The sequence below is a fragment of the Lolium rigidum genome, chromosome 4 (genome assembly GCF_022539505.1).
Source record: "Lolium rigidum isolate FL_2022 chromosome 4, APGP_CSIRO_Lrig_0.1, whole genome shotgun sequence".
Taxonomy (NCBI): domain Eukaryota; kingdom Viridiplantae; phylum Streptophyta; class Magnoliopsida; order Poales; family Poaceae; genus Lolium; species Lolium rigidum.
This window is the reverse complement of record NC_061511.1, coordinates 222,905,792-222,975,998: the sequence shown is the minus strand read 5'-3', so window position 1 is coordinate 222,975,998 and position 70,207 is coordinate 222,905,792. Positions and strand designations below refer to the sequence as shown.

General features: G+C 50.1%; 6 protein-coding genes across 9 annotated transcripts; 4 read left to right on the top strand and 2 right to left on the bottom strand.

Annotated features, from left to right (window-relative positions):
- Nucleotides 1-3,522: 3,522 nt before the first annotated feature.
- On the top strand, nt 3,523-4,618 carry LOC124649588 (fasciclin-like arabinogalactan protein 12). The gene has a single exon (XM_047189190.1). The coding sequence runs from the start codon at nt 3,540-3,542 to the stop codon at nt 4,371-4,373; it is 834 nt and encodes a 277-aa protein (XP_047045146.1). The 5' UTR covers nt 3,523-3,539; the 3' UTR covers nt 4,374-4,618.
- Nucleotides 4,619-15,944: 11,326 nt separating this feature from the next.
- LOC124649587 (monothiol glutaredoxin-S9-like) lies at nt 15,945-16,852 on the top strand. Its single transcript, XM_047189189.1, has one exon. The coding sequence runs from the start codon at nt 16,021-16,023 to the stop codon at nt 16,456-16,458; it is 438 nt and encodes a 145-aa protein (XP_047045145.1). The 5' UTR covers nt 15,945-16,020; the 3' UTR covers nt 16,459-16,852.
- Nucleotides 16,853-22,929: 6,077 nt separating this feature from the next.
- Nucleotides 22,930-28,173, bottom strand: LOC124707133 (protein ECERIFERUM 16). The gene is given in 5 exon segments (XM_047238797.1): nt 22,930-23,986; nt 23,989-24,154; nt 26,096-26,200; nt 26,662-26,771; nt 27,799-28,173. Coding segments are annotated over 5 exon segments (1,374 nt in total). The 5' UTR covers nt 28,142-28,173; the 3' UTR covers nt 22,930-23,336.
- A 206-nt stretch (nt 28,174-28,379) lies between these two features.
- LOC124649586 (protein N-lysine methyltransferase METTL21A) lies at nt 28,380-30,955 on the top strand. 2 transcript variants are annotated; one of them, XM_047189188.1, is made up of 2 exons: nt 28,380-29,103; nt 30,723-30,955. In XM_047189188.1, the coding sequence occupies exon 1, from the start codon at nt 28,386-28,388 to the stop codon at nt 29,058-29,060; it is 675 nt and encodes a 224-aa protein (XP_047045144.1). In that variant the 5' UTR covers nt 28,380-28,385; the 3' UTR covers nt 29,061-29,103; nt 30,723-30,955. The 2 variants fall into 2 exon arrangements, with proteins under 2 accessions (XP_047045144.1, XP_047045142.1); XM_047189186.1 differs by lacking the exon at nt 30,723-30,955 and adding an exon at nt 30,616-30,714.
- Nucleotides 30,956-47,789: 16,834 nt separating this feature from the next.
- On the top strand, nt 47,790-50,741 carry LOC124707131 (splicing factor U2af small subunit B). 3 transcript variants are annotated; one of them, XM_047238791.1, is made up of 3 exons: nt 47,801-47,867; nt 48,760-49,329; nt 49,455-50,741. In XM_047238791.1, exon 3 carries the CDS (start codon nt 49,481-49,483, stop codon nt 50,462-50,464), a length of 984 nt encoding a protein of 327 aa, XP_047094747.1. In that variant the 5' UTR covers nt 47,801-47,867; nt 48,760-49,329; nt 49,455-49,480; the 3' UTR covers nt 50,465-50,741. The 3 variants fall into 3 exon arrangements, with proteins under 3 accessions (XP_047094748.1, XP_047094747.1, XP_047094749.1); XM_047238792.1 differs by lacking the exon at nt 48,760-49,329 and having other exon boundaries at nt 47,790-47,867; XM_047238793.1 differs by lacking the exon at nt 47,801-47,867 and having other exon boundaries at nt 47,963-48,845.
- A 759-nt stretch (nt 50,742-51,500) lies between these two features.
- Nucleotides 51,501-53,419, bottom strand: LOC124649582 (disease resistance protein RGA2-like). Its single transcript, XM_047189184.1, has one exon. It carries the CDS (start codon nt 53,224-53,226, stop codon nt 51,751-51,753), a length of 1,476 nt encoding a protein of 491 aa, XP_047045140.1. The 5' UTR covers nt 53,227-53,419; the 3' UTR covers nt 51,501-51,750.
- Nucleotides 53,420-70,207: the final 16,788 nt, after the last annotated feature.

The following is a 70,207-nucleotide window of genomic DNA, read 5'->3' as shown; positions in this document are numbered from 1 at the left end:
TCCTTCTCCCTTGGGAGAGGTATGTCTCTCATCTTTGGCTCCACCAGTTCCTTGTTACCTGTTAAACTCACTGTGCTTGCCTTATCAGGGTTGTGATCTCTCGAGCTTGCTTTCGTTCGACCCGAGCATCCATCGATCCCGTTCCTTCCAAGGCAAGTGGGAGCCGGATATCGGCACGGTCCGTGGCCAGCTCCGGCGCCTCAAGGACTTGCTCTCTACCTCTATTGAGGCTCGATTGAGAATTCCGAGGAAGTCAAAGGCATCCTCGAGGATATCCATCCTCATCTCCCTATGACCACCGCAAGTGAAGCTTTGGCCCGCTGTCACCCCGTCGGTTTTTAAGTCACGGGTGCAATCAGCTCGCCAAAGGATTACTCTTCGCCACTCCCAACTTCCGCCGAGAGCCGACATTGCCGAGAAGTGCCGACGGCTCAATGAGAAGAAGGCTGCTGCGGACGCCAAGACGGATACTTCGCCACCCGCACCGAACTCGAGACCTTGCACAAGGAGCTGGAGGACCTTGAAGAGAGGGTAAGGGTGACCAAACGGCTCATCCAAGACAAGGAGGCCCTTGTTGCCCGCTCCGAAGAAGAAGCAAAAGGTCTCACGGCCGATCCGAAGACCGATCCGGCTGAAATCCGTTCCCCGAGCAATCAGCCGGTGACGGGCAAAGACGCGGATGACGAGGCTGAGATCGCCGAGGCGGAACGCATCCGTGTTGATGCCATCATCGCCCTTGGTGTGTTTCTTCGGTAGGGCCTTCATAGACGGATGATTCTCGCTTCTCGGTAGGGCCTTGATGTGTTAATCGCTACGTTTGCAACGTTTTGCTTCTCTCCCCTTTTTTTTCTGGCCGATTTTCCACCGGCTAACATTTACCATCCGTCCGGTGTGGTGACCATATGCCTCCCTCGAGCCGAATCGTCCGGTAACTACGGATATCGGCTTTGCGTGTACTCGCACGTCAGCTCCGTTGGGATTCGTGTAGCCGACGTGGTCGCTGTTCGTTAGATCGTTGTTGGACCCAAACAAACCGTGTGGTGAACATAATCTTCGCCGGCTCGCTGGGTCAACGCCCTCTCATGAAGGTATCGTAGTTCCCCTTGTGTAAATCTAGAGCCCTAGGCTCCGTCGGGAGGACGAGCAATGCGTTTCGCATCAGCCGAAGTCTCGCCATCGGCTTTCCTCTGCTTGGTAGTCGGGACTGGGACGGCAACTCTCTTTGATGAGTCCCGAGAGCTGGTCCTGACGGCGAGTACTGGTGGCTCATGATCTCCTGGATCACGCGCAGAGCGACACGCTCCAACACGTTGACCAAGTTCTCAGAGTGGCGGTGTAGTGAGTGAGCCACCAGGTAGTTGATCTCCTGCCGCGGACCCACGGTACGTTCCTCCGACGGGGTAGAGAGGTCTATCCCATCGAGCGCACCTTGCGGTGAGAACCCCTTCCATCCGATGCCACCGGAACGGGTTCTGCGAAAAGAGCCGATGAGGTCGGCTTCGAGGGTAGCCTTGATCTCGTTGTATTGCTTCTTGAGGTCGTCGAGGCGGATCCCCGTAGGTGAGCGGCGTGCCGTCCGCCATCTCGGATGTAGATGGCGATGTGGTTGATGTAGACGATAGTCCCACCGGCGTGCCGAGAATGTGTTGATCGCCAAAACCCACCGACGGGCGGCGGCCTTGTCAACACCGTAGAGCCGGGAAGAGCCTAGAGCTGCGGCTGGCCGAGACCCCTCCGAGCGACGGCCCGCAATGCTCTTCCGGTCACACGCGGCGTTGCGAAGTGCAAGGGCGTGCCACCCGACCTATACCCGGTCGGGGAAGGTGATGAGGATGCCTCGCTTAGTTTCTGCAGGGCATACATGTAAACGTTAAATACGAGCCTCGATCGGCTCTCGAGTTATCCTGTGAATCGGCTCAAAGAGCCGATCCACCCATGATCCGTACGGGGTGCACGAATACTTGGTGGTCCCGCTTGATCAAGATGAAGCTAATGAGATCTACGACGATTTAGGGTTTTCACCGCATAATCGGATCATCCTACTCCGGAGTTGGGCCTTGCGGCCACGCACGGTGCTCGTAAGCCGATCCTAAACAAGGCCAAAAAACCAACATGAAGTTGATCCTAGGAACATCCCGTTTAGGACTTGCGAACGCCACCCTACGTGCCACCGGATCCTCCCCGCTTTGTAAGGCCTAACTATTGCGGATATTAAACTAATCCTTGTAGAACAAGGAGCAACCGTAACGGATCGGATCTACTAAATAATGATCAAGCGGGGTGCCGCCCCCACACTCGAGATAGGCGTGAGGGCGGCTAGATATGCAAGGGTTGCACTACGTAAGCATGCTTAAACGAAGAACAATGCTAACCCTAACACATCTAATGATAACTACGTTGCTCGCCATCAAAAGCGCTTCGGTACGAGCAACGCATGAACAACGTGGGGCTTGTGCTGCCTAGATCGCAAGATGCGATCTAGGCAGACATGTCGCTTACTCGATAGAAACCCTCGAGACGAAGGAGTTGGCGATGCGCCGAGATTGGTTTGTTTTTGGGGTTGAACGTGAGTTGTTGTTTATTCCATAAACCCTAGGTACATATTTATAGTCCAGGGGACTTTCTAATGTGGGCGTGCACTAAACCGTGCACGAGTAAGATTCTATCTCTAAACTAACATACGATCTAATATGTTACAGATACACGGGCAATTAAGCCCAACTTGGTATAAAAGGCCGATCTACGTATTCCTCCATGTATATATATCTTCAGACCATCTTGATCGCGGCCCACCTCTGACTTGGTCAAATTCGCAGTGATAACAATTACAAAAGCAAATATAAAATGGGTATCCCACACTTTCTTAACAAAAACTGACCCTCCTTTTTTTTTATTACAGTTGGATTCTCGTCGTAAACCAACTCGAGTTATATAATATTATAGTTGGTTCCATTAAGGGCCTCTTTGATTTAAAGGATTTGTACATGAATTTTGGAGGACTAAGATCCTTATAATTTTACACATGGTGTGTCTTGTTCTTGAAAAAAAAAATACTATGGTGGTTATTTCACTTGTAGATTTGAATCTCATAGAAAGTTTTCCAAAAAAAATTGTTTGTACTAATTTTATACCTTACATCAACTCAACCCTCCTTTTGATAATCCTTTGTTTTCCTATGATGGAATCAAATAAACTTTTGGTTATATAAAAATCTGTTAATTTTGAGTGAGCAGCATGATATTGCAGTTCTACATTTCTTCGAATGTACTATTTAAAAAAAATCTAATTCATGTTCAGGTAGTTGGTAAATCACATCGCGCACGCGTAAATACGAGAGAAAGTTGCTGTCAGATTAACTAGCTCACAGGAATTTCCACGGTGCTCGAGCCCCGCTACAGCTCAGCTCTGATACACAAACTGAAACACTCACCAGTCTCGTCGCCACCCACCGCTACTATAAGTCTATTAAACACAGACCACGAGGCCGCGCTCACTCTCAGATCCCAGCTAGCTCCTCCTCCTCACCACCACCCACCGCAATGGCGTCGGCGTCGCGGATCCTGCTCGTGGCCTTCCTCCTGGCAACAGTGTCGGCAATGGCCGCGGCGCAGAAGGCGGTCGCTCCCGCCAAGGCGAAGCCGGCGCCTGCCGCACCCGCTGCCGACGCTCCCGGCGCGGCAACCGCCGACGGGAAGCCGCCGACGGACCCTATCGCTATCCTGAAGAAGGCCGGCGGGTTCACCAAGTTCTGCGACCTGCTGGAGCAGACCCGCGTGGACACGCAGCTCAAGGCGCAGCTGACGGACAGCTACAACGGTCTCACCATCTTCGCGCCCACCGACGACGCCTTCGACTCGCTCAAGGCCGGCACCCTCAACAGCCTCTCCAGCCAGGACCAGATCCAGATGATGCTCTACTGCGTGCTGCCCCGGTTCTACTCGCTCTCCATGCTCGGCAACATCAAGGACAAGGTGAACACCCAGGCCTCCGGCCACACCGGCCCCTACAAGTACGCCATCAAGCCCTCCGGCAACAACGTCAACGTCTCCACCGGCGTCAAGGGCAACAACATGCTGCTCAACAGCGTGGTCAGCAAGGACTTCCCGCTCTCCATCTACTCCGTCGACAAGGTGCCGCTCCCCTACGAGCTCTTCGGGCCCCAGCCGCCCACCCCGGCGCCGGCCCCCGCCCCCGCGCCAACCAAGTCCAAGCCCAAGAAGAAGAAGAAGTCCGCCGGAATCGCCGAGGCGCCCGAGGCCGAGGATGCCGACTCCACCGCCGACGACACCAAGAACGCTGCCTCTTCCCTCACCGGCAGGTGGGTCGCCGCGCTCGGAGTCCTCGCCGCCGCGGTCCTCGGTGGCGCCTTCTGAGAAGAAGATCGCAACGGTGGGATGGGAAAGGTGGTGGTGTCATTCTTGCATTGAGTTAGTGTGGTGTATACCAAGAACATTGATGCCTGTACCAACAACACTGTGATGTGTATGTCCATCGGCTTTATTCTTTCTTCTTCTTTTCTTTTCTTTTTTCTTGAAAATCTTCTTGCTCTGATGAATTCTTGTCGATTTGTATCCTGTAATTTATGTGTTATACTAGTGCTTCTTGAATTCATTTACTATCGGATTCTAGCATCACATTTCCACTTTTCCTACGATCTGGATCAGGCTGCGCTTTAAGATCTGATGCGTTCTTGCAAGAACAGGGGGCAATGCGGGTTGTTTCCCACATCCCCTGATGGAATACGGAAAGCAGAGTGGCGCTGGCAGATCTGAAACATCAAGCGTGGGTCGGTGTCTGGCAGAGCAGAGAGGACGCACGGTAGATCTTGGATGCCAGCGATGTCTGTCCCGTTGTCGTTGGCCACGCATTTGCTGCTAGCATCTTCTTTCTTTTTTATTCTGCAGCTCGCGATGCAGTGTCCATTTCAGTTCAAAACGACATTGTACCGTTGTACTCGTACCATAGATCGGCATCTCCACCAGTGATAAATAGATCAATACCAAGCACCAACGCCGCTGCTGTTTCGAGTCCGTAGATTGTCTTCTGAAGATCAGGAGCTTCAGTCATTCAGTGATTGTCTTCTGAAAAACTGAAATACAGGGCATCAGTTTCAGCAAAAACCTCTTGGATCTGCCCATTCAGCGATGATGCATTATTGTGGCGGTAGGGTACACCGGACCCGTCTTGTTTACAAAAGAAAACCAACAGGTACAGCACATCCGCTGGAAATTTGAAAGGGGGCATGGCATCTCCATCTTTTTAGCTCTGGCCTTGCCTCACATGGAAGCTACCTACCAGCTCTCTCTCTGGATCTGGCGCGCCGTTGCTCGTGTCGTGTCCTGGACAAAGAAATCGGTGGCCTCTTCGGCCTCCTTGGTCCAAGCATGTGATCCTAGTCATGGACCGAATCAAGTTTTTGGCAGATTGGAATATGCAAGCTGCATGCATGTTCAGTGTTCTCTGAAATAGCAATTCGTTCGGGGCGCCTGGAAATTGCAGTAACGGTACTTTCAGTTAGGACATTTGCGAAAATGCGGGAAGCAGAAATAGTTAATGATTTAAAAATGTAGATAATTGAAAATCATATCTCTCGGTTGACCTAGAAATATTTATATCCAAATCATCTTTCTTTGTTATCCGATGTAGATCTTTTTCGTCTCATTTGTATTTGCACGCATCTAAGTTTACTTCCATAGGATGCTTGGCTGACCTTGAAACATTTTGAAGCCTCGCAAACATTACTAAGATGCCATTTTTTTATTATAGAAAACTCGATGTGGCACGTAACGCAAGTTGCGGCGCCGTCAATAATCCCTGGCAAAAGGGGCCTTAGGTTCGCCCATCGATGGCTCTCAAGCTTGGGTTAAGAATCGTTGTTCTCTGTCACCTTAGAAACATCAAAACCGATTCTAAGAGAAAGAACATTTACTGGAGAGATAGAGAGATCATATTTGACTTGAGTATCTAGCCCATGTTTATCGACCAAAGCGCGTGTGAATGCATTTTGAATGAAGTTAATAGCTGTTATCACATATTTTCTTGAATGTAGATCTTATCACATGAAACCACAATCTATATGTAAGAATACATCATAGGAATTAGGCATATGCATTGTAATCCATAAGAAGAAAAAACCATTAAAGCATCTCAAGTATGTGGTGACAGGCACTTCAGTACCGAAGTCTCAAAACGAATTAATGGCAATCTGTGAAAAAAAAAATCATACCAACTATTCCCTAAAAAAAATAGACGGCTTTCCCCTTCCCCTTAACAACGTTTTCTGAAAATGCTGGAAGCATAATAGATAAAAATTTCAAAATGTAGATATTTGAAAAACCCTCGGTTCACTTAGAAATATTTATATCTCACGCTTTTTCCAATCTAAGAATCGCTGTTCTCGGTCACCTTAACTAGAGACAACAAAAACGGTTACTTAAATTGTTCAGTTGGATAGTGTAGAGGAAATAACACCAAAACTTAAAAGGAGACCAGTTATTGCAGAGATAGAGAGATTGTATTGGATTTCTCAAAGGAAACAAAAAAAAAAAACAAGATAAGGGCTTAGCCCATACTATTCATCAACATGTGAATGCATTGTGAAGGAAATTGAGAGCTCTTATCACATTTTTCATAGAATGTAGCTCTTACAAGATGAACCATAAAGTTTCCTGAAAGAAAAGATTATGTATTAAGAGACACTTCATTGAAGCATCTAAAGGTATGTGCTAAGAGCCTAAGAGACACTTCATACTGAAATATAACCCCAAAAGATTAATGGTTCTACAAAAAAAAAAACGTTATTGGACCCCTGACCGGTACTATTTTCTAGAGGTAGCTTGGGCTACACATGCAGGCCTGAGAGAAGAGAAGCAGAAGTGGCCTAACCATATACGTGCTGCCACCACTGGAACTCGGCAAACCCTATACATCGACCAGGTCGGCGCGTACCGCGCGCCGCACATCCCGTGTGCGGTACGGGCCGGCCCAGTTAGGTGCGGGCTGTCTCCTTTTTCGATTTTTCTTTTCTTTTTTGTTTCTTTTTTTCTGTTTCTTTTTTTTCTGTTTTCTTTTTTCTGTTTTTGTTTTTTTTGTTTTTTGTTTCCTTTTTAAAATTTTATTTTTCAGATCTGAAAATAGAAATATTTCAAAAAAAATTAAATTAAAAAATGTACAAATATAAAAAAAACCATTCAAATTTAAAAACCGCTCAAATTAAAAATCATTCAAACATGAAAATTGTTCAAACATGAAAAAATGTTCAAATTTAAAAACCGTTCAAATTTAAAAATCGTTCAAACTTGAAAATCGTTCAAACTTGAAAATTGTTCAAATTTAAAAAACCATTCAAATTAAAAAACCCTTCAAACGTGGAAAATGTTCAAATTTTGAAAAATATAATTTTTAAAAATATTCAAAATATAAAATCGTTCAAATTTTAAAAATGTTGAATTAAAAATGTTCATATTTTGAAAAATATCTTGAAAATAATTTCATAAAAAATGTTAGATTTTGAAAAAGAAAATACTAATAACAGAAAAAAAACAGAAAAAAAAAGAAGAAGAAAAAAAGAAAAAAATTGTACTTTGAGCTAATGGGCCGCGGCCCAAACTACCTGACCTGGTCGCTGGGGGTGTGCGGCACCCTGCACGCGCCGACCAGGTCGGCGCATAGCAGTTCCCCTAGAACTCGCTTCAGATACCTTGTGCCGGCCGAAGCCGAACACGGTCGCGAAGAGAAACCTCGACGAGGCCAAAGCTGCCGCCGGCGAGGGTAGACGCCACGGTCTCGTACTCTCGTGTAGCTTAGACTCTGCCAGGCTACTGTTGGGCCTCGCAGTTGAGTACGCGCGGTGCACACGAGAGAGCCGATGTCAAAGGAAGAAAGTTATTGTGGACTGACTGACTGATATACAAACGGTATTTGTTTCTTTTCGTCGCGGCAAGAACTGGGCCGGCTTCTACTTATTTGCAAATGCACTGGGTTTCATTCTGGAGAACTGCTGGGCCAGCGACAGCAGCGCTACTCCACGAGAGAGCTAGGCGGTTCACCAACACTCTAAAAAAAAAAAAACTAGGTACCCCATTTTCGTGGAAAAGAAAAAACAAACCAGATCCTGGATGTGACTGAAGGTCAACTCCAACGGCCCCCCTATCCGGGTGTTAGACGTCCGTCATAGCAGTCCGTCGCGGCTGATAAGGCATTGGGCCTCTTGCAAATGGATCACGTCCCGTGGACACATCCATTCTGAAATTTAGGTTGGGTTTGCGGTTTCGTGGACTGAACACGAGTATGTGGTGCGTGAGTATTTGTCCGTCCCGAGCCCTCCGGTCAGCCAAACAACCAAAGGTTGCCCTCTCCCCAGCTCCCACCCCTGTCGCGCCCCTTATCCAGGACCCTCGCTGGAGTTGTTGGATGGCCTAACCAGCGCCGTAGAGCCCTACGCCCATGCGGCCAGCAACCTATTTGACCGAATTTCTCGTCAGTCGACAAGGTAGAAAGCATGCCTCAATGTCCTCTTTATTCAGTGCCTATGGATGCGATGCGGTCCTCATAGTTGTTGTACCATTTTTAGATCATGATCGGACGAGTTTTTCGACAACAATGTCATTGACACGTCCTCCGACGAGTTCGACGATGACACCGAGATCCTCATGGCCATGGCCCTCCTTTTCCATGATCAGGAGCAACACTTGCCAAGTAAAGGGGCTCGGTTAACGGTCGGCCCCGCCGACTGAGGCGGGCCGAGTGGAGGGCCATGCACAACTATGGAGGGACTACTTTTGTCGGATCAATCCCATTTACAAAGCGATGTGCTTTCATAGACCTTTTTGTATGTCAAGGAACTTGTTTCTAAAGATCATGCATGGCGTGAGGTGCTACGATGACTAATTCAATTGGAAAGCGGACGCCACATGTAAATTTTGCTTCACTTCTTACCAGAAATGCACTTTGGCCATTATGATGCTGGCTTATGGAGTAGCCAGTAATCTAGTGGATGAGTACATCCGCATGAGCGAGTACGGTTCCTTGAGGCTATGTACATGTTCTGCAAGACTATGGTTGCGGCTTCTGCAAAAGTGTACTTGAGTCAACAAAATGTTGCTGACACTACCTGTCTATTGTCAATGAATGCAACAAGAAAATTCGTGGTATGGTTGGAAGCATAGATTGCATGCACTGGGCATGAAAAAACTATCCATTATATGGCAAGTTCAGTACCATGATCATATGGAAGGGTGCACAATCGTACTTGAGGCAATTGCGTCTAAAAATCTTTGGATTTGACATTTTTTCTTTGACATGATAGGCTCAACAATGACAATATTGTACTTCAGGGATCTCTGGTGTTCACTCGCCTTGGTGAAGGTCATAATCCACCGGTCCAGTATGATGTCAGTAACCACCTCTATGACAAAGGATACTATCTAGCTGATGGTATATACCCTGCATGGTCTACACTTGTGAAGACAATTCGTTTTTCTGCAAATGAAGGCAGACCGAGACAAGGTTTGGTGAAGAGCAAAATGCTTACAGGAAGGATGTGAAGCTGACATTATGTGTGTTGCAGTCTCCTTGGGCTATAGTTGTACACTCTGCTAGGATTTGGAGCCATCAGACAATATGAAAGATCATGATTACTTCCGTGGTCATGCATAATATGATTGTTGAGGATGAGCGTGATGAAAGCTTGTATGTCTATGGATGGGGTTTCTAATGTGAGAATGTTACACCCCAGCCTGGACCACCAGCTCACTTGGTAGATTTTCTGGTTGCCGGCTCCAAAAAGATTTGATCCAGCATAAGTGAAATCATCTTGAAAATAACTAGTCCTTTGGTATTTATTTGATTTTCATTCCAATAATTGTCATTTATATCTAAAAAAACAAAAATAAGAGTCAAATCGCTCATACGATATTTATATTTGTTTTATGAACTTGGATGCTATGATTATGTAATAAACTATGTTTTTTAGTTTTTAGTGTTTCAACTTATATTACTATAAACTTGATGTTTTTCTCGGGAACTTGATGTTAAAAATAGCTAAAATATGTGAGATCGCAGGAATTTGTGGGCCGCTATTGGGTCCCCTGCCACCCACACGGTATTTTTCTTATTCACGGCCGCTGTATCCGGACCGAGATGAATTGAAAAACCATATGTTCCTCGGGAGGCAGTTGGAGTTGGCCGAACACTACTGTTCTGCGCGATTTACGCAAAAATAATATTTTTGGTAAGAATTGTACGAAATGATCCTTCAGTCAAACTATTTCACGATTCTACAATTTTTGTGTGGCTCCCTTCGCAAAGAGTTTAGCCGGAGGTTATTTCATCCGATTTTCTCACAAAGAGTTATTTTTGAAGAGATGTTTTTTTATGTGGCGTGAAATAGCTTTTCGGAAGGTCATTTCGTGCGATTTTTCCTCAAAGAGTTATTTTTTGTAAATCGCCACAGTTCTCGTTCGCCAGGGAGGGAGGTGTGACGGGTTGAGCATATCCACCCATGACGCGGCAGCACGTCACGGGAATCCTCCGGCCGGTAGGCGCACGTAGGCAGTACGTTGGCAGGCTCGATTTGTCTTTGCCGAGTTGCGCCGGCGCCGAGCAGATAGGCATGGACAGAGGAGATCTTTAATTTTTCTCCGGCCGCCGCGCGCACGGAGTGAGGCCAGACGTCGCGTACGCGCGCGCGTGATCGTCATCGTGACTGCCGGCCACGGCGCGCGGCTTTACTCGCCCGGTGGACGCGTGGTGCCTTCATCGGCAGCCCCGCCGCCGCCGCTGCCGACATAGATGTCCGAAAGTACTATACTCTCTGCTGGAATTCGGAGTAGCCGGCGGCTGCGGTGTGATAATGAGATGATCATTTTCTTTTTGGTAACATGAAATGATCAGCTAACACGTAGCGGCATCAAATGACAGCTGGTTCGATCTTGCAAATAGGCCATATCAAGTTCCATCTTGCAAATAGTCCATATATCTTGTCTAGGCAAAATTTTGGAAATGACCCACTTATTTCCATGTCTTCTAGCTACTATATACCCAATTTTGATGTCAATTTCTGTAAAATATATACACGAACCAGTTTCATTTGAAGTGGATACCTCAACGCCAAATATGGCCCTAGTAATGCAACTTCTGCGATACGACGATTCACTCGCTATCTGAAGCATTAGTTTACGTACAATATCATCAGTTTCTACACAGGATCCTAACCCAACCACTCCATTTCTGTCCAAATTGCAGAGAAAATGTTGTTCTAAATGTGGTGTCTTTATCTCTGATTTGTTAAATCCTTGGGTTTAGACATTACTTCCGAAATTTATATTCGTTTTCTTTCAAAATAGTAGCAGCACGCCCTCTTTTTCTTATTTCCTTCGATAAAGGATATCCCTCTTTTATAGAAATAAAATAAGCAGGATTGGTTCAAGTATATTTTTAATTCGAAGAGTTTTTCCAATCTTCAAAAATATGACTTTCTTCTTATTTTAATCATTCTATTTCTATATTAAGCATAGACTGACAAAGTTAAGCTAATTTATTAGTTTTCACTAACCCTAGATTCTTTCCCTTGCTAAAAATAAATTTTATCCCCTCGAGCTCCATCGTTTACTGTCACTTAAAAACTCTAGATCACCTCTTGATGGGGTGCGTCCTGACTCGTGAGGTGTGGACAACTTGCCTGTGTTGGCAGGGCAAACTACAAGAATGCCGCAACCGGACTCGAAATTCGTCGATTGGCTGCAGGAGAGGCGCGGGGTTCTGGGAGCAGATGTGAATATCCGACGTTGCTGAACTTTGATTCACCGCGCCCCACAAGGTTATTTCGAGGTGTGCTAGCCCCAGGGGACAAGTGAAGATGACGCTAGTAGTCGGTTAGAGCGTGCTTGCCACCTTTTACGGGTGCGTGTGTTTGCGCCTTTTGGTGTCTCTGCCATAGTGTGTTGTATACCGGCCTTTTGGGCTTTCTTTTATGAAAACGATACATCTTTCTATGACGTATGCTAAAAAAATAGTGTTCTTTTTATTATTTATTTTTTTCGGCAAAAAATACAGAATATTATTTGTCAAAAAAATTCGAGAATTATTATTTGTCAATTCATCCTGATCGTTGCCTCGTTGGCTCGCTGCTAGCACATATCTTTGTCAACTTTTCCCCCTTCCTTCTCGTCCTTGGTTCCATTACGTACGGTTGTCCCTATCATCCACCAGTCAGACAAGACGTTGAGACAATCCGGCCGAATCGTGGATGCTCTATCTGCAAACCGTGCGTGCGTGCATGCACACGCCTTGCTGACGTAATTGTACATGCTCTGACGCTTCCGTTTCAGCCCAGCTATACGTGCACGGTTTGGAAGGAAACCAACTAATTAACCCAATCGAGGTAGAATCATTTGGAGACGTGAACGCGCACGTCACGGGCCGGTTTGCCGGACCGGTGGTTTAACGTGAGAGTGTGGATTTTCTAGAAGCTGATGGCGGCAAGTGCACTGTTGCACCAACCGGGACCAGAATGGATTCTGTTGGAACCGGTCACGCACTCACGCTGGAATCGTGGTTACGTACGTGGTTCTGAGTTCGTACCAATAGTTGATGTAGACGCAATGTAAACCAACCTGATGCATGCCGATTTTTTATTGGAGAATCCAGAGTTGTGCCATTGTATTAGCTTAACCAGAGGACAACATGATTCACTTTACGAGGAAAATCGAACAAAACCAAAACACATGATGCCTTCCTGCTAAACACACACCCAAACAAGCACAGCACAAGCACCTGCCTGAAGGGGCACGTGGTCTCAAAACCGTGTGACAACCAAAGCATGGCTATAGAACGACCCTAACTCTAGGGCGGTACATGTCGACGTAAAACCCACCCTAAAGAAGGTGAGAGTGTGGGTACATAGCGCTCCAAAGATCCACGCTCTAAGTAGCGTCCACCTCTAACTCCAGCTGCCATCTTGAGACTCCCGGGACAACCTCGACAGAGCCTCCAACGAGGGGATGACACCAAAGCGACAACACTATTTGATCCAACAACTGGATCAAGGGTTTCACCTGCTGTCTGGGATGGGGTGGAACAGCTAGGGACTTAATGCCGCCTTCAAGAAGGTGACGACGCCCAAAGGCTTCGCCATCGTCCGCAACTGCGCATGATTTCTCCCAGCCCTAACTGCGACCCTGTTGTCCACTCGAACGGAACAAACAAGAGCATCATCCGCAACAGACGCCACTGAAGAGAGATGGGCACATGACATGGCAAGCGAGGGGGTCGAGGTCAACCTCTAGCATCACCTAGCAGCCTGACACGATGCTGGCCGATCTACCACTTCCCTGTGCGGCCAAGCAGGATAGAGCAACAGCAGAACAATGAATAAATGAAATGAATGAATTTCCAACATGGAAGGACCTCCGTCGTAGTTCGTACCATGCTGCAGACTAACCGCCTCCTTGCCGGGCATGAGCACCGCCGGTGGCCAGCACATCGCACCTCGCAGCCCGGCTCAACGAAGCGGTCAGGCCACCTAATGATCCGTTGCTTGACCGCCCTCCGGCCTCCGCCAACTGTTGCGGCCCTCCGCAATGCTGACTCTCCGCATGTAGAGAAGACGAGAGGGAGCCCGCCCACCTTGCCCTCTGCCTTAAGCGGCCGCGAGCCGACGATGGCAGCGGCCGAAGGAGCTCACAATCAGGGTTTTTTTTGTTTGGGGAGGAGTGCCCTCCTGAGCCGCTTGCACGAACAGCTGGAGAGGGAGGGAGCTTGAGTGATGCTTGTCGCGTCTTATCTGAATCCTGGAATTACGGACCAGCTAAGGAGCCGGTCAAATAATACGGAAGGCTGCACGATGGACATCGTCTTCATACGTGAGTACGTACGTCTAGGCCGGCACACAGGGACAGATTAGACCATTTAGCAGTTACGTACGTACTCCCACACGTCGTCATGCGAGTATACTTCTCAAAATAAGAAGTCTTTCATGCGAGTCATGCAGATGGCATGCATGCGCGCACACGTCACCCGCTCAGTTTGCAGCCTGCAGGTATTATGCTTTCTTGATCGAGATGGAGCAACCAATAGACCCCGCGCGGCACGTCATGTGCTTGTCGACGTATGTAGGCGAACAAGCAATACTGATTCAAACACCAATGGACTACCGAGTAATTATATAGTGTTCTCCCCTCCACCGAAAACTGCAAACGAAAGCCGAGCTACATGAAACTCTTTATTTAAAAAAATTGGAAATCATAGTTTTAAGTTTCAAAAAAATCTAAAAAATTCTAGACGTAGACAACGATAAAATCTACAAACGTGTAAAATCTCAATCTGAATTTTTTTGTATTGTAGACTACATAAAAATGACAACATCTGACCGGTTTTATAGTTTTGAAATGTACACTATTCACTATTCTTACATCCACACAGTTGTCATTTTTGTGTAGCCTAAAATACTAATAATTTCACATTGAGATTTTACATGTTTGTAGATTCCATTATTGGCTACATCTAGGATCTTTTTTTTCAGAATTTTTAAAAGTTAAAAGTATGATTTTCAAATTTTTGAAAACAAAGAGATACATGTAGCTCGGCCTCCATTTATCCACTCTCCCTCCATCCTAAAAACTCGTCACGAATTTAGATACAATATGGGCTAAAATATATCTAGATTAACTAAACCTGCGATAACTATGTAGAGACCAGGAAGTACGTACATAATATTTCTTTTTATCAGCGTGGGCATACAAATTCAAGAAGGACCTTAGAAAAACAATATAATGGTGCGGTCATTTTCCTTTACAGACAACCCACAGAAAATCATAGAAACATGATCGAGACCAGGGGCGTTGTCGATGATCATTGACCTGTCACGACTGTCCTTGCCGCCACTGGGAACGAAATCACCTGGGGAAGCAATGGTGATGGCTGCCAAATCTAGGTCGGAGACGATCCTCCACTCAAGCAGGAAGAAGAAGCTCGAGCATCGAAGACCGAGCGTAGCAGGGACAATCCTTGGCCGATGTTCGAAGATAGGAACGACGAAAACATGCCATCATTTGGAATCTGCTGCCGAGGTCACATACTCCATTGACCCCACCACCACCTCCAAACCATGCAGAAGGCGGTTGCGCTTATTGAAGAGGAGGCTCACCATCACAGGGAACTCCGACTTCTTCCTCCATTGAAGCTCGCCGGGGAGCTTTGCTGGTGACCGTCCAGCACCGTGCCAAGGCACAGGAGTGGAAGAAGACCCCCACCACCCTGCAAATCCGTCGATGTCGCAGCTACTTCTGTCATTCCCCTCGCCACCACGGCCAGCGAGGAAGAGGAACAGCAGCAGAGCAGCACCCCACACCTAGTGGCGGCAAAGGCTGACCTTATTCGCGGAGATCGCTGCGGTGCTCGCCATCAGCTTCCCGTGGAAGCTGAACGTACGTGGTCACATTTTTGTTCCAAGTTTTACATATTTACATTTCTTGCGAGGAAGACCTCAAGATCTATCGTGCTGTAGCGACAAACGGATCAATGTTGACACATCTCCGCAATCTCCTGATCCACACACACACACGTAAACTAATTTTTTCTACGACGACCTCGTGTGGCAGCCGTCCCCGGTCCCACCCCGCAAGCAGCCACCCCAGCAATCGTCACCAGCCACGTATCCTCCCGTCACCCTGCCGGGCCCTCCAACCTCCCCGGCGCAACCGCGGCTGACGCGCCGGCACGTCACGCACGCCTCCCGCCCGCGTACGCCGCACTTGCACTACTACCTCCGCCTCCGCGCCGCGACTGGCGCGCGAAAACCGCGGTCGCCGTCGTCCTCTCCTCCCCGCGTGGGCCCTCCCTCGCCGGTGACGGTGGATGACGCCATCCCCCCTCCCCCGATGAGCTCACCGCCCGCGCTTTATATATCTACCCGCGCGCCTCTCCCAACTCCCATTGCCCATCACACCACACCGCACCACGGAGACTCAACGCAACCGCGCGCACGAGACAGCGATCGATCGAGTAGGCAGCCCTGCCGAGATGTACCAGGCCATCCCGTACAGCGCCGGCCGCCTGCCGTCGTGGCCGCGGGCTATGCCATCATCAGCGGAGGTTCCGGAGGCTGGCTCCGTCGCCGCGGCCGATCACCAGGCGGCGGCGGCGAGGAGCGGGGACGGCGGGGAGGCGGTGAGGAGGGCGGTGGCGGAGAGCCCGGTGGTGGTGGTGGGGAGGCGCGGGTGCTGCCTCAGCCACGTGGTGAAGCGGCTGCTGCAGGGGCTCGGCGTGAACCCGGCCGTGCACGAGATCGCCGACGACGCCGAGCTCGCCGCCCTCGCCAACGCGGAGGGCGAGGTGGCGGCGCTCCCGGCGGTGTTCGTCGGCGGGCGCCTCCTCGGCGGGCTCGACAGGCTCATGGCCGTCCACATCTCCGGCGAGCTCGTGCCCATCCTCAAGAGCGCCGGCGCGCTCTGGCTCTGAGACAAATCCATGCATCATGCATCATCCGTGGACGGAGTAATGATATAATTATTAGTACAGCTAGCCGTTTGATTAGGACTTGATCATCTTTTCTCCATCTCTTTCTTCTTTTCTCCGTTTGATTCCTGAGAGATCACGTGAACCGGTGATGTTCAACCTCCGATCGATTCTCTTGCTTGGAATCAATAATGGTACGGTGTTGCTACTTGAGATAGCTAGATAGATATAGGCTTAAAATTCTTTTAGGGGATGAAAAAATTAGGAAATGTTGTGGTTTATGTTGCTTACTATTTCGTATTTATTTCCGATCGAACACGCTTGTAAATACATCGATGAGTGATGAGAGATGTACTATAATTTGCACTATCATTTTGTACAGCAGCTCTTGTTCTTCTGATGATATTGTTTTCATGAAATGGCACTGTTCATTAACACTCATAATCCGTGGCCGGTGGTTGTTTGCTGCAGCTGGTCTCTTTCCTGATATTCATGTTTGCCACCAGAACACTCAAGCTACAGCTAAGCTGGTGCCTGCAGATCGATCGCATGGTCATGGTGGATGCAATTAGTGCAACAAGGACGTTTGGTCGTCGGTTAGCCTCGCACACCTTGTCACTGCTAGCTTTTCTTCTTCTTTTTATCACATAATATAATGGCAACAAACAACAGATCACGATTTCTTGCAAGTTGCATTTTTCCATCCTGCGAACAATCTGTCTTTCAAAGTGCTAAAAGTACAAAAATTAATTAATTTCCTTTTTTTTTCTTTTGTGAAAATCCACCGATCTATTAATAAACATTAACAGAAGTACAAACAACTCTAAAAATAATAAAAACTACAAATATATTCTTAGATCACCTAGCCAAGACTACAAGCAGTAGAGAGTGAGCCGAGGGTGGACCGTTGTCCTCACTCTCCCTCACCAGAGATGGGCGTGGCTTGTCGTAGTAGAGTTTGTTGTAGTAGATGGACGAGAAGTCGTCGTGCCAAGTCCCCAAGAACCAACGCATTAGAGCAGAAACCATCGCCAAAGATGAGACCATATATAGGAGGGGCCATAAACATGAACTGACACAAACACCGATTGGATCCTAGGAGATCTGTCGGGATGACAACTCAAGACTCCCTCCGTTAGCACTGGGTGCACCGTCGGAACTGGGATAGAGCGGGGAGGACCTCATTCTGACTTTAAGATGTAGCCGTCCCCTCAACATCTTGAAGAAGACACCGCAAATATCTAAAAAAAATGAAAACCTCTCGCTAGAGAGAAACCGTGGTCCGCCACACCGCCATGGCTCCAAGGCTACCGAAAAGCGGGGCGGACCGGCAGTGTCGCCAACGGGGAAGGATGGTGGGGGTGGGGTGGGAGGGGAGGAGGGTCCTAGATTAGGGTTTTGGAGCGCCTCCTCTCTATCCATGTAACACTTCTTCTTTCAGCTCATTAGTATACTAAGCTAATTGGCGCTGGGAAGAAGACAAACCCCATCGTTCGTTCAGTGGGCCGGTTGCACGGAACGGGCAACGAGCGAGGTAAGCAAGCTTCGCACGTCGGCATGTCGGCCTCTGCAAAAATGACAAGACACAACTAAACGGCCGGCACGTACTATGTAGAAATATATATATAGATCGCTGGCTGGCTACGTAGTGCTACGGTATGGAACTGTGGATAGGATTTCCGTATATGCATATTGTTCGGCCGGTGGGGCAACAAAGAAGCGGCAGCACATGGCATGAGTTGTCAAGGACAAAACCCGCACGAAATGGACCTTGGGTGTTTGTTTTTCTTTGTTGCCGTTGAATACGTACGCACCAAAACAAAATCATGGACGTCGGAACCCTACGTCAGACTGGACGGAATGGCACTGGCTAACTAACTCAGGATAGGATCGGTTTGTCTCAAAACAAGAAGAATATATAATCCCCTCGGATTTTGGACGTGCTGGTCGGAGAAGGTTCAAATTAGAGTCAGGCATACTTCATAAAACTTTAAATTCGTATTAAATAGAGTAGTAATAAAAATTAAAGAAATAAAATCGTCAAATTAGCAAAGTATGAAATCCTTTTATGTGTTGTTACGCCGTCGCCAGCTAGCGGGACACGCTATGCCGACCAAAATGGCTAGAGTTCTTAAGACTTCTGTGACATCCTGGCTTAGGGTTGAATATAATTGATAGAATACTCGTATCAATAAGTTGTAACTTTGTCGGAAGCTAATCCCCTAAGAACTCAAGTTAAGGGTGTTTGGCCGGGAGCAATTAAGGATTGGTGACTGACCGGAAAGTCATTCCCTAGTGCGTACGAGTGAGCTTAAAGTACGCAACAAATATTAGTGTTGGTTTGTGTGGCTAGTCTAGATGTTCTAAAGAGTTGTCAGGGGTGGCCACCGTGGCGCATGGCTGGTGTGGCTCATCATGACACACTACATGGCACATGTGCCGGCACTGGACGCAGAGACGTGTGCCAAAGACAGGAAGTTCCTACCTTGAGGTTGATCGACACTAGTAGAAAAATGGGCTTCCGTCCAAGCCTTTAATATCGGCTTTCTTACGAACCGGTACTAAAGGGTGCATTGGTACCGGTTGAACTGCCCAGGCCGCCGGCAACCTTTAGTACCGGTTCGTGCGGGACCTTTAGTATCGGTTCGTGTCACGAACCGGTGCTAAAGGGTTGATGTCAGCCGGAAAACACGAACCGGTACTAAAGGTTTTCCTGCTCCCCACGCACCTCCACCCCCCCCCCCGTGGATCGCCTTTTTTTGCTCTATAAAATACAAAAGAAAATTTAAAAAAATAAAATCTTTTGAGATTCCTGTATGTTACGCAACGTACTATTAGGGAAAATTAACAAATTTGAATTTCGATTTTTTTTTGCATAAAAAGTTTAGAAAAACGTAAAATGGCATTAACTTTTGCCTACGACGTCGGAAAAAAGCGTATAATATATCAAAATGATCGTGGGAAAAAGTTAGATCCGAATTCACCCAGGTTTACCCGGTTAGCCAATTTTTAGATTCTCAAAATTCCAAATAAAAATATGAAAGCATGAAGATTTTAGTTTTTTTTCCAGAAATTTAGAATTATATATATATATTTAAATTAAAATTAAAAATTATAATATTTTTTGAATCCAAAATATATTTTTTATATATTTTTTCCGGAAGATTACTATTACTTTTAGCAAATTATAAGATTTCTAAATTTTCCGGTTTTAGGTTTGGCAAAAAAATATTAAAAAATTTAAAATAATTAAAAATAATACAAATTTAAAAAGTTAATTTTATTTATTTATTCAATGTTATTCTTACATCATTACTTTTTTATTAAAATAATTATTTGGATTTTAAACGATAAAGAAGTGTGACATCGACCAATATGTTAATAGATTGATATGATACTACTATCAACAACATGCGTGTGAAGCACTTGTAAGTGGGACGGGAAGGAGCTCGGAAGTTAAGCGTGCTAGTGCTGGAGTAGTGTGAGGATGAGTGACTGACCGGGAAGTTTGACCACGGGTAAGTAATTTAACTAGAGATTAAGTGTAGTTAGAGACTAACGGAAATACTAGGAATTCTGAAGAAAAGAAAAAGAGGGTGTGAAAAATAATTAGAAAAAAAGGATAATTTTTTTTAACGAAATAGCCTTTAGTACCGGTTCGTAACACGAACCGATACCAAAGGTCTCCAGCCCCACAGGCTCCTCCATGCCCACGTGGAGGCACCTTTAGTACCAATTCGTAAGGAAGCGGTACGAAAGGGGGGAGGCTTTAGTACCGAATCTTTAGTACCTACTAAAGGGGGGTTTTCTACTACTGCGACAAAGGCATCGATCTTCTAAGGGAAGGGGGAGGGGTGAGTGTGCCATCTTGACACATGGCTCAATAGGGTTGGTAGGATATTAGAATCAACAAGTTGCAACTTTATTTCTGGAAGGTCATCCCTAAAGAACTTCAAGGTTAAATTCTTGACCGAGCAATTAGAGGATGGGTAACCGACCGGAAAATTATTCATGGGTGCATCCGAGTGAGGATAAATACACAGGGTAAGACTAATGTTGGTTTGGCGGACTAATCTAGATGTCCTAATTAAAGAGCTGCCATGGCGGCCAGGGATGGCCAGGGAGATATATTTTAGTTCGCTAAAACTATTTACATTATATGACGGAGGTAGTACATAACTAGTTAGCTTCGTAGCGGGACATGGAAATTCCCCAGCACTAGTGTTTTATGCGAGGTAAGCTGATTGCTGCAAAGATGGTGAACGGTGGTCTTCAACACCGATCTAGCAGTAGCGCGTGGCACTAACCTATTGGTTCAATCAAGGCAGTGACTCAAGCAAGATGGAGATTAACTTCTTCGAGGAGCAGATGGAGATGACGTAGGGAAGCAGTAGCACAAATCTATATGAAAGAAGCATTTGACCAATTGTGATTGGAGTCTGACGTGGGTACGTAGTGGCTAACGCATGCTCTGATCACCCAAAATTGACCTTTTCTCCTAGCGGGGAAATGACACGCGGTATGCTCGTTGAAAAATCCCCTCAGCTAAAAAGATCGCTGCATGAGCTGGTAAAGTTAGCACGTCACAGTTCGCATAGATTCAGCCAGATGAGCTCAGCAGGGTGCAACCTCGAGAATCACGTGGCGTGAAAAGGTATTAGGTGAAAAAGAGAGGAGACGACGGTGGAGTTTAAACTGAAACAACTCAAGAGTTTCTAGAAGATTGGAGGAATTCTGAAAGTCAATAATCTCCGGATGATTAGAGCGAGTATGCTGAAAGCCTGAAACCCTGAAAAAATGGTACATATGCATGGATTTTTCTCTCTCTCCAGCAATTGCTAAATTCGCTTCTAATCGTGGAAAGTTCTTGGGAAACTCTGGCACATTTCTTGAGATACTTTCAGGCATGACCTGAATTTCATCTCGACAAGGAGATGACACGGCGCCTCTTGGTCTGGAGTTCAAATTCAAGTTCAGCACAACCAAACTACCAACCAACCAGGAGACGTGATCACGAATTAATCCATCTCGACGTCAGGCTAAGGTCGAGTCAAAACCCTATTAAAAACAGGTAGCTGGATGTAATCAGGTGACAGACTCCGACGTGCACACCGTCTCCTGCACCTACGTGGCGCGACGAAGGCCACGGTACGACGTGGGATGAAGATCCGGGGAGATCGCACCGTGACATCAACGTGTTTGACAAGAAGCCAGCGGTTGGCCAGGACGTCCTCTTCCTGGTCGATGTCACCACCTCCGCACATGTGCTCGTCAAAGCACCTCTCACATACGTCACGTAAGTTTGTTTAAGCATCACTGCCTTATGTTTTCCAGCCCATCCTAGTGGAAGACTTTGGCTAAAAAAACATGTGATGAGGACCTGGTCTTTGTTATAAGTACTACAGAAGGTTTGGCTGCAAACTACGGCTCGATCGGCTGGGTGTGCTCTGAGCATCAATCTAATGGAATAGGTTCCATTGGCCAATCCAATCAATGGGATCTTTATGTTCCTTCTGCCAAACCACTGGTTCGAGTCTGGCCTATCACATCTTGCTCTGGGGCATCCAATACCCCAGCAAAAGAACACGGATCATCTTTTACATCTGAGTGGAACAGAAGCTAGCTGCTAGGCAGATGAGGCGTCGATGTCGTCGTGCTCGTGTCAGTTCATGCTTAATTTTTGCAAAATACCATAGAAAATTGCCTATTTATCTGTTGTAATTTTGAGAGATAAGACCGCGGAATAGAATGGATTGTATTTTTGCAGTGTACGTGGTGAGCTGACCTCAAATGGCGGGTTCAAGCGTCTTATCCGAACACGGAGATGAAGTCATGGGATGGGCAAAGAGTGCTAAGCTGCTGTCATGCAGTTGGCCCATGAAAGCAACTGATGGTGTGGCCGCTGCCTAGCTAGACAACCCCTCGAGTGATGCAAGAGCCAAACCCCAAACTGTGTGTATAGCCAGCCTCGGAATCATAATATCTGGATTTCGACATGGGCAGGGTGTCGAGGTAGGCTCACCATGAACCTGGACAAGAATGACAAAACAAATGAGTGATGATGAAGCCAAACAAGCAGGCCGCACACAGAGAATGGTACTGTACTATTAACGAATGAAACCTTTGTACGGATAAGCGCATTTCAGTATTTCATTTTTGAGATCATATGAAAGATCTGGGCAACAAGGTTGCAGAAAATGTTTTTGTTTGGACCAGTCATCTCTACGAATAGACCTCTTGGTCCTTGAGGTGACAGAATATGTTTGATTCTTACCAAATTACTGTGTTGATTGCACACAACATAGCGAAATCAACCAAATCGATGAAAACAACATTAATACTGTTGCAGGTTGAATGATTTTGAATCCACTTGAGCTGTCGAGCTCAAGAGGATTTACAATTTCGCATGTAGCTTGAAAGATAGAAATCAGTAACGATTGCCCCAGAACAAGTAGAACTGGGGCAAAGTGGACATGCAACAGAAAAGTGCATACAGTGCACTAGCTTTGTTTCGGTTAGAATTTCAACCAGTTAACAATGCAACATACTACAAAGATCATGAAGGTACAGATTGACAGTTTGAGATTTCACAGCAAGTCAGTCTTCTGTACTCCTGGTCAGTATGACACAACCCTAGCGCCAAACTAACACATGTGGATGATGGCGAGTGAAGCACATGGAAGCAGGTTTAGACTGTCATACCCAGTTCAGATCTCCATGTCTCTGTCCATACCGACGGGTACATGGGAGCTTTGAAAGACAGTTTTCTGAAAGGTTTGCTACTTAGATACATGAAGTGAACAAAAGTCAGTAGGTCTTTGTCTCCAGATAAAGTATCCCTGAAGCTAACTGACAGCTCTTTAACTTCAAAAGTGTTTCTTCTATTTCTGCAATGAATCAAACCATGAATCAAAATCATCCGAGACATTTGAGGAACCAGAATGAGGCACATGGGAATTTGAGCTGTTCTGCTGCGACTGTGCAGGTGTAGTTTGTTTCTTGTCATTCACGCAGAACGGGGAGTCTGCAAGCAAATCATCCACTGAATCATCAATAGAGGTTACATCAATCTGCTTGGCATATCTGAAGTCAATGTTGTTGTCAGAGTCAAAAGTTGGTCGAGAAGTTAAGCTTGATGCGGCAAAACCTTCATTCTGGACAGGTAAGGAAAGCAAGGTATCTAGATCATCATCAAGAGCTGAAAGTGGCGGCAATTTGGACGAGGTGCCAGACGTGACTTTCTCATTTGATTTGTTGATCTTCATACGTTCCAAAGTTGAATGGTTTCCAAACGACTCATCTACATTGGAGCTAGAAAGGTGAGTCCCACCAAGTGAATTAAGAAGCATGTCAAGTTCTTCTTCTGGAGCAACCATCTCAAGCTTCGACTGTTCGATATGGGCTGTACTTGGAACAGTATCTGTAATTCCTGTATAGCTTTTATCTTCTTCAGTGTCTGAATGCACAAGTCGAGCACTAATTTTGGGCGATGCTGCAGTTTCTTCTTCTGCAAAACATTCCAAATGATAATTGTATTCATTTGGTCATTACAATGAATGCTGCTGGCGTGGTCGTGACTACCTTTTGCGTGCTTTATGTCCTTCAGGTTATGTTGAACCAAACTTTCTTTAGCATCAGTCTCCAACGTTGTGTCACATTGAATCACTATTTCATCGTCTTCGTCTTCAGAAGCAACATCCTAATAATAAGATGAATCAGCATAGGAGAAAACAGATGAACAGAGGATATCGAATCAAGCTGAAAGGATTTGAAAGAGGCTCAAGCATACAAGCATGTTTTAAAAAAATATTAATGTCAGCTAAAATATATCTCTACTACAACTATAGTGTAGCCGTCTTGAATTGGGGTTTACCACCCTCCTCCTAGCTTCCTGCCAAAACAACTCTATTGTAGCTGTTCATTTGCAATACAAAACTATCATCTGCCATTCATCAAGCATCACCGGGAATTATCTAACAGTCCAAATGTGCTGGATTCGCCTGTCCTTGTGCGCACCCAAAATCAGTCTAGAAGTCTAGCCCAAGTGTGTGTGTTAACTGTGAACGTCCTAGGAGCTAGCCGAATTTTTTAGAGAACTGCAATCACTAAAGACTTGCAACATGGGTGCTATGATCTGAGTTTTTTTAGTGGAGTCAGAGCTATGACCAGCGAGCGTTCTTGCCACGTGACCATGAGTTACCCAGGCAGTTTGTCTCTTCACACAGGGTCTCTTGCGGCCAATTTCCTATATAATTGCGAAGTGATGGCAGTTTCTTAAAAAACCAATAAAAATTGTCTTTCTTGTGGGAAAAGAACTTACAGATTATAGGTATGTGCTAAATGAAAAAGTGATACATGCTAAATGAAAAAGAGATATACAATAATCAATAATATTGATAATCTAAATGTCTCCATCTGACATGGTTATATTCAAATACGTTTTAATCTTCATATTTTTCTAAATTGTTTGACCGACCACTTATGTCTCCTATTGAAACTCACCCAGGGTAAGACATCAAATTCAATAAAAGTTAGTAGGCGTAAAACAAAACCATAATTCTCTCGCGCACATATTGAGCTATCCATATTAAATTTGTGTCACTTCGTAAAAGACAATACTTCTACTTCATATTTATGAAAAAATTTAACTGTAAGGAGCCCAGTTTGTAATATATTTCATTACATCTTCTCTTTTGAAGCTATACTATTCTACTCATATGCCACAACATGCAAAGCACGTGCTACTAACTAATATACTTATAAAGTAGCCCTATATGACACAGGCATCAGGGGTAGCAGGTTCAGCATTATCCAACTCAGAATTATATAATGAACCATGCAAAAAGATAAATTAAGGATGGAGGCGTTAACAATCCCGAATACAGTGGGTCAAACAGATAAATAGAGATCAAATGTCCGCTTATCCAATGAAGGAAAAACAAAACTGCCGTCCACCAACAAAAAAGACATCAACTAAAAGTTTATAGACATTTTATTGCTTCCATGATGATAGATTTATGTAGTGTGGGAAATTCCCATGATAGCGAATGTACGAGCAAGCGGTGATCACAATAGTCAAAAGGTCAGATACTGAACTACCATGTCCTTGTGGCAGAAAATTGAGTGATGGGTGGAATAAATTATGCAGAACAAGGCAGACAGATATCAGCACTAGCTAGGAGGTGGCAACTACTAGTCACATTCAAGAAAACAGAGGCATATATTTTGATTGCAGCTACAGAACATTAGGTTTGCATAACAAATGGATCTGTTTATGGTTGTGTTTATCAGGAAATATGGACTAGGATAGCATAATTTTTTTGTATACGGATTGGATTAGACTTCATCATCCACTCTTATTTTATATCAGTTGGACCTCTCCTAATTCAAAAACATCATAAATCTGTTTACACCTCCATGATAACAGATGTTCTCATGAGTTTATCTGTCAGCATTCCTACTGCACATGATGCGAAGATCTACCTATATTAATGTATTGCATTAGCATATTCCGAAATTAAACACAGAGTATATACTGTTACTTAAAAATTACCAACTGGAACCTAATATTGCAGTTCAGGTATTACAAAGAGAAGGCAATTGTGTAACCGAATACAATAGCCATAAACCAGGAATGTACCAGATCCTCGGGCAGTAGATCTTTTTCTATAAAAAGCCTCTGGTAGAGCTTAATCTTCGAAAGCTGGGTGGCCAATGCATTGAGATCCATGGAGAGAAACGGCACCTGGAATGAGGATAAAATTTAATCATGTATGAATATGAAAAAAAAATGATGGTACTGGAGGGAAGAAGACACCAAATCCTAAACAACAATGGCTCCAAATAGATCTCCGCATTACTTCATATCTTTTTTCTGTTCAATAATCTAATACACTATCATCTACTGTTTATTTGATCAAGAAAATTTTCATTCCACAAACTTTGACAAGATACTCGACAAAGGGACCAATGGCTACTCCTGCCATGATCCCATGCATTTTTGAAAAAAAGTTTGCTCCCAGTAAATTATCTATACCAACTTTTCAGACAGTATCAAACCCTAAGGGCTTTGTATGGAAAGGCAAAGATTGGGCCTAAACCTCGCCTACACAAACAAGCTCCAAAGCAGGGTTTGTATAAATTTTGCGCAGAATAATACATTTCACAAAGATGGCATAGCGCATAGGCATAGTATCAGGTCTGTACCTCAAAATCTGGTGCCAAATCATCATCTAAAATGAAATTATCATCTTCAAACCAGGACATAATCCCTTCCCCTCTAGCTTCAAGCATAGAGGTAGAAGCCTGCATAAAACCTAAAAACAAACAGTAAATATCAAACAGCATTAGCACCACTGAGAAAAAAGCAATCTCATCATACACAATAGGCCAGTTCCCAATCAACATCTGATATGTTCAGCACGGAAATAAAAGACTCTGAGAATCCACATATCAATTTGCCAACAAAACTAAATGGTGACCAGTGATTATTTTGGTAGGAATTTTTAACACTGAACCTGACCAACATACAGAATATCTGCTCAACTCAAGTGCTAATCGGAGCATGTAATTACTAGTTTCCTACTGAAATGCAGAGGATACCTTCTGATGTTTGGTATACTCGATTTTAAGTTGGCATCGGAGGTAACACGATTATGAAAGAACCTTCCTTACAATTTGCCAATGGAACTAAACAGAGACTAGCGATTACTACCTCCATTTCAAAAAACAAGGCATGTATTTTTAGTGAAAAGTCAAAGCACATTAAGTTTGCCTGAAGTTTTACACAAAAATGACACAATTTATAATAGTGAATAAATACACTATGGAAATAGTAGTACATCTTATGGTGGGTCTATTGATATAGATTTTATATTGCAGATGCTCATAATTTTTTGTCTCTATACGTAGTTAAACTTAAGCAATACTTACTTTTCAATGAATTTGTATGCCTTGTTTTATGGAATGGAGGTAGTATTGTGGTAGGAATTTTCTATTGTGGTAGGAATTTTCAACACAGAACCTGACCAACATACAGGACATCTGCTCAACTCAAGTCCTAATAGGAGCATGTAATTACTACAGTTTACAACTGAAATGCAAAGGATACCTTCTGATGTTTGGTATACTCAATTCTAAGGGGCATTGGAGGTAACACGACTCTGAACAGAACGTTCCTTACAAGTGTTCATGGTCCGATTTCAATCATATTTAGAGGAAGGATCGCAAGGATCATCTAATTGACCTAAGCATGGTTGAGGCGATCAACTGAATGAGGTTAATCAATGTACAGATAGTGGTGAGACTACAAGTCCCAGTCGAAGCTCGGCGGCGCTGCCTTACCAAATGACGAGTCCTGGGAGGCGAGCAGGCCCGGCGCGGTGAGGCCCCGGTCCTCGCGGGGCTGGGCCCGCGCCTGCTCGAGCAGGTAGGCGAAGTCGGCGCCCTTGCTGCGCGGCGCGACCTCGCCGGTCCATTCTGCAGGGTCTTCGGCCTCGGGTTCGGACTCGTAGCGGTCCCAGTTGGAGGGGAGGTTGCGGCTGCGAGGGGCGGAGGTGGAGGACCCGCCGCTGGCTGCAGCCGCGCGCTTCTGCTTGTGCGCCGCCGCCGCTGCGGGCGTCTGGTGGGTGCGGCGGCCGTGCACCGTGTGCGAGCGCTTCGACCTCGCCGCCGCCTTGGGATCCATTGGGGGAGGGTTTCGCGGTGCGCTTCGGCTTCGGTTGTGTGTTTCTTTTTTTTACAGTTTAACCCCCAGCACTCTTCACAGGAAGAAGAGACTTTGCTCATAAAGGCTTGATCTGTAAATTACGAGGGACGTTTGTATAATTGTTTATTTTACAAGGGCCTTCACGCTACTACGAACTCAGGACAGTTCCGCAGACCAGTCCAACCAAAACCCCTACGCTTCACTCCCGGCGGCGGCGGCGGCGATGCGCTTCACGGCGTCTCCGGTGGTAGAGCTCCCGGTGGGCGGCGCGGTGCTGAGCTTCGAGCAGGACAACGACTCCTTCGAGGTGGGAACCTCCGTCTGGAACTCCTCCCTGGTCCTCGTCAAGTTCGCCGAGCGCTGCCTGGGGGACCCTGCCCTCCCCTTCGCCGACGCCCTCCGCTTCCCGGGAACCCGCGCCATCGAGCTCGGCTCCGGATGCGGGCCCGCCGGCATGGGGCTCTCCCGCCTCGGCCTCGCCGACCTCGTGCTCACCGACATCGCCGCCGTCCTCCCCGCGCTCCGCCGTAACCTCCGCCGCAACCGCTGCCACCTCCCCCGCGCGCCCCGCCTCGCCCAGCTCCACTGGAACTGCCCCGCGCACCTCACCCAGCTCGCCTCCCCGCGCCGCTTCGACCTCGTCGTCGCCGCCGACGTCGTCTACGTCCAGGAGTCGGTGCCCCACCTCGTCGCGGCCATGGACGCGCTCGCTGACGCCGAGCGCGGCGTCGTGCTCCTCGGGTACCAGATCCGGTCCCCCGAGGCGCACCAGGCGTTCTGGGAAGCTGTGCCGGCCGCCTTCCCGGTGATCGAGAAGGTGCCGCGTGAGCACCTCGACCCGGATTACGCCTTTGAGGAATCCGATGTGTTCATACTCCGCAGGAGGCCGAGGCAGTGAGATTGTTGTATCGTGAAGCATTTGCTCGTCACTTACAGAGCAGGTTTGCAATAATTGCTTATCTAGTTCAAATGTATGAGCATTCAGTAGGGACCACTGGTAAAGATATCTGATACAAACTGTCTTGAAATTCGACTTCATCAGGTAGTACGATGCGTTTTCAATCAACATTATACTGGTTGTTGCTATAGTTGATGCAAGGAATTAAATTTGTACTCTGATTTTGTGTTGAAACCTAATCTTTTCGGAGAGTAACAAACACTCGGATGCTTTCTCCGGTTACTATGAGATGGAAAACTGAATAAGAGATAATTGAATTTTACTTTCAATTGGGCCTAGTCATGCCTCAAGTATGAAATTCATCTAGTTGAGTACGCTGAGGAGCGTGTCATGTCTTCTGTTGTTTAAATCAAATATGTTGCCACTGGTTTATGCAATATTGATATTCCCTCCGTCCATAAAAGGATGTCCGGGATTTGTCTAAATTCGGATGTATCTATGACTAAAGAGTGTCTAGGTACATATAAGTTTAGAACTTGCGACATCCTTTTATGGATAGAGATAGTATAACTATGGTTGAACTTGCTTGCATGTAATCTGATAAATTTGTGAAAGAAAACTAATTTTGTCCTTTTGGGAATATGATGCTTATAGCAGCTTTGAACTTAACTGCTTGTATCATGTTTCTGTTTCTAGTTGTGCAGTAAGTTTGATAGGTTGATGAGTTGATCTCTGTAATAAGTTTTGAAAAGTCATTGCTATACATTGAGCTTGGGCATTGCTTTAACCACATGTATGCAGAATGCAGTATGCAATAGAATAAAATTTCAGGTGTTTTCGCCGCTGTTTTGTGCTGTAAACATGTTGGGTTTTTCATGTTCGCGATATTTTTTATTCATTGCATTGTGTGATTGACAAGGAAATATATATGTAGACTTCATGGAGTTATGGTCATTAAGCATTCTAATCCTCAACTTTTGTGTTGAAATCAAATCTTTTATGGGAGCAGCAAACACTTGCATTTACGCTTTCTCTGATTACCTACATGAAATGATGGAAAACTGGAAGTGTCCCTCTTCCTAACTAGGATATTTGTTGAATTTAAATTTAAATTGAGACTGGCCATTCCACAAGTATGCAAACTCATCTACTACCTCCGATCGAGTTTAATTGACGGGATGTAGCGTGATTCAACCTGGACCTGGGCAGCTGCTGCGTTGATTAATAAAGTCTGGAGGGAGTAGTTGAGGCTGAGATGATTTTGTCATGTCTTGTGTTGTTCAAAGCAAATTAATTGCCATTGTGCTTCATGACATATTCGTCGAACAATGGTTGAACTTGGTTGCTGGTAACCTGATAAGAATTGTAAAACACCGCTATTTTAGACCTTATTGGAATCGCAATACGCAGGTTGAACTTAGATACCTGTTCTGCTTGTGTTTCTGCCAATGTGGGCATGCCCCTTTACCCCCTCGAAACAGTGTTGAGTGCCGGGTGTGCCCTTGGATGATACTAATTGAATTTCATTTACTTTTTTTACTGTTGGGTGTTGAAGTGAAGGGAGGACTGAATTCAAAGGAGGGCAACTGTCAATCATGGCCTGGATGTGCCATTGAAACGTGACACAAACTGGAATGCTGAGTTGATTTGCAGTATATGCAGGTCCAGCATGAAGTGTATTTCTTACTTGGGTGATGTTTCTCGGGGAGCTGTATACCACATAGGAATAAGACGATGAAACATTTTTCGCTCTTGAGTAGACCTCCTGATATATTTATAGCATTCTGTATGGTCAGCCTTATGTTGAGCTGTCTAGGAATATGTTCAGTTGTTATTGCATCCAAAATGTATATTTTTGGTCATTAGCTTGCCTTATTTATCTCATGATGCGGTCATCTGTCATGTACTCCCTCCGGTCGGATTTAATCGACGCGGAGGGAGAGCTGCGCACGCATGTGTTTAGCGGGTGTGTGCGTCGATTAATTCCGTCTCGAGTTAGTATTTCTGAAGCTTCGAATGGTGTCAAAGCTATGTATGAGAAATAGTATGTAAGATAACTTAGGAATCAGTTTTTTTTTTCTGACAATCAATACCATCACATATATTTATAATTGCAAATAGTACTTGGTAAACATGAGCTGGAGTACAAAAAAAGTCTAAAAGGAGCGAGCAAAACCTTGAGGTCTTTTTTGAAAGCAGCCAGAGAAAAATACCAAACCCCAGACCTAAGCATACAATTGAAGGTTCTCCATAATTTTAGTTCGAGATGCATGTCAAGGCTATGTGGCCGTTAAAGTAGTCAGTCAATATTCCTAGACAGCCTTGTCTTCTCGAGTGACGTAATAGTTGGGGCATATATTGCAAGGATAAATCTCATCGTGGTAACCATGAGAGAAGATCCAAAATTGATTTATCGAAGCAAGATCAAAAGGCCCACACCTAGAGAATTTAAGTCTTCCAACACCATCATCGATACCGGGAAGAAGATCTTTCGTGAACAAAGGGCTCAAGATCACTTATTGGAGAAGATGATATCTTCACGGAGGCAAAGGCTACAAAAAAAAAAAAGCTACAAAAACTCTTACCTAATCTCTTGAAAACACTACTTTTATTAAAAAAAATCTCGCATAGATCAGGTTCCCCACCTCTTTTGACACATGCGAGGTTGACCAGAGGAGGAGATCTACGGAGAAGGTGAAGGCTCCAATAGCTAGGAAGCGGCACTTTTCCGATGGGAGAAAATGGTATAGCTTAGGAGTCAGTTTAGTTAGTAGTTGTGAGGAACATACATTTGAAACAGGCTTCGACTTAGGGTCGGCCCATAGACCAGGGCAGAGAGGGGATTAAAATAATTACAAATTTGGATTGTAAGAATGCCGAATACCTAGACCATCCAAACACCCTCAATTCTGGAGTTCGGGCCTCAATCCATCCAAATACCCAATACCTAGCCTGAAATCAAACATCCAAACGAACCCTAATGTTATTTTACAAGCACAAAACCTAAATACGCTAGACTCAACTAAGTGCACCAACAAGTTAAGCTAGGCAAGGTTATCAAGAGGAACGTAAACTCGGATATAGAGATAACAGAGGTACGCAGAGCCGAAGATGTATTCCCGTGTTTCCTCACACAAAATGAGGTACATCACATTGGAAAAATGCGGGCTACCACGAAGGTCTCATGAACGCAACGAAGACTCACCTTCTTCTGCAAGCCAATTCCTAAAAGGACAAAATATCTTCCCCTTATGGCTAGATTTTCCTCCACTCTCGAGATGGCAAGCTCCACAACCACTACATAAGCTTCAAAAAGGAGGAGCTCTTGTCTCTTCACACTCTTCCATGAAGAGATCATCGAAGCACGAACCACCAAGCCAACTAGGAGATCACCCTTCACATGAATAACTCCACATGAATAACAAGCTCATAGTGTCTCACTCGAACTATTCGTAATTGAGAGCTACTACATAGGAATTAGGGAGGAAGAACAAAGGAGGAAATAAAAAATGACTCCCAAGATATAGATCCCAACTGTTCCTCTCACTTAGGGGAGAAATTGATTGATGGATATTGTAGATCAAGATTTTATCTTCCGAAACTCTCAAGAAGATGCAAGAATCATAGGAAAAATGGGAGAGGAAGCAAAGCTTTGGGGATTCAACAATGGAGTATGAGAGAGAGATAGCTAAATAAATGGTTGACCTAACCTCTTCAAGGAGGAAGAAATGCTATTTATAGTCTTACCTGTCTTTTATATGTTTCAGATATATTTACTTACATTGACGGGTATTTGCGTGTTCATTTTCAAAATTACAGTACCACTAAAGAGGGTTACTTGTATTCAATATCCTTATGGGGGAAAAAGATACCCAAAAGAGTTAATAGAGATTTCATTTTACCATTTGGAGAGATTCTTGCGAGTCAGTCCGGTAGAAAGTCAGCAGTTCTAGACCGTGCGTTGGACTTACCCACGAAGAGACCAGCATGCCGGTTCATCATCCAAACCTCGTTTGCCATTGCACAAGGTTGGGGCCGAAGCAGACCAGCTGGCCGGGCTGCCGCCGACGCCTGGGACAAATGGTTCATGCCGGTCGGGCTTGCGTTAGTGTCGTTGCCTAATCGACGGTACCTCGGAGGAGGGATCCTCACGAGGGGGAGAAGAAGTAGGGGCCATAGGGCGGAGTGCACACGGGACGGTGGTACGCGAGTTACCCAGCTTCGGAACACCTGCACGATGACAGGGCCTACCGCTGCTTGTCCGGAATTATCCGGGCGCTTTCGCGTTGTTACAATGAGTTGTGGTTGTGCCTCTAGGGCTCCCGGGATCCGGCTTATAAAGGCGCACGGATCTAGGGTTTACATGGAGAGTCCTAGCCGGATTACGGACATGCCTAACTACGGTACAATATCTTGCCGTGCACGTCACGGATCCGTCTTCCATATACGTCGTACTCGGATCCGGGTTCCTCATGGGCCTCCATGGATCCGGGTTACTTCTATGTCGGTACGGATCCGGCCTGCCGATCCTGGGCTGGACTTCTCCCTTCATGATCAACAACGAATCGGGCCGCCCGATGGGCCACATGCCTCATCACCGTCTCGTGGGCCACCCGGGCTTGCCGGATCTAGGCACCTGTCGATGGTACACCTATGAAGTATACCCACAACAAGTAGCCCCCGCAGTTCTCCGAGTTTCGCCTGCAGCTTCCGCCTTGCTGGTCCAACACGATCTCCGGCAAACGTTGGTAACGCGGAGAAACTTGAAGAGCTCCAACTTTGCATTTTCTTCTTTTTCCCAACTTATAGCCGGAAAATGCTCCCATCCCGCGGGACTTCATCCATCGACGTTCCAAAGAACATTTCCGGGTTACTGCCCGTTCGAATGAGAGACAACTTATCTTCACAAAATTACCCGGAATCTTAAAAGACTCAAACGGCTTCGGAAATCCTTCATCTTCAGATCACACTCAACAACGGAAGTTCCTTATTTCCCGCGCACAACTTCCTCATTTCCCGCGCTAAATCTTCGCAGATGCAAATCTTCAGCCGGAATTTTCGGGAGCGCGCAGTCAAATCACCTCCACGTCGTTTTACCGCATTTGACCTAAACACGTGTCAACCATCCAACGGTGTGACCGTTCAGTTTCCACCGTCGGATCCGGATCCCGAATCTCCGAGCGCGGCCTATAAATACCCCGCGGCCCGGTAAAAATTCATTCTTTCACCCCCTCTCACCACATCGTCTTCCTCCTCGCGCCGCGCCGCCCGCCAGATCTAGACTCCGGCGAACTTCGTCACGGTGAACCTCGCGCGCCGCCGAACCGAGGCTCCCCTCGCACCAAGATCATCACGTTTGAACGAGAAACTCGCTCCGCCGCCGATTCGTGGTTACGCGAGTCGACTTCCTCCAAGTTCAGCGACCTCAACTCCGCCGGAGCTCCGTCGAGCCACCGCGCCATTAGCGGTAAGTACGCCGGCCTTGTAGAAGACAACGTAGTGTAGAAGATAGGTTCAGTGATCCGGGTACTCAAACACTTTGTATGGGTGCAGCCGGAAGCATGCCACTCGAATCGTCACTTTGCACCGGTAGCTCTTCGAGTAGCCCGGATCTCAACCAAATAGAACCCATATGCCCGGATCCCATATCATTCCTGCCACCATATATTTCCGACTTAAGACTAGCTCAACCTTTTTCCGCATCTTCCAGCGCCGCTCCAAGCCGGATTCCTACCCTTCAAGAGCTCCAAGAGGAACTCGAGGGACAAGCTCGGATGGCAGCAAAGGTGCAGGAGGCGGAAAGCAAGAAGGCGTCCAAGGCCCGGATCCGCGAAGGAGAACGGGGTCAATGGTGGCCCCGCGAAACCACGGACGTGGAGCTTAGAGAGCTCCGAACGAAGGAATGATCTCCTCACACCGGAGCTTCACACGTGATTCCGTCATCCCCAAGCCGGAAACCGGTGAAGTCGTTATGACCAAGGCTTGGGTGGAACGCGGACTTTCACTTCCTTGTTCGGAATTTTTCTCTCCATCCTCAGCACCTACGGGCTCCAGCCCCACAACATTTGCCCGAACTCATACCTTCTTCCGTCCAACTTCGTGACTCTCCGCGAAGGACATCTTGGGATCCGGCCAGACGTTAAGTTGTGGCAGTTCTTTTTCCGGGTGAAGAAAGAAACCAAGGAGAAAGCTATGGTGAACTGCGGAAGCATGACGTTTATGCTCCGCCCTAGTCGCATGTACCCTCCCCATGACTCACACGAATCCGTCCGGCATCGGAACGCCGGATGGTTTTATGAGAAGAATGCTTCGGCTCCGAAGGTCCATGAAGGCCTGCCTCGGTTCATCAACGAACCTCCGGAAGAACTCGCGAGCCGGAGCTTCGTCCCTTCGCTCGCCTGCACCCCAGCTCCGGAGAAGGCGGCGCGGAGAATCTCCTGGCTAGTCCACGACGGGCTAACCGGAGCCCAGCTTACACTTAGCTGGTTTTCCCGGAGAATCCAGCCTCTACGCTACAACGCGCGCCTGATGTGCGCATATACCGGGGCGGATGATCCTCTCCGGGTTACCCGCCACGATCTTCCGGCCGACTCTCTGAAGAGAAGGATCAAGACGTTGGTGAAGATTCCGAGGGGCCAACAGGTCCCGGAACTAACCAAAGACATTTTTACAAACGACCAATGTCCTCCGGTAAGCTTCGTCCTTTTCACTGTTTCAAACTTCACAAACTTTTGGATGTTCATCTTTAACTTTATTCATTTTCCCTCCAGCTCAACACTTTGGCGGAGGAAGACTTTCGCGCCATTCTCCGTGTTCCCGTTACCGAAGACACGGCGGAGGAGGTTCCGGATGACGACGAGGAGGAAGAGGAACAGGCACCTCGCAAGGCGGCCCCTCGACCTACAAAGCGTCCCCGCGCCAAGGCTTCCGGCTCGAAGCCGGAGCTAGCGGCGAGGCCTCCGCCAAGAAACCGAAGACGGTAAAACCACCTCCGCTAGACTCAAGGAAAGCGGAGCGTGCACGTATACGGATGCTCTCAACAGCCGGCCAAGGCACGCGCCCCATTATCCCCGGCGCCTCGTAAGTTTCCGAGCATGACACGATTTTAACTTAGCGAAATTATCTCTTGTCCGAATCCTTTCACCTGTTTGCGGGAACCCGAAACCCGCCGCCACGCGGACCGCCAGCCAGGAGCCCATTACCAAATACATGAAGAAATCTCCGGCAGTCGGTCCAGCTACTCCGGCTCCGCCAAGTGCTTCTCACCCCACTCCTCAGCCATCTCCTCCTCGAGCTGACCCGTCTCCCCCTCCCGCCACCAACACTCCACCGGAAATTATTCCGGTCAGCAGCCGACAAGGTAGGTGGAGAAGATCCCAAGGCCAAAGGCCCCGCCCAAGAAGATGCAGGAGAACAAGGCCAAGGAGGGGCTGAAGTCACTTCTTCTGAGAAGGCCGGAGATGGCGCTGGCGACATCGTCGTTTTTCCGAAGAACTTCGGAGATCCGGCTGACATCACTTCCACCCCCAAAGCGTATGCTACCAAGTTCTTCAACAAGCTGTCCGAGGCGGAGAAATGGGAGCTTGAACAAGACCTGCTCAACGCCATGCTCGAACAATGCCCGGGGAAACCCGATGCCGCGACATCGGAGATTCAAGATTTTAAAAAGGATGTCGGCCAGTTCTTCGACAAGCTCGTCTGTAAGCAAAAGGTACTCCCCAGTAGCCCCCAAGCATGTAAGCGGAAACTGAAAAAGTAGTTAGCGCTTAGATGCTTAGAGAAAAATTACTTCCGGGAAAGTTTTTTAGAATGAACCAAGTAGCCCCCAAGCATTATGGCGGAAAAGTTCCGGCAATGATGCTTTTAAGAGAAACCATCGCTACGAGCGGAATTCTTTATTCCTGCATCGTGTAAATTTTACAGAACAAGCAGGCGCTGCACTACGAGCTGCACAAGAACATTGCCTTGCAGCGCCGCGTTACTCTGAGTCAGGCGGAAAGTATCCGGACCTTGAAGGATGAGAATGCAGATTTGGCTAAACAACTGGCGGACGCCCAAGGTTGGTTTCCGCCTTCTTCGTCATTAACCAATTTCCGACTTTGAACTTACTCGTTAACTTATATTATTATAGGCGCATCCTCTTCCCTTGCTACAGCCTCGACCGAACTTGAGAACCTGCGCTCCTCGTACCAAGATTTGGAGACGAAGCTAAAGGAGGCGGAACTTAAGAAAGAGCAAGCCGAAAAGCAGTCGGCGGAGAAAAACTCCGAGCATGCGAAGGAGAAAGCGGAGCTGAAATTGAAGCTAAACGTTGACGAGTGAAACTATCAAATCTCAGCTAAAAGAGCTCAATGGACTCCGGAAGTATATGGAGACCGCAGAACAACGACTGGGATTTGCTCAATGAGAACATCTTGGGTACCGATACTAGAACCTTGCCCGGATATTTGTTCCGACACTTTACTTTATGCTTATGTCCTCACCGTTGTGTGCGGAACCGCTTGGGTATTCCGAAGAGCGCCGGAATTTGTTCCCGCGAGATGACCTTCTTCAACTTGCGAGGCGATGACCGCAAAGATCTCATCTCCGCCTCCCGCAAGATATGCTATAACTTATCCATCAAGAGGAGTCGTACTTGCGACGTCCGGAAACTTATTGGAAAGATGGATGTTCTGCCGGAGCCGGTAACGGATCTGCAAGCGTCGTCAGCCCGAGGCGCAGCTGCGATGGCCTTGACCATGTGCCTAGCGCATCATGCAGATCTTGATCTTGATCGGGTAACCACGGGCGTTCCTGCAGATGCGGATGTTAGCGCTCTCCTGGATGCGGTGAGCGGCTACGACACCCGTATCGCGCGTAGGATCCGGCATGAGGAATTCTACGACAAGGTCGTCCTTCCCGCCGACGAGTCCTTAGAAGCGGAACTTCGAAGGAACTCGCCGCCAAGGCGCGACCTCGCGGAATCCGGAACCCGCTTACTCGGACCAGCTCGAAGAATACTCCCCAAGAGGAACCCAAGACCAGCATCGCTGCCTCGAAGAAAGTGATGAAGACGTGTCTTCTCCGGCCGAAGGCGCCAAGGAACAGGATCCGGAAGGCAAGACTTCTCCGGCTAAGGGGGAATGAGAACTTTTATTCTCGCGGGAAAAAACAATGCATCATTTTGACCCCGGCGAGGGTTTGTAATAAGACTTTAAATTCTTTAAGTAGCTAGGAACGAAACGATTATGCATGGGGCGGAAACACTTTATCCTCGCTATCCGTTTAATATTATGTGCATGTTTCGTTTTATGTCGGAAAGCAAGTGCCGATCTCGTTATTCTCCGGCTTGCCCGCTTGACCTTCCACGAGCCGGAAAACCTTAGCCGGAAATGCTCGCCAGCGGCGACGAAGCCCAATGGCGATCCGTCCATAACCGCGGAAACAAGCCCCCAGGCATAGGTGCCGGAAATCGCTACTAGGAATCCACGAGTTTGCAACAGGTAACAACTTAATCAGAAAACTTAAGCTTACGTCCTAAAGGACGGTTTTAGAAATCACAACTTTTATACACGCCTAGGCGGAAAACATCCAGCTCTGCGGTTTTAGTCGGAAAAAACTTACATGATCTAAAATGAACAAGTAAAGGAGGTAAAAGACTCAAAGAGTGAACCATAAGCTTTATTCCATTGATCATGTATAACTATTACGGAGTTTGTAACTCGGAAAAATATGCTAAGTGTAGAAAGGACGTAGCTGTGCTATATTCCAAGGGCGATCTGTTTCGTCGTATATGTCATCCGGATCCTCACGCTTGCGTTTCCGGCGCCAGTTAGCGGGTCTATCCCTCAGCTCGCGGAAATCAACAAGGTAGTACGATCCGTTATGAAGCACTTTGCTGATGACGAAGGGTCCTTCCCATGGAGATTGCAGCTTATGGTCTTTCACCTGTCGAAGGCGGAGGACCAAGTCTCCGGCCATGAAGGAGCGTTTCCGGACTCGACGACCGTGATAGCGTCGGAGCCTCTGCCGGTAGATGGCGGAGCGCTGATCGGCTAGGTTCCGAGCTTCTTCGATCGGGTCCACGAGATAGCTGTCTAGCCTCGTCGACCGTATCATCATTATAGGCGGAAACTCGCGGTGAATCATGGATGATGTCAGAGGGAATCACGGCTTCGGATCCGTATACCAGAAAGAAGGGGGTAAACCCCGTTGACCTGTTAGGGGTAGTTCGCAAACTCCACAAAACAGCGTCCAGTTCATCGGCCCAAGCTCCGGCTGCTCGTCGCAGCGGTTCTTCGAGACGTGGCTTGATTCCTGATAATATTAGACCGTTAGCTCTTTCGACTTGACCATTGGATTGTGGGTGAGCCACAGATGCAAGGTCCAATCGAATCCCCATTGTCTCGCAGTAATCCTTCAATTCTCCCTGAGCGAAGTTTGTGCCATTATCTGTGATTATGCTGTGTGGGATGCCGAATCTCATTACGAGGCTGATGACAAATTTTAGTGCCGTAGCACCGTCGGCTTTTCTCACTGGCTTGGCCTCGATCCACTTGCTCGAACTTGTCAACGGCGACCAGGAGGTATTCGCAACCACCAGGAGATGATCTTTTTAACTTACCAACCATATCGAGCCCCCGATCGCAAATGGCCGGGTGATAGGTATGGTCTTCAGCTCTTGGGCTGGAGCGTTTGGTTGAGTAGCGTAGTACCGACAACCTCGGCAGGTCTTGACTATCTTATCGGCGTCTTCTTTAGCCGTGAGCCAATAAAAGCCTAGCCGAAAAGCTTTTGCAACGAGTGATCCGGGGGCGGCATGGTGCCCGCAGTCCCTCGCGTGGATCTCTCTGAGGATTTCAATGCCATCTTGATTTGAGACGCATTTGAGAAATACCCCTGTTGCGCTTCGTTTGTAGAGCTGTCCATCAACAATTGTGTAGGATCGTGCTCGTCTGATGATCTGGCGTGCGAGGACCTCGTCCTCCGGCAGCTTCTGATCGATGAGGTAGTCCAGGAAAGGCTGTGTCCAAGCCGGAATGGTGGCCAACACCTCTTTAGCCGGGGACACTGCCACTTCTGGGTTTTCGGGGTTAGCGCCCTTTACAGAGGGTATCCGGAGATGCTCTAGGAAAATTCCGGGCGGAATTGGCTTTCTGCCGGATCCGAGCTTGGATAGCATATCTGCCGCTGTATTGTCGTCTCTTCTGACGTACTTGACTTCGTACCCGAGGAAGCTCTTGGCGATCTCGTCAACTTCGTCTCTGTAGGCCGCCATGACGGAATTTCTGGCGTTCCAGGTTCCGGCTACTTGCTGTGCCACCAGGTCGGAATCTCCACAGCATATGATGTGCTTGATCCCGATTTCCTTAGCGATGCGCAGACCGTGTAGTAGAGCCTCGTATTCCGCCATGTTATTTGTAGCTTCGAAGTGGATCTGCAGAACATACTGCAGCTTCTTCTCCGGTAGGGGACTTCGGGGTGACTCCGGCTCCCGAGCCTTGATGCTGCTTGGATCCGTCGAAGTGCATGACCCATGTTTCGGTTCCGGCTCCGGACTTGCATCCGGAGCTTCGTCCAATCTGCAACGAAATCCGCCAAGACTTGGGATTTGACCGCGAGTCCTTGGCTTGTAAGCGATGTCGAAGGCGGATAATTCGATGCCCCATTTAGCTCGTTCGTCCTGTTGCGTCGGCGTTGTTGAGAATTGTTGACGGCGGAGCTTTACTCACAACCGTTACTCGGGTGCTCTTGAAAGTAGTGTCTCAATTTCCGGCTGCCTAGGAATACTCCATAAGCTAGCTTCGAAAGTGAGGGTATCTTTGCTTTGACTCCGTCGGCACCTCGCTTATGTAGTAGACAGGTCTTTGGACGTCATATTCATGACCTTCTTCCTTTCGCTCCACCACGATGACGAGGTCGACGACCTTGTTGGTAGCCGCCGGATAAAGGAGCATTGGCTCGACTCTACTCGGGGCTGCCAAGATAGGTGGGGAGGTTAGTATTTCCTTCAACCCACGGAGAGGCTGCGTCGGCTGCGTCGTCCCGGCACAAATTTGTCTGTTTTCTTCGAGCAGCTTGTACGGAGGTAGCGCCTTCTCGCCAAGACGGCTAACAAACCTCGCTGATTGCCGCAACGCAACCGGTTAGTCGTTGCACATCTTTGAGACAAGTTGGCCGTTTGATACACGGGATTGCCTTGATCTTTTCCGGGTTCACCTCAATGCCTCTCGTGAGAGACTATGAAGCCAAGGAGTTTTCCGGCTGGCACGCCAAAACGCACTTCGGCGGATTCAACATCATCTTGTACCTGCGGAGGTTGTTGAAGGTTTACGTGAGGTCGCCGATCAAGTCGGATCCTTTCCGGGTCATGACCGCGATGTCGTCGACGTAAGCGTGCACGTTCCGGCCAATTTGGTCCTTCGAGCACCGCTGCATCGTACGCTGGTAAGTAGCACCTGCATTTTTCAAACCAAAAGGCATAGTAACATAGCAGTAAGTACCAAACGGGGTTATGAATGAAGTCGCCTTTTGGTCGGATTCCTTCATCCGGATCTGATGATACCCGGAATACGCATCAAGAAAACACGAAGTTCCGCCCCTGCCGTCGAATCAATGACTTGGTCAATGCGCGGCAAGGGGAACGGATCCTTCGGGCAATGTTTGTTCAAGCCGGAGTAATCGATGCACATTCTTAGTATTTCGGTGTTCTTTTTGGGTACAAGGACGGGATTCGCGACCCAATCGGTGTGAATAACTTCTATTACAAAACCTGCTTCTAGTAACTTTGCTAGTTCCATTCCTATGGCGCGGCGCTTCTTGTCTCCAAAGCGTCGCATAGCTTGCTTCACCTGGTTTAGCCCCGGATTGATGTTGAGGTAGTGCTCGGCGAGTTCCCTAGGTACTCCGGACATGTCGAAGGTTGCCATGCGAAGATATCCATGTTAGCGCGGAGGAACTCGACGAGCGCGCTTTCCTATTTAGGGTCCATGTTTGCCCCGACCGAAACCTGTTTGGAAGAGTCACCCGGAATAAGGTCATGCTTCTTAGTTTCTATCGCGGGCTTGAAGGAGGTTTTCTCGCTCGGAGATCTGCTTCTTGGTGGTCCGCATCTCGGTCGGATCCACCGCGGCCCCGTAGCCTTTCGGCTCTTCTCCGGATATGACGGACTCGCGAAGGCGGCTTCGCCCAACTCGCACTCATGAGCCTTTTTGTAGTCTCCGGTTATGGTGATCATACCGTTGGGACCCGGCATCTTGAGCTTGTTGTAGATATAGCACGCCCTTGCGTGGAACTTGTGGTAGGTGGGCCTGCCGAAGATGACATGGTAGGAGCTCTTGAAGGGCACAACTTCGAACGTGATCTTCTCCTCGCGGAAATTATGAACATCGCCGAAGGCCACGGGAAGTGTGATGCTGCCGAGGGAGTTCGCCTTCTTACCCGGAACCACGCCGTGAAACTCGGTTGTCGCTGTGCTTGAGCTGTTCCTTGGTGAGGTTCATCCGCTCCGAGTCTCCAGGTACATGATGTTCAAGCTGGCTCCGCCATCCATGAGGCACTTGGAGAAGTCATACCCGTCTATGCGGGGACTCACAACCAAGGCGTAATATTCTTTTGGCACAGAGGCGGGATGATCCGCCCTGTCAAATGTGCACGGAACTTCCGACCACCTGACATACTGCGGCACAGCCGGAACTGTGGCGTTCAGGAACCGGGTAGCTGATTTTGAAGCGCGGACTGTGGGGGTTCCGAGGAAGGTGTGGTAAGCCCCCACGCTCTTCTTCTCGAAGGGGTTGGATTTTCCTGCGGTTCCGGCTTTGGGATCCGGCGAGTTATCATCCTCGTCCATCGCCTCGGAACTGTCCTCCTCCTTGTCCTTGTTCTTCCCCTTGCCTCCTTTGCCGCGTGGGCGGTGCTTCCGGGCTCGCTTGTATCCTCGCCTCCGGGTCGTTCTTGAGGTCGTTGACCCATTTGCGGTTGCGGTTGGTATGAGTGGACTTCCCCGTAGCCGGATCCAAGTGGGCCAGGCAGGGCATGTCTCTGTACTCCTCGTAGGTTTGCGGGGCGCGGGATCCGCCGGCGGTGACCTCGGTGCCATGCTGCTGACCCCTGCCGGCTCCGCCTCCACGGCCGCGTCCTCTTCCGCCTCCTGAACCTCCGCGTTGGAACGCCATGGCGACCATCTCGGATCCGCCACTCTTCTGGTCATCAGGGTTTTTGCGTTTGTGGCCGCTATTGTTACCGTTATCGCGGTTCTTCTTCTGCTGGTGCAGGGGGATTGCTGTAGCTGCGATGTCACCGCCCGCGTCGTCATCGGCGGCAGTGTGATCACTGGCGATGGAGATCATCTCATCCAGAGTCAGTTTGTTGGCGTTAGCCAAACATGTAAGCTTATGTCTCAGCAATCCTCCTCTCTGCAGTCCACCAATAAAGGCGTACATGGCGGTGGTGTGATCGACGTTTTCGCACTCGTTCTGCATGCCAACCATCGTGTGAGGAAGTTTCTTGAGGTTTCTCCCTTCTTCCGGATACAAGCTTGTAAGTCGCTTGCTTGTGGCGGGTCTTTTGTAGGTGCCCCCGAAGTGTTTCTCAAAGCGGTCTTCGGGTCGAACCGAGCAAAAGATGGAGTTCTTCTCGAGGTCGCCGAGCCGGATCCGGGCTGGTCCTACAAGGTACAAGCTGGAGCATGCGGCGGGCGATGTTAGGGGTTCCTCCGGCGAAGGTTACTGCATTGTAGTAGTCCTCAATCCGGGTATCCGGCCTTTCGGTGCCATCATAATGCTTCAGATTTCCGGGTAGCTTGAGGGAGCTCCTTGGCTTTGGTTCTTCTCGAATCATTCTGCCAAAGCACTTCGGACCAATGTAGTCAGTTCTGTACTCGTTGAGGCGGTCCCGCGCGTCGCGCGAGCCGTGGCGTGGAGATTTTGAGCGAGAGCGAGATCTTCGGCCGCCGCCTCCGCCTCCACCTCCGCCACCACCGCTAGGTGGAGGTGAGGAGACCTGCGAGGTGGTCGGTCCGCTTTCTTGCTTCCGGCTTCGATTCTCCTCGCCCCTCTCGGTGCTGACTCCGGCTCCTATGGCTGCCTTCGCCGTGGCGTTGGCTGCCTTGGTCGTGCCGGCGGGGCTCCGGGTTATGGCTTCGGCGAGGCTCTGGGTCGCGCTCCTCATTCCGACTCCTCCTGGGCTCCGGCTCCTGAGGGATGTTCTGGTTCCGGCGCGGTTCCGGCGAGCGCTCCCTGTTTTCGTTTCTTGGCAGCACGTTGTTGCGGATAACGATTCCACCATGCCCCTGGGGCCTGGTGTTTCCGGCTGGACTACGGCGGCGAGGGGGTCGCGGGTAACCATTAGGCGGAGGAGAGGGGTTCCGGTACTTCTCACGTCCAGAGTACATTGCATCCTTTCCCTTTCTTGGATCTGACGGTGGCGTCTTTGACGGTACGGGGATAGGATTTGGGTGTTCCCTGACTTTCCTTCCGCGTTCCGAGGATCCGGTGCGTGATTCATCATCAGGGTGGCGATTGACACGGGCGTCCTTCGCGCGGTAGATACACATTGATCCGGATTGGATTCCAACCTGCGCGAAGTGTCGGCCTTGCTCGTCGCTTCACTCGCTGAAGCAACGAGCGTGCGAACGAGTTCGATGTCAATCTCCTCGTTCTTCTTCTTTAAGATCTCAGCAGCCTTCTTCATATTGTCCTTTGGAGTTGCGAGCGGCTGCCGTACCGTGGGGGTGGCGAAGGTAATCCTGCGGGGAGGGATGGCTTCACGCCCGATCCTAGCTTCCTCCTCTTCGACGAACTTTACCTTGGCCTCCCGGTGCTTCTCAAGCTCCCCGACCTTTGCAAGAGATTCATCGACCTCGCGGTCCTTCTTCTTGAAGTGTTCCACGAAGTTGGCCGCTTCGTCCTCTCGTCCAAGCATCGCAGCTGCGGTATTTGCGAACTTTTTGGCGGTAGCTAGCATCTCCTGTCTTGTTGCTTCTAGAGCTTCCGGATCTGCGGCATCATCGGGGGTTATTGGTTTATTGAGGACACCGGACTTTGCGACCAGGTCCATGCGTGCTTGTTCGACCAGCTCTTCCGGAGACAGGACATCCTCGGGGGACGGATCCGATCTAGCGGAGATCCGACATTGGACGGTCCGGGGTCGGAGGCGGTGTTTTCGTCTTCACCTTCCTGCTCTTCCGGCGGTGCCACGGTTGCGAGGACCCGCTTAGGTAAGGCGGAATCGACCTCGGGCTGATCGTCGCGGCCGTACTCCTCAAGCTTTCGGACGAAGTCATCGGATTCCATGGACGCGGTATCACCGGAGATTGGGCTCAGGTTGCCCAAGATCGACTCTTCACCCGGAGCTTTGCTTTCTCCGACAGGCTGAGCCTGACCCGGATCTGCGACGTTTTCCGGTGCCTCTTCCTGCTCAGGACCAGCTCCGACTGCTTGAGGGGCGGTTCCGGCGGTATGGGCCAAGAAGTGTACGAAGTGACACCTTTGCTTCTCTAACACACGGGAAACCCGGGCGGATCCGCATTGGTCTTCCACCTTTGTTTCCTGCTCGGGGGCGGATTGGGTGGGCTTTGATTTTTCCGGATCTAAGGCGGAATCCTCACTAGGAAGTTCCGGCGTCTCGGATCGGATCTTCGCGACTGCGTCCTCGCTCGGCGGCGGTCGCGTCAGCGCTACTTACCAGTGGGTTTCCATCGGAATCGACGGTTTCCCCGATGAAGATGTGTATGCCGCCAACTGGGACGATGGAGAGCTTGATGGGGTCGGTTTTAGCCGGAATCCAGCACTCATCCGGAGGGACGATCGGCAGATTTCCGGCGTAGAGGACTCGCCCCACGGCGATGGTGTCGTCGTAGCTTCCCATGGCGGAACCCTCCCGGTTCCGGCCTCCGGACGCCACGAGCCCCACGGTGGGCGCCAACCGTCGTTGCCTAATCGACGGTACCTCGGAGGAGGGATCCTCACGAGGGGAGAAGAAGTAGGGGCCATAGGGCGGAGTGCACACGGGACGGTGGTACGCGAGTTACCCGGCTTCGGAACACCCGCACGATGACGGGGCCTACTGCCGCTTGTCCGGAATTATCCGGGCGCTTTCGCGTTGTTACAATGAGTTGTGGTTGTGCCTCTAGGGCTCCCGGGATCCGGCTTATAAAGGCGCACGGATCTAGGGTTTACATGGAGAGTCCTAGCCGGATTACGGACAGCCCTAACTACGGTACAATATCTTGCCGTGCACGTCACGGATCCGTCTTCCATATACGTCGTATCGGATCCGGGTTCCTCATGGGCCTCCATGGATCCGGGTTACTTCTATGTCGGTACGGATCCGGCCCGCCGATCCTGGGCTGGACTTCTCCCTTCATGATCAACAGCAACTGGGCCGCCCGATGGGCCACATGCCTCATCACCGTCTGTGGGCCACCCGGGCTTGCCGGATCTAGGCACTGTCGATGGTACACCTATGAAGTATACCCACAACAGTTAGGGCCTGCGCCGAACCGTTGGCAGGCGACCGAGCCATCCCTGAAAGAGACCAACCAATAACCTGCTTCGGCGTCACTGCCGTATAGGTCGGCAACTCACGAAATGGGTCGGTGGTGAGCCCGACATTGCTGGTTCGCTCACCGGTATGGCACAAATACTCCAAACTACAGTTTTCTCAAAAGAACTAAACTCACGCAATGTTCCCGAACTCCGATTAAGATGAAACTAATTTTGTTGTACAGTTAATGACAAGTAAAATCCAAACAAAAAACCTCCAAACCCGGAAACGAAATAGAAAATGCATACGAACTATGTTTTCGATGAACTTGAACTTGTTAAAAAACTAGGAATAAGCTCAAGATCTCGCAAACAGAAACACCAGGAAGAAACAAGAATAAGGGATGCAAAATGTGCAAATGATTAAGCTCCCTAAGGCGGTGTGATCAATTTAGCCAACCAAAAGCCACTCTTGATAGTGCTACCTATCCTATAACCCGGTCTTCCAACATCCATCTTGAGACTGGTAAAAGGAAAACCTAGCAAGATCATATCTTTACTTTGTGCATCCCATTTTACTTTAATGAATTCAAGCGGAATGCTTTACTTGATCATTGTTGCTTTGTGAAGACTCATAATTTATTTTCCCATACACCGCTATGAGATAGCTTCATTAAGGTACATCTTCACGTGTTCATTATTACCAAATGGACGGCCAACTTTAAGTATGATCTTCTCGATATGCGCATCTTGAACTTGCCCTTCTCAAACTTAATAACGATCATCACTTGATTTATCATCTTCTCATGAGCTATATAAAATCTTTACTTTTGATGCATATCCATAAAAAAAATACCTAGCCCACGTACAGAACACAACGTGGAAGCGGCGATGTGTTTCTAGGTGGCGGAGCTTGTCTGGTCCATGCTTGATGACTTGAAACCGTTAACCAAAATTGTTTCGGTTTTACGACCTCGTACTACTTTCTAGAAGGCTCCTTAAATTAAATATTATTCCCGTGACCCTAGTTTTTTCTTGCGGCATACTCAACTTTGTTTTCCATCGACACGGAGTAAGTTTCCTTAACCGACTCAAGTACCGCATCCATATCGAGTCCAAGAATAGACAAATTCACCAGCTAATCCCAGCCATCGGCACACAATCGACGGCCCAAAACCACCCACACGCCCGGCCTCCCGTGCCCTTCCACCAGGCTATATCTACGCGTGCCCTCCCCCTCCTCCGATCCCTCTCTCCACCCCAACGCGCCGCCTGAACCAGGTCCGCGCACGCCCGCCAGCCCGCAGGATCGATCGTCGACGCGCCGCGGTTCTTCCCTCCCGAGGTGCGTGCCCGCCCGCCCTTCCGCCCGAACCCTAGGTTGCTATCAGCCACCGATCTATGTTTCGTGGTGGATTTCCTGCGTGGTCGGTTTCGGTGATTTGTGCCCGATAGATGTCGTCGGATGCGGTTAGATGTTTTAGTTTTCCTGGAAATAGAGTAGATCGCTTGTCTTACAGATTGGGGAGTTCGCGCCGGGATTGTGTTGAGATTAGGTGTTAGGGGATTGAATCTAGGGTTGTGCGAACTATGTGCTAGGGATTATGTTGAGATTAGGTGTTAGGGATTATGTACCCCGATTTTTTTTGTTGGCTCAGGATTTTATGTTGGGATGAATCTAGGGCTCTCCAAACACTGGTGGAATTCTATTGATATTAACTATTAGGGGAATCGAATTTATGGCTTAGCAGTTGGTGCTGAAATTTTGTCAGTTTAACTAATAGTGGAGTTGAATCTACGCTTCTCAAAGTTCCATGTTGAAATTCTGTTGATGCCAACTAACAGGGAAATTCAATTTATGGTTAAGAACTAGATGCTTAAAACTTGTCTGGGTTTTGAAGCTATGCTGTTGTTTTTACCAAATTAAGCCCCATCTCAGCTATTGCTGGCTGTCGAGTGCACTTTGTTGAATCGTTTTGGTGTGGGGATGATAGCAGAGTTTGTTTGTCGGAACACCTGGGCGGTTCTTAGGCCAGACCTATACCAATAGCCTCCATTTCGAGCAAGTTGGGAATTATGATTTAGACACGTTTTACTGGATTACAAGAGGTTTTTTCAACATATATGTATCAGTCTAAATTATCTGTCCATCTATGCCGATCCTTTTTGTATTTATTTCTTGTTTGTTTTGGGTTTTTCTTTTCAATCAAAGATTAATGGTCTAAAACGGTGTGCAGATTAGGTTTTAAAACGGATCAAATAATAATCTTTGTCGGACGGATATAACAAGGCCTACCACCCCAGGAGTGCCCTCGTGCAACAGGCAAAAAGTTCTTTCTTTTTGTTCTATGTTGTTTGGTCTCTTTTTGCAGTTGCAGGGGGAGAAACACTAACATTCTAGTTGCAGAAACACATTCATCTCTTTCCTTCTGGCTTTAACCGATTTGAACGGTGTGCAGATGTAGGTTAAAAACTGATCACTATAGGAGCAAGATCTTGTCCTGATGTAGTAGATAGTGGTTCTTTTGGCCTTCTTTCTATTCAGCTTGTTCTCTTAATATTAACACTTTTGAGTAAGTGTGCAGATTAGGTTAAAAAGGAACTGCGATTAGGGTTTTCGAACAAGAGCTTGAGCTTTATAATGTTCCAATCACACAGTGAGTGTTACAGGGGTAAATTCACAGGAATTGTACATGTTGGTGATATTAAAAGATATACATAGGTCTTGTGAACCTGGTTTGGTTTAATCCTATATATCCCCTTCCATATTTTGTCTTCTGTAATGCACTATGACGACCTTAATCAAGGTATTCCAGTATTCCTTGCTCCCTGTTTTTGCCGAGAATCCAATCATGTTTATGTCAGCACATGGTTTCCTGTGATTTTGATAATGATTATTGATGTTGCTGCTTCTTATTTTGTTCTTGTACAGGTGCCACCTGAAGTGCTCTCAAAACCATGGCGGAGCACTTGGCTTCAATATTTGGCACTGAGAAGGACAGGGTCAACTGCCCCTTTTACTTCAAGATTGGAGCTTGCCGTCATGGGGATCGTTGCTCCCGTCTGCACAACAGGCCAACCACATCACCAACTATTGTGCTTGCTAACATGTATCAGCGACCTGATATGATCACCCCTGGAGTTGATGCCCAAGGCCAGGCTATTGCTCCTGAGAAGATGCAGGAGCACTTTGAGGACTTCTATGAGGACATCTATGAGGAGCTGAGCAAGTTTGGTGAGGTTGAGACCCTGAATGTATGTGACAACCTTGCTGACCATATGATTGGCAATGTCTATGTCCAGTTCAGGGAGGAAGAGCAGGCAGTGGCTGCTCACAACGCCCTTCAGGGCCGTTTTTACTCTGGCCGCCCTATTATTGTGGAGTACTCCCCTGTGACAGACTTCCGTGAGGCCACCTGTAGGCAGTATGAGGAGAACAGCTGCAACCGTGGTGGCTACTGTAATTTCATGCACGTGAAGCAGATTGGCAGAGAGCTCAGGAGGAAGCTGTATGGGGGGCGTTCCAGGAGGAGCCACGGGAGAAGCCGCAGCCCAAGCCCACAGAACAGGAGAGACAACCGTGATCGCGGTGGTGACTTCCGCCGTGATGGTCGTGATGGTGGTGGCTACCGTGGAGGTGGTGGTGATGGTGGTTACCGTGGAGGTGGTGGTGATGGTGGCTACCGTGGAGGTGGTGGTGATGGCGGCTACCGTGGTGGCGATGGCGGTTACCGTGGTGGAGATGGTGGCTACCGTGGCGGTGGCGGTGGTGGGAGGAGGGGTGGAGGTGGAGGTGGCAGGTATGACAGGCACGATGGTGGAGACAGGCGCAGGTATGGTGGCAGCCCACCGAGGCGTGGAAGGAGCCCTGTCAGGGAAAACAGTGAGGAGCGGAGGGCGAAGATTGAGCAGTGGAACCGTGAGCGGGAGGAGAAGAAGTGATCTCTATCTATGCCCAAGAGTTTCTGGGCATGCATTGCCTCCAAGCATTTGCTAAATCAGTTTGTTTGCTGTTATAGTTTGTTCTTTAGTCGTCTGTTCGTTTGCTGTTATAGTCGAAGTTGAACTTCCGTGAGTCGATAGCCTTGTTGAGTAACCTGTTGAGCGCAGGATTTATACTGTTTTTGCTTCATGAGACATGTAAACCGTCATTTGTTTCTCAATATTTGTCGTTGGATCTGTTATCAGATTTAGTTAATAGAGTTGTGTTTTACCGCTATTGGTTTGATCTCCATATTTAGTCGGCCATCTTCAGTGTTTTTGCAAGGAGATCATCCTACGTTGAATATATATACCCTGTGCCAGGCATGTGTAGTACACTATTTTTGAGTAAAAGTCCTCGATCAAGCAACTTGATCAAGACATACATCCTATGATCCCAAGATGGTCCACTACAAAAGTCAGCTGAAAGCTAAGACAAGTGCACTTTGAGTTTCAGAAAATGGAGATTCTACTAGTCTTTGTTGACCCATCAGACGAAGCTGGCATAATGTTTCCCCGTTGAGATCAGCAACCAGATTACATTGTTCTTCAGTCGTTTCCGGCACCTGCACAATCTAGCAGTTATGTTTGCACGCTGTGTTCTTTCGACTGTTGTTTCATGTTTGTTAGCTCAAAATATCCGTGTAAATTTTCAGGTACTGGCCTTTGTATCAGCGAATGGAGGTGCCCTGAACTCCCCAGACTGTCACGAGTGCAGTTGTCTGCTACAACACACTTGTGTTTTGTGGGGATACATGACACTTAACCAGCATCATGGCTGAGAAGCGCCAAACTGTGCGAGAAGATCTGCAGAGGTTGCACCAGCTGTTTAGGAGATCGGCGCGACGTTGAGGACGCCCTAACTCCAACTGAGCGGTATCATCGTTCATGTAAAGGAAACATGCTTGTCAAGTGGTTGAAAATTATGCTAGATAATAGGAAGATGTATCAGCTCTGTCCCAAGAGTCAAAATAGTCTGTAGAAATATTAGCTAGATACGCAGTATTTGTTTATTGAGATGAAGAGTGTACTTACAAACACAATCAGCACTTGAGCCTTACACGATTTTGCTACTGGGTTCCAAATACCCAACAAGTGGTCAAGAAAGGAAGAAACACAACAACTTAAATCAACCACTAACACTGAGATAAACAAGATAGGAAGTCTTGCCTACGTACCGATCTGTCGAGCCATGACCAGTAGACAAGAAGAGAACCACCAGTAACTTTAAGCAATGTCACCATACTCTATGCTGTGAGGGTGAGACCACTCTCACGCCGGACAAACTGGCAATTAGCTGTGTAGATGTAGTATGGTGGTATGCGAGACTTCCATGACAAGACCTCAAATTTCCCCTGTGGCATAGTGCTCCAGGTCCCTGACAGCAGATCCACTGCTGTTATCTTCGGATCCTCGCCGTGAGAAGCAGGCCTTTTTTGGTAGTCACCACATATAAAGAACTTAATAACCTCAGAACCTTGCCAAGTTTTGGCCATGCTCCAAACATACCGAGGCCGATCCGCAAGAGGATATTCACCTAACAAGAAGAGATTCTTCTTCCTGTGCTCCGTAAGGTGTCTGAGAACTCTGCACCAGAGGCGAGCACTGAGATTTGCTTTCAGTAAGCTGGCAACAATATATGCGAACATGAAAGATCCACACATTTCACAGGCTATCTCCATGGCTATGGACGTTAACTTTGGGTGCTCCTCTGGATCTGTGCTGCCAAACACGAGCATCCTGAAGAAATACCAGTAAGCTTCTTTAGACAAATAATTTAGCCTGAGGGCTTTTGTTGTTCCAAAACTGACTGTCTTCTCTGACCGGCTAGTAATTATGATTTTGCCCCCACGTGTCATGCATCTTTCAGCAGACTGCAGCAACCTCTTCCATGCCACTCTATGCACGTCCCCTAAGAGCTCAATGATGAGCAACGACCTTTCTCCATTCAAGGCAACATTTTGATGCTTGATCACACAATTATCTCTAAAAGTTGTCACTGCTTCATCTTTTAGGTCGTTTTCGATGTAGAGCAAGATCAAGGAGAAGTGATTGCGCACACGGTCATCGTAGCAGACATGTTCCACAAGAGTACTCTTCCCAACAAGTGAAGGACCAACAATTGGAAGGACACCAATTTTTTCATTCCCTGGAGGCTCATCGTGCAGCAAGAAGCTGATGGCTAGTTCCCTCTCCATTTGGCGGCCGAACATGTACTTGTCAAAAAATAAGTATGCCCCATAAGGTTGTCGATATATGCGAGGGTAGCTCATCAGAAATATAGCGAACTCCTTCATATCAGCAACCATGTTCTCCAGGACAAGAATAACCTGCTTTAACTCCTTACTGCTATCTCTACCAATTATCATGCTCTCAATTTGACTATTGCTAGAAAGGAGGCGTAAGCGCTTAGCCCGATTAAATTTGGATTTAGCAAAACTCACCTCCTTGTCCTCCATTTTCTTCCCTCTGCACCTGAAGGCGTCGAGAAGGAAGTACCCTCTGAACATATGCTCTTTCACGGCGCTAATCTGACGGATCATCCCTCGGTTTGTAACGCACCGCCCTTGGGCCTCCTCGACGACTGCAGATATCCTCATAAGCAGTTGGTGCAGCCTCTGCAGGTCCTCCTCAGTGGTTTTCTGCTCGCGGCACTTCCCGAACATGATGGATATGGCTCTGCTGATAATATCACCAACAACTGCAGAGATAAGGGCCTCCATCGTCACCTGGAACAAGAACCCCTCCAGGCTTCTCACTACCAAGGTGGTGCTCTCAGCTTGAAGGAGTTAGGCAGTTACTGATTAGGTGACCTTGAACTGCCAGCTGAAAGCTTAAGAAGACAACTATGCCACGTGTTTCAGAAAATGGGGATTCTCCTAGTCATTGTTGACCCAGCCAACGAATGTGACATATTGTTGTGCCTGAAGAAAAGTACTAGTATTTGTTTTTCATTTAGAGGTCAACATTGTGGAAACTTTATGCTGCATGTACGCCACCGTTGGAGTCAACAGCCAACCAGATCACGTGTTTCTTTTGTTCTTTAAAAATGCAGTGGTTGTGTTTGCTCAGATATTTGTGTTGATTCTGACTTATGGTGCTGATCACTGTATCAGTGCATATAGTTTGCCTGAATTCCCCAGGACTGTTGTGAGTCTTTGTCGAAAAAAGGACTGTCGTGAGTGATCGATGTTGTTTGCTAATAGACTAGTACAAGACACTGTTAACAAGCATGAACTCCTCCACAGCTTCTGATGAGCTAGATGGTGCTCTGAGCTCGAAGTGGTTGGCAATTGCTGACTCGATGACTTTAAGTGGTCTGTGGAAAGTTAAAGCTGAAAGCAACTGTGTATAAGTTCCAACAAAGGCCGCACTGTTATGACCATTGTTCAAACACCAAGCGCTCTGCTCGAGTCAAGGGTATTAGTGACTGGCAGCATGAATGGTACAATCAGGTGAGGTTCTCGGTAGTACTCATTTTATGTGCCATATTTTTCGATAAAATCTTTAGAACTTCAAAATCTGTTGCCGAAGTTATCAATGAAACATTAGTTGAAGCTATCATAAATTCTTGATACCCTATTGCTATTGCATTATGCAATAGAATCTAAGATCAAAATTATTAAATAACCACAATTTTATCTTTTTTTCTTAGAGTTAGAGAACATACTTGTTGAGTAACATATTGTATAGACATAGGTCCCCGTGTTTTCTCAGGGTTGTACCTATAATTGTACATGTGTCCGCCTATATATATATGAGCAGCCGGCCCTATTGGTGCTTCGGGTCCTGCCCTAGCCGCCGCCCTTCTCTTCCCTTGGGGCGCCGCCGGCCACCCTCCCTCCAACCCTAGCCGCCGCCCCTCCTCCTCCCTAGGGCGCCGCCGGCCATCCCCACAACCACCGCTTCCGCCACCACTCCAAACCCTAGCCGCCGCCCCTCTCATCTAGGGCGCCGCCGGCCCTCACCATCGCCATGGAGCGCTTCGACTCCTCCGGCTCCGGTTTCTCCTCCGGCTCCAGCAGCAGCAACCCCTTCGCCGGCCCCTCCGTCGCCGTCATCCGCGACATTCCCATCGCCGAGCGCGTGCCGCTGAAGCTCTCCACCACCGCTGCCAACTTCTTCCCGTGGAAGACGTACTTTGGGCTGCTCTTCCGCGAGTATGATCTCCTTGATCACGTCGACGGCACCATCGATCTCCTCGCCATGCCGCACGGCCCCGAGTGGCTCGCCATCGACGCCACCATCATCCGCTGGTTCTACCAGACCGTCTCCAACGACATCTTTCGCACCGTCGTCCGTGACGGTGACTCCGCCCACACGGTCTGGGCTAAGATCACCGGCCTCTTCACCGACAACAAAATCCAGCGGGTCACCTTCCTCCAACGAAGTTCTTCGGCACCCACCGAACGACTTGTCTCTCGATGACTACGCCCTCAAGCTGGAGAGTCTCTTCGATGAGCTCCGTGACTTGGAGTTCCCGATCGATGACAAGATCATGCTCTCCACCCTGTCGGCGGGTCTCGGCGAGGATCTCAGCAACGCCGCCTCCAACCTCACGCTCCTCACCACGCCCACCTTCGAGCAGGCCGTGGCGTACCTGCGCCTCGAGGAGCGCCGTCTCAAGCACCTCCGGGCTCGGGCGGCCCACACCGCCTTCGCCGCTGGCTTCTCCCGTGGCGCCCAGACTCCCGCGCCCCGCGCCCCTGCGCCTCGCCCCATGGGTCCGCCGCCGGGTTTCCCGCCGCCGCCCGCCGCCCGGCCGGACCGGTCCATGGACCGGCCGGTCCGGTCACCCGGCCGGCCGGACCGGCCCCCGGACCGGGCACGCCGGCGCCCCGGCCGGCCAGCCCGGTCCCTGGACCGGCCAGCCGCCCCCTCCCGGCGGTAGCCGCCGTGGCCGTCGTCGCCGTGGCGGTGGCAATGGTGGCGGCAACGGTGGCGCCAATGCCGCCGCCCCCGCGCCTCGTCCCCCGCAGTACACCGCCCCTCCGCCGTGGACTGCCGGTCACAATCCGTGGACCGGGGTCGTTCACGCCTACTCCATGCCCGTGCCGCGCGCTCCCTACCCGGGCATCATGGGGCCGCGTCCAGCCTCCCACCAGGCGTTCTACGCGGCACCCCAGCCTGCCCCGGCCTACGCCGCCCCTCCGGGTGCGACCCCGTGGGATCCCGCGCTCCTGACCGCCCTCCAGAGCGCCCCCTCTGCTGGGGCGTATGGTGGCGGTGGTGACTGGTTCATGGACACCGGCGCTTCCGCGCATATGGCTGCGCATCCCGGTAACCTCTCCTTTTCCACACCCGCTTCCACTTCTTCTCGCATCATCGTTGGCAACGGTCATGCCCTTCCTATTACTCACACTGGTTCTGTCTCTTTTCCTTCCACCTCCACTCCTCTCTCTCTCCATAATGTTCTTGTTTCTCCCGACTTGATTAAAAATCTTGTTTACGTTAAGTCTTTCTGTCGTGATAACCCCGTGACTGTGGAATTTGACGCTTTTGGTTTCTCTGTCAAGGATGGTCGTACCCGGATGCTCCTCCACCGATGTGACAGCCCCGGCGATATCTACCCCGTTGGCGCGGCCTCCACCACCACCGGCCGCCCACTCGCCCTCTCCGCCGGTGTCGATCTTTGGCACGCCCGTCTTGGTCATCCTAGCTCCGCCACTCTGCGTCAAATAATGCAAGGCTTCTCCTTTACTTGTAATAAAACGGATGCCCACTCTTGTGAAGCATGTCGTCTAGGCAAACATGTTCGCCTCCCGTTTAGTTCGTCTTCCACAGTCGCGTCTTTTCCTTTCCAACTCATTCATAGTGATGTATGGACCTCGCCGGTTCCGAGTAACTCTGGTTATAATTATTATCTTGTGATTCTTGATGATTACTCGCATTTTGTATGGACTTTTCCACTTCGCCGTAAGTCAGATGTTGCGACCACCCTCACCGCCTTCTTCGCCTTCGTCTCCACTCAGTTTGGTCGCCCCATTCACGCTTTACAAACCGACAACGGCAAGGAGTTCGACAACATCACCATTCGTTCACTTCTCGCCACCCATGGCGCTGTCTTCCGCCTCACGTGTCCATACACTTCTTCACAGAATGGCCGTGCCGAACGGATGCTTCGTACCCTCAACGACTGCGTCCGCACCCTTCTGTTCCATGCCTCCATGCCCCCGCGATTCTGGCCGGATGCCCTTGCCACGGCGACTCTCCTCGTTAACATCCGCCCGTGTCGTGTGCGTTGGTCCTACACGCCGCATCATCTCCTTTACGGTGCGCCGCCCACCTATGATGATCTCCGCATCTTCGGCTGCCGGTGTTATCCTAACACTGCTGCCACAGCCGCGCATAAGCTTGCGCCGCGCTCCCTCCCTTGTGTGTTTCTCGGCTACCCCGCCAATACAACCCGGTCTCCCATCGTGTCCTCACTTCCCGGCATGTGTACTTTGACGAGTTGGTTTTTCCGTTTCAGCAGGGACTCATGGCGACTCCTCCGACGACGCCCCCGGCGCCCGCTGGCCCTCCTGCGGCCGCGCGCCGACGACTGACCACGGCGGCCCCCCCGGCACCGGCCCCTCCTGGTCCCTCGGTGTCCCCGTCGTCCGCGGCGGCCGCGCGCGCCCCGTCGCCCGCACCCGCGACGCCCGCGGCGCCCCGACGCCCGCGACGCCCGTGTCGCCCGAGGCGCCATCGCCCGCGGCGTCCCCTTCGACCGCACCCGCGACGTCCGAGGCGTCCCCGGCGCCCGCGTCGCCCGCGTCGCCCGGGGCGCCATCGCCCGCGGCGGCCGCCTCCTCGTTGTCTGCCTCCCCACCCGTCGCTGCGGTTCCTGAGCCAATGCTCACCCGCGCCCGCGCAGGCGTGCGGCGGCCGTCTACACGCTACCCCGCCGACCAGTATGTCTGCGCGGCGTCTCCGTCTTCTGCGTCTGCCTTCTGGGCCAGCGGCAACAGCATATTGCCGCACGATGGCGGCGCCCCCTTCACCAGCCGACCCGGCCATGCGCCCGGTCAGACCGGACCGTGGGCCGGCCAGTCCGGTCACCCGGCCGGCCAGACCGGCCCCTGGACTGGGCACGCTGGCGCCCCGGCCGGCCAGACCGGCCCCTGGACTGGGTACGCTGGCGCCCCGGCCGGCCAGACCGGCCCCTGGACTGGGCACGCTGGCGCCCCGGCCGGCCAGACCGGTCCGACCGGCTCTGCCACCAGCCCGGCGACCGCCCCTTCGCCGGTGCCCACCTCGGCTCGCGCTGCCTTGCGCGACCCGCATTGGCGCGCCGCCATGCGGGAGGAGTACGACGCGGCTGCAGCGCAATAGGACCCGGGAGCTCGTTCCCCGGCCCCTCGCGCCAACGTCATCTCCGGCAAATGGGTCTTCAAGCACAAGCTCGGCTCCGACGGTACTCTCGAGCGCTACAAGGCGCGGCCGGGTGGTGCGCGGGTTTCGGCAGCGCGCCGGCGTCGACTTCACGGATACGTTTGCCCCGGTTGTCAAACCGGGCACGATCCGCACGGTGCTGCACCTCGCCGCGTCTCGTGCGTGGCCCGTGCATCGGATGGACGTCTCCAACGCCTTCCTTCATGGCCATCTGCGAGGAACAGGTGTACCTGTCGGCAACCCATCGGCTTCGTCGACACCGAGCGCCCCGATGACGTGTGCTTGCTCTCTCGGTCCCTGTATGGATCGAAGCGGCGCCCCGCGCCCGGTACCGGCGCATCGCCGGCTTCCTGCATCGGTTGGGCTTCCGCTCCACGCGCTCCGATGCGTCCCTGTTTGTCTACCGGACCGGCAACGACATGGCATACCTGCTGCTGTACGTCGACGACATCATCCTGACGGCTTCCACTGCTGGTCTTCTTCGACAGCTCACCGACCGCCTTCGCGCTGAGTTCGCGTTGAAGGATCTTGGCCCGCTTCACTACTTCCTCGGTGTCGTTGCCTAATCGACGGTACCTCGGATGAGGGATCCTCACGAGGGGGAGAAGATGTAGGGGCCATAGGGCGGAGTGCACACGGGACGGTGGTACGCGAGTTACCCAGCTTCGGAACACCTGCACGATGACAGGGCCTACTGCTGCTTGTCCGGAATTATGCGGGCGCTTTCGCGTTGTTACAATGAGTTGTGGTTGTGCCTCTAGGGCTCCCGGGATCCGGCTTATAAAGGCGCACGGATCTAGGGTTTACATGGAGAGTCCTAGCCGGATTACAGATAGACTAACTACGGTACAATATCTTGCCGTGCACGTCACGGATCCGCCTTCCATACACGTCGTCCTGGATCCGGGTTCCTCATGGGCCTCCATGGATCCGGGTCACTCCTATGTCGGTGCGGATCCGGCCTGCTGATCCTGGGCTGGACTTCTTCCTTCATGATCAACGACAAGCTGGGCCGCCCGATGGGCCACATGCCTCATCACCGTCCGTGGGCCACCCGGGCTTGCCGGATCTAGGCATTGTCGATGGTACACCTATGAAGTATACCCACAACGGTAGCCCCCGAGTTCTCCGAGTTTCGCTGCGGTTTCCGCCTTGCTAGTTCATTATAATCTCCGGCAAACGGTGGTAACGCGGAGAAACTTGAAGAGCTCCAACTTTGCATTTTCTTCTTTTTTCCAACTTATAGCCGGAAAATGCTCCCACCCCGCGGGACTTCATCCATCGACGTTAAAAAGAACATCTCCGGGTTACTCCCTGCTCGAATGAGAGACAACTTATCTTCACGCAGTTACCGGAATCTTAAAAAGACTCAAACGGTTCCGCCAATTCAGGCGCCATCTTTACGCGATTCGCGCGGTAACTTATCTCTAGCCATTTTTACTGCTAGGGTTTGGGACACGTGTCACGCATCCAACGGCGCGACGCTTGCGTTCCGACCACAGGATGCGGAACACGAATCTCATTCCCTCGGCCTATAAATACCAGCCGTCGACCCCTTTACCCCTCATTCACCCCCTCCTCTCCTCTCTGCCGAGCGCCGCCGAGAGCTTCTCCGCCGCCGTGCCGGAACCCGCCGGAGAACCACCGGAGCATCACCGGAGCGCACCCGCCACCGCGGTGTTCTTCGTGTTCATAACTCCGACGAGCTACCGCAACTCCGGCCACCGCACGCCATTACGGTAAACTTCGAACTCAACTTTCGCACCGCAGTTGGTAGGGATGAACTTGGGGAAGACGAAGTGGGATCCGACTAAGGAAAGTTTCCGCCAACCTTTTTCTTCAGATGTCTTCAACGACTCCGCCTCCGAGCTCGGAACCGATCATGGCGACGCCAATCTCCTCCGCCCCTCCTCCCTTTGTTCCCATCGAGCTGGATCCTTCAAAGGATTCCGGCAAAGAAGGCTGAGGGACCTCCGCTCACCGGAGAAAACCTCCGAGGCGGGCCGGACGGAGCGGCGGGCGGAAGAGGCTGCCAAGAAATCCAAAGCTCGGAAGCGCGATTCCGAAGCTAAGGGAAAATGGTGGCCTGTACCACCACCGAAACGGAATCGAAGAACCTCGAGGCGGAGGGTTTCACTGCAACCGGAAGGCTGGAGGTCGGTTCCACTAGAACCAACTCCGGCTCCTAAGGATGACGAGATGGTGCTGGCGAAAGCATTAGTGGAGCGCGGATTCTCATTTCCGCCTTCGGACTTCTCCGAGAAATTCTGAAGACGTATGGGCTCCAACCCCACAATATATCTCCAAACAGTGTGCTCGCCATTAGCAACCATGTCGCTCTCTGCGAAGGCCACCTCCGCGTGACTCCAGAGCTTCCTCTGTTCCAATACTTCTTCATTGTCAAGAAAGAGAAGATCCGCCAAACTTCCGAACTGCCAACTTGCGGATCCATCACTTTCCTCCTCCGCCCGGGTCGCGTCTACCCCCACACCGATCGCCATGAATCCGCGAGGTACTGGTCCGGAGGTTTCTTCTACACGAAGGACGTCTCCGACCCGGCGAGCGACAAAAAACTTCCAACATTCAAGAACAGCCCCGCCAACGAGACTCCGGCATGGACACGGTGCCCCCACCTCTCCGACTCGCCTCGGCTAAACCGCGCGATGAGGCGGATGCGCAAGCTCACGGAGGAGGGGCTCACGGGGAAGGATTTGACCCTCTCCTGGTTTACCAAGCGGATCCAGCCGCTCCAACACGAGGACCGCTTGATGTTTGAATACACGGGCGCGAAGATTCAATGCGCGCCACAAAAGATAATCTGTCCGCCGACGCTATTGATAAGAGGATCCGGCTCCTCCTCAAAATCCCACGTGAACTCCATGTTCACGTATGCAACAAAGACATCCACACGGAGGGATCCGGAACCGCGGTACGGCATCTGGACTTGATTTATTGTTTTTCTTCAAACTTTGTCTAAGTTTTTATCTTTGCATTAGCTCGAAGCGCTTGAAGAGAGTGAACTCGGAAACCTCCTCCGAGTCCCATCTACCGGTAACCCGGATCCAGAAGCCGCATCGGAGGCGGAAGCTCCTGAAGCCAGCCGCCCGCCGAAGAGGAAAAGGCCAGCCCCTTCCGGCTCCCCGGCGAAACGCCCCCGCGAAACACTCGGTATCGCGGCTACTCGGAAAGGCTGAGGCGGAAAAGAAGCGCCTCGCGGCTGATCAATACCGGCAACAAGGGGCAGCACTGCCATCCGGCACTTTTTCAAGCCTTCGGGTAAGCGTCTCCTTTACGAGATCCAAGTTCCGGTTTAACACTTGTTCTTATATTTGTATGCTTTTCCTGTAGTTCGGAAGCCAACCTCCCAAGGCCCCAAGGGTCACCAAGAAGAAGGTCAAGCCATCTCCGGCCTGTCCCTATCACTCCTGAGGTGGAAGTTCCGCCGAAGGCTTCATCTGCCGGCAAGCCGGATCCGAAGGACGTCATTGACCTTGACGACATTCCCGAGGATCCCGTTTACCGGGCGACTCCGCCAAGGGGACCTCCTCACCCATTCCTCCGCACTGATCAGCCAAGCTCCGCTTTCGCGGGGCCAACCGGAGAAGAACGAGGAGCAAAAGGCCAAGCTACTTCAAGTTACCAACGCGACCCGCGTCAACCTCCAACCAACTCCGTCCCTCCAAAAGCTTACCCTTGCGAACGTCACGCGAAGGTTTCCGTCATGCTGAACACGGTATGGGGAAAACCGGAGGAGGAGGTGCGTGAACTCGCCGACTCGGAGGAGAACACTGAAGGATTTTTCGCCAAGCACGGGGAAGTGCGGCGGGTAATACTAGCCCCCAAGCATTGGGTGATATAGTTCCGAATAACATGTATTATCCGATGCTTTCCCAAAATGTACTTTAGACGGAAATTTAAAATTTTTATATCTCAAACTGAACTCCTCGCTAGCCCCCAAGATTTTGAATATCCGGCTAACTCCCTGCTGCTTCACAGACCACACGGAAATTGCATGAAGATTTGCGCATCCATGTCTTGGAGCGAGATCACGGAGATCGAGGGGCTGCGCCGAACGCGGAAAACAGCCAAAAGGCTATCCAGCTGCTTGAGACCCGCACTGAAAGGTACAAGATCCGGATTTTTACTTTTTGTGTTAAGTCATAGTGCATGATGCATAATATGTGCAACTTGTACGCCTTGGAAGAATGCTGCTAAGCGCTCCTCGCTTGATGAGCTTTCCGCCAAGGTCACGGTGCTTGAGGCGGAGAACGAGTCCCTCCAAAACTTTATGAAAGAATCCTCAAGCAAAGAGGCGAAGCGAGGAGGGAACTCTCCGAGAAGCATTCCCGCGAGAAGGCGGAGCTGATTGACAAGGCTGGAGAAAAGCCAAGGCCGCGTGATCTCCACACTCGCCAAGAACAAAGCCCCTGGAAACGGAGGCGGAAGCCATTGACAAACTTATCTTCCGTAAGCATTCTTCCGCGTCGTTGCTCCGACCATCTTTCATGTTTTCTCTGACGGAACTGAACCTCTTTCTTCCACAGCAAGTCTTGGCTTTGAGTGGACAAAAGATTCAAACCTGACGAGGACGGAAGCATACGAGGAAGTGCGGAACTCAATTGATGCGCTGTTTGGAGCCTGTCGCGGAATTGCCACGGCTCTATCGCTAAAGAAGGCCAAAACCTCAGTCATCGATACGATGACCAATCTTATGCGACAGGTGCCGGAGTTCATCAAGGACTGGCAGAAATCTTCAGCGCGCGGAGCCGCCTCCTTGGTCCTGGCCACCTGCAAGGCTTTCTTCCCCTCACTCAATGCGGCGCAAGTTGCACGCGGAGCCCCAGGAGTTCCGACATGAGCGCCCTTCTCGCGGAAGCTGAAGGCTATGAAGAGCTGTTTGTCGGGCGAGTGGATCACTCGTTACGGTACAACAAGCACAACCTGCCCGAAGGTTTTCCGACGCGGAGGAGGAAGCAAGCGAGCCGGAGTTTTATGGGGAAGGATCCGGGTCCGACAACGAGCATTCGGAGGAAACTGCGGAAACGACTGCGAAGCCGGATGCGGTGACGGTGACGACGGCTCCGGCTACCGGCGGTCCGAAGAGGAGGACTCCGAGTAGAGTTCTGTTTGAAACAATGAAACAAGTTGCATCATTTTGGCCCCGGCGAGGGTTTGTAATAAGACTTTAAATTCTTAAGTAGCTAGGAACGAAACGATTATGCATGGGGCGGAAACACTTATCCTGCTATCCGTTTAATATTATGTGCATGTTTCGTTTTATGTCGGAAAGCAAGTGCTGATCTCGTTATTTTCCGGCTTGCCCGCTTGACCTTCCACGAGCCGGAAAACCTTAGCCGGAGATGCTCGCCAGCGGCGGCGAAGCCCAATGGCAATCCGTCCATAACCGCGGAAACAAGCCCCCGGGCATAGGTGCCGGAAATCGCTACTAGGAATCCACGAGTTCGCAACGGATAACAACTTAATCAGAAAACTTAAGCTTACGTCCTAAAGGACGATTTTAGAAATCACAACTTTTATACACGCCTAGGCGGAAAACATCCAGCTCTGCGGTTTTAGTCGGAAAAAACATACACGATCTAAAATGAACAAGTAAAGGAGGTAAAAGACTCAAAGAGTGAACCATAAGCTTTATTTCATTGATCATGTATAACTATTACGAGTTTGTAACTCGGAAAAATATGCTAAGTGTAGAAAGGACGTAGCTGTGCTATATTCCAAGGGCGATCTGTTTCATCGTAGATGTCATCCGGATCCTCACGCTTGCGTTTCCGGCGCCGGTTAGCGAGGTCTATCCCTCGGCTCGCGGAAATCGACAAGGTAGTACGATCCGTTATGAAGCACTTTGCTAACGACAAAGGGTCCTTCCCATGGAGATTGCAACTTATGGTCTTTCACTGTCGAAGGCGGAGGACCGGGTCTCCGGCCATGAAGGAGCGTTTCCGAACTCGACGGCTGTGATAGCGTCGGAGCCTGGCTGGTAGATGGCGGAGCGCTGGTCAGCTAGGTTCAGAGCTTCTTCGATCGGGTCCACGGATAGGCTGTACGGCCTCGTCGAGCTGTTTCATCGTTATAGGCGGAAACTCGCGGTGAATCATGGATGATGTCGGAGGGAATCACGGCTTCGGATCCGTATACCGGGAAGAAAGGGGTAAACCACTGTTGACCTGTTAGGGGTAGTTCGCAAACTCCACAAAACGGCGTCCGGTTCGTCGGCCCAAGCTCCGGCTGCTCGTCGCGGCGGTTCTTCGAGCGTGGCTTGATTCACGATAATATTAGACCGTTAGCTCTTTCGACTTGACCATTGGATTGTGGGTGAGCCACGGATGCAAGGTCCAATCGAATCCCCATTGTCTCACGGTAATCCTTCAATTCTCCACTGAGCGAAGTTTGTGCCATTATACGTGATTATGCTTGTGTGGGATGCCGAATCTCATTACGAGGCTGATGACAAATTTTAGTGCCGTAGCACCGTCGGCTTTTCTCAACGGCTTGGCCTCGATCCACTTGCTGAACTTGTCAACGGCGACCGGGAGGTATTCGCAACCACCGGGAGATGATCTTTTTAACTTACCAACCATATCGAGCCCCCGGACCGCAAATGGCCGGGTGATAGGTATGGTCTTCAGCTCTTGGGCTGGAGCGTTTGGTTGAGTAGCGTAGTACTTGACAACCTCGGCAGGTCTTGACTATCTTATCGGCGTCTTCTTTAGGCTGTGAGCCAATAAAAGCCTAGCCGAAAAGCTTTTGCAACGAGTGATGCGGGAGCGGCATGGTGCCCGCGGTCCCTGCGTGGATCTCTACGAGGATTTCAATGCCATCTTGATTTGAGACGCATTTGAGAAATACCCCTGTTGCGCTTCGTTTGTAGAGCTGTCCATCAACAATTGTGTAGGATCGTGCTCGTCGATGATGCGGCGCGCGAGGACCTCGTCCTCCGGCAACTTCGATCGATGAGGTAGTCCGGGAAAGGCTGTGTCCAAGCCGGAATGGTGGCCAACACCTCTTTAGCCGGAGACACTTGCCACTACGGGTTTTCCGGGTTAGCGCCCTTCACGGAGGGTATCCGGAGATGCTCTAGGAAAATTCCGGGCGGAATTGGCTTTCGCCGGATCCGAGCTTGGATAGCATATCTGCCGCTGTATTGTCGTCTCTTCGACGTACTTGACTTCGTATCCGAGGAAGCTCTTGGCGATCTCGTCAACTTCGTCTCTGTAGGCCGCCATGACGGAATTTACGGCGTTCCGGGTTCCGGCTACTTCGCTGTGCCACCGGGTCGGAATCTCCGCAACAAATGATGTGCTTGATCCCTATTTCCTTAGCGATGCGCGGTCCGTGTAGTAGAGCCTCGTATTCCGCCATGTTATTTGTAGCTTCGAAGTGGATGCGCGGAACATACTTGCGGTTCTTCTCCGGTAGGGGACTTCGGGGTGACTCCGGCTCCTGAGCCTTGATGCTGCTTGGATCCGTCGAAGTGCATGACCCATGTTTACGGTTCCGGCTCCGGACTTGCATCCGGAGCTTCGTCCAATCTGCAACGAAATCTGCCAAGACTTGGGATTTGACCGCGAGTCCTTGGCTTGTAAGCGATGTCGAAGGCGGATAATTCGATGCCCCACTTAGCTGTTCGTCTGTTGCGTCGGCGTTGTTGAGAATTGTTGACGGCGGAGCTTTGCTCATAGCTATTCTTGGGTGCTCTTGGAAGTAGTGTCTCGGCTTCCGGCTGCCTAGGAAAACTCCATAAGCTAGCTTCGAAAGTGAGGGTATCTTTGCTTTGATTACTGTCGGCACCTCGCTAATGTAGTAGACGGGTCTTTGGACGTCATATTCATGACCTTCTTCCTTTCGCTCCACCACGATGACGAGGCTGACGACCTTGTTGGTAGCCGCCAGATAAAGGAGCATTGGCTCTGACTCTGCTGGGGCTGCCAAGATAGGTGGGGAGGTAAGTATTTCCTTCAACCCACGAAGAGCTGCGTCGGCTGCGTCGTCCCAGACAAATTTGTACAGTTTTCTTCGGCAGCTTGTACGGAGGTAGCGCCTTCTCGCCAAGACGGCTAACAAACCTGCTGATTGCTGCGACGCAACCAGTTAGTCGTTGCACATCTTTGAGACAAGTTGGTCGTTTGATGCACGGGATTGCCTTGATCTTTTCCGGGTTCACCTCAATGCCTCTGTGAGAGACTATGAAGCCAAGGAGTTTTCCGGCTGGTACGCCAAAGACGCACTTCGGCGGATTCAACATCATCTTGTACTGCGGAGGTTGTCGAAGGTTTACGTGAGGTCGCTGATCAAGTCGGATCCTTTCCGGGTCATGACCGCGATGTCGTCGACGTAAGCGTGCACGTTCCGGCCTATTTGGTCCTTCAGGCACCGCTGCATCGTACGTTGGTAAGTAGCACCTGCATTTTTCAAACCAAAAGGCATAGTAACATAGCGGTAAGTACCAAACGGGGTAATGAATGAAGTCGCCTTTTGGTCGGATTCCTTCATCCGGATACGATGGTACCGGAATACGCATCAAGAAAACACGAAGTTCCGCCCCGCCGTCGAATCAATGACTTGGTCAATGCGCGGCGGGGAAACGGATCCTTCGGGCAATGTTTGTTCAAGCCGAGTAATCGATGCACATTCTTAGTATTTCGGTGTTCTTTTTGGGTACAAGGACGGGATTCGCGACCCAATCGGTGTGGATAACTTCTATTACAAAACCTGCTTCTAGTAACTTTGCTAGTTCCATTCCTATGGCGCGGCGCTTCTTATCTCCAAAGCGTCGCATAGCTTGCTTCCTTTGGTTTAGCCCCGGATTTATGTTGAGGTAGTGCTCGGCGAGTTCCCTAGGTACTCCGGACATGTCGAGAAGGTTGCCATGCGAAGATATCCATGTTAGCGCGGAGGAACTCGACGAGCGCGCTTTCCTATTTGGGGTCCATGTTGGCCCCGGCTGAAACCTGCTTGGAAGAGTCACCCGGAATGAGGTCGTGCTTCTTGGTTTCTATCGCGGGCTTGAAAGAGGTTTTACGCTCGGAGATGCTGCTTCTTGGTGGTCGCATCTCGGTCGGATCCACCGCGGCCCTGTAGCCTTTCGGCTCTTCTCCGGATATGACGGACTGCGAAGGCGGCTTCGCCCAACTCGCACTCATGAGCCTTCTTGTAGTCTCCGGTTATGGTGATCATACCATTGGGACCCGGCATCTTGAGCTTGTTGTAGATATAGCACGCCCTTGCGTGGAACTTGTGGTAGGTGGGCCTGCCGAAGATGACATGGTAGGAGCTCTTGAAGGGCACAACTTCGAACGTGATCTTCTCTTCGCGGAAATTATGAACATCGCCGAAAGCCACGGGAAGTGTGATGCTGCCGAGGGAGTTCGCCTTCTTACCGGAACCACGCCGTGAAACTCGGTGGTGCTTGTGTTTGAGCTGTTCCTTGGTGAGGTTCATCCGCTCCGAGTCTCCGGGTACATGATGTTCAAGCTGGCTCCGCCATCCATGAGGCACTTGGAGAAGTCATACCCGTCTATGCGGGGACTCACAACCAAGGCGTAGTATTCTTTTGGCACAATGGCGGGATGATCTTCCCTATCAAATGTGCACGGAACTTCCGACCACGACATGCTTGCGGCACAGCCGGAAGCTGTGGCGTTCAGGATCCGGGTAGCTGATTTTGTAGCACGGACTGTGGGGGTTCCGAGGAAGGTGTGGTAAGCCCCCACGCTCTTTTTCTCGAAGGGGTTGGATTTTCCTGCGGATCCGGCTTTGGGATCCGGCGAGTTATCATCCTCGTCCATCGCCTCGGAGCTGTCCTCCTCCTTGTCCTTGTTCTTGCCCTTGCCTCCTTTGCCGCGTGGGCGGTGCTTCCGGGCTCGCTTGTATCCTGCCTCCGGGTCGTTCTTGAGGTCGTTGACCCACTTGCAGTTGCGGTTGGTATGAGTGGACTTCCCTGTAGCCGGATCCAAGTGGGCCGGGCGGGGCATGTCTCTGTACTCCTCGTAGGTTTGCGGGGCGCGGGATCCGCCAGCGGTGACCTCAGTGCCATGCTGCCGACCCCTGCCGGCTCCGCCTCCACGGCCGCGTCCTCTTCCGCCTCCTGAACCTCCGCGTTGGAACGCCATGGCGACCATCTCGGATCCGCCACTCTTCGGTCATCGGGGTTTTTGCGCTTGTGGCCGCTGTTGTTACCGTTATCACGGTTCTTCTTTTGCTTGGTGCGGGGGGATTCGTTGTAGCTGCGATATCACCGCCTGCGTCGTCATCGGCGGCGGTGTGATCAACGGCAATGGAGATCATCTCATCCAAAGTCGGTTTGTTGGCGTTAGCCAAACATGTAAGCTTATGCCTCGGCAATCCTCCTCTCTGCAGTCCACCAATAAAGGCGTACATGGCGGTGGTGTGATCGACGTTTTCGCACTCGTTCCTGCATGCCAACCATCGTGTGAGGAAGTTTCTTGAGGTTTCTCCCTTCTTACGGATACAAGCTTGCAGAGTCGCTTGCTTGTGGCGGGTCTTTTGTAGGTGCCCACTGAAGTGTTTCTCAAAGCGGTCTTCGGGTCGAACCGGCAAAAGATGGAGTTCTTCTCGAGGTCGGCTGAGCCGGATCCGGGCTGGTCCTACAAGGTACAAGCTGGAGCATGCGGCGGGCGATGTTAGGGGTTCCTCCGGCGAAGGTTCTTGCATTGTAGTAGTCCTCAATCCGGGTATCCGGCCTTTCGGTGCCATCATAATGCTTCAGATTTCCGGGTAGCTTGAGGGAGCTCCTTGGCTTTGGTTCCTCTCGAATCATCCTGCCAAAGCACTTCGGACCAATGTAGTCGGTTACGTACTCGTTAAGGCGGTCCCGTGCGTCGCGCGAGCCGTGGCGGGGAGACTTTGAGCGCGAGCGAGATCTCCGGCCATTGCCTCCGCCTCCACCTCCGCCGCCACCGCTAGGTGGTGGTGAGGAGACCTGCGAGGTGGGCGGTCGACTTCTTGCTTCCGCCATCCGAATCTCCACGACCTTCCTGGTGCGACTCCGGCTCACGTGGCTGCCTTCGCCTTGGCGGCTGGCTGCCCTGGTCATTCCGGCGAGGCTCCGGGTCACGGCTCCGACGAGGCTGCGGGTCGCGGCTCCGACGAGGTTACTGGATCGCGGTTCCGGCGAGGTTACGGACCGCGGTCTTCATTCCGACTCCTCCTAGGCTCGGGCTCGGGAACATTGTTCGGTTCCGGCGAGGTTCCGGCGAACGCTCCCTGTTTCGTTTCTTGGCAGCACGTTGTCGCGGATAACAATCGCACCGTGCCCTATGGGCCTGGTGTTTCCGGCTGGACTACGGCGGCGAGGGGTCGCGGGTAACCGTTGGGCGGAGGAGAGGGGTTGCGGTATCTGTCTCGTCCGGAGTACATCGCATCCTTTCCCTTTCTTGGATCCGACGGAGGCGTACGTGATGGGACGGGGATCGGATTTGGGTGTTCCCTGGCCCTTCTTCGCGCTGCGAGGATCCGGTGTGTGATTCATCATCGGGATGCCGATCGGCGCGGGCGTCCTTACGCGCGGTAGATACACGGTTATCCGGATTGGATTCCAACCTGCGCGAAGTATCCGCCTTGCTCTGCTGCTTGCATTGCTTGAAGCGACAAGTGTGCGGAGATGGTTGATATCAACTTCTTCGTCCTTCTTCTTCGGCAATTCCGCTGCTTTCAGCATGTTGTCCTTTGGAGTTTCCGGCGGGCTGGTGAGCTGCGGGCGTGTTGAAGGCTATCTGCGAGGCGGAATTGCTTCTCGACAATACGATCAGCCTCCGCCTGCGCGTAGGTCATCTTTACTTCCCACTCAGCCCTCATGCTCTTGACGTGCTCGAGTGTGTTAGTAATCTCGCGGTCCTGTCTGTCGAAGTTTTCCGGCCCGAGCTGCATGATCTGCCCTTCCTATCTTTAATGCAGCTTCGGTGTCGGCGAGCCTCTTGGGCTGTGGCCAGCATCTCCTTTACGGCGGTCTCTAGAGCCTCCGGATCTGCGGCGTGGCCCGGAGTTATAGGTGTGTTAAGAGCTGCTCGCGCGGCCACCTCTTCGCCGACGGGATTTCCTCCGAAGGAGAATCCCTTTGGGGTCGCACCGAGACATTGGAGATCCTTGTTGGGATGGTTCGGATTGGCTGACTTGGTCTCCGGATCCGGTTTGTCCCGGCGCTGCTACCGTTGCGAGAACACCGCCGGGCTGGGCGGAGTTGACTTCGAGGCTGATCGCCGAGACCATACTCCTCCAACTTGCGGACGAAGTCATCGGATTCCATGGACGGGGTGTCTCCGGAAATTGGGCTCAGATTGCCCAAGATCG

What these genes read in the sequence shown, in the direction of transcription:
- LOC124649586 (XM_047189188.1), top strand. Translation starts at nt 28,386, where the DNA reads ATGCGCTTCACGGCGTCTCCGGTGGTAGAGCTCCCGGTGGGCGGCGCG.
- LOC124649587 (XM_047189189.1), top strand. Translation starts at nt 16,021, where the DNA reads ATGTACCAGGCCATCCCGTACAGCGCCGGCCGCCTGCCGTCGTGGCCG.
- LOC124649582 (XM_047189184.1), bottom strand. Translation starts at nt 53,226, where the DNA reads ATGGAGGCCCTTATCTCTGCAGTTGTTGGTGATATTATCAGCAGAGCC.
- LOC124649588 (XM_047189190.1), top strand. Translation starts at nt 3,540, where the DNA reads ATGGCGTCGGCGTCGCGGATCCTGCTCGTGGCCTTCCTCCTGGCAACA.
- LOC124707131 (XM_047238792.1), top strand. Translation starts at nt 49,481, where the DNA reads ATGGCGGAGCACTTGGCTTCAATATTTGGCACTGAGAAGGACAGGGTC.